The sequence below is a fragment of the Camellia sinensis genome, chromosome 3 (genome assembly GCF_055761805.1).
Source record: "Camellia sinensis isolate YWXY chromosome 3, ASM5576180v1, whole genome shotgun sequence".
Lineage (NCBI taxonomy): Eukaryota > Viridiplantae > Streptophyta > Magnoliopsida > Ericales > Theaceae > Camellia > Camellia sinensis.
Window position 1 is genome coordinate 87,789,956 of NC_138963.1, and position 72,089 is coordinate 87,862,044.

The 72,089-nt window shown below is 36.2% G+C and overlaps 4 protein-coding genes across 5 annotated transcripts in view; 3 read left to right on the forward strand and 1 right to left on the reverse strand.

Moving 5' to 3' along the window:
- Positions 1-7,316, forward strand: part of LOC114296885 (cyclase-like protein 2) — a 14,090-nt gene extending 6,774 nt beyond the window's left edge. For both annotated transcript variants that reach the window (XM_028241213.2, XM_028241215.2), the window contains exons 5-7: positions 4,158-4,228; positions 5,832-5,967; positions 7,073-7,316. In XM_028241213.2, coding sequence (XP_028097014.2) covers positions 4,158-4,228; positions 5,832-5,957 — 197 coding nt within the window. In that variant the 3' untranslated portion in view covers positions 5,958-5,967; positions 7,073-7,316. The remainder of the gene's footprint in view (positions 1-4,157; positions 4,229-5,831; positions 5,968-7,072) is intronic.
- A 21,810-nt stretch (positions 7,317-29,126) lies between these two features.
- On the forward strand, positions 29,127-30,006 carry LOC114296865 (uncharacterized). The gene is made up of 2 exons (XM_028241197.1): positions 29,127-29,708; positions 29,821-30,006. Exons 1-2 carry the CDS (start codon positions 29,127-29,129, stop codon positions 30,004-30,006), a joined length of 768 nt encoding a protein of 255 aa, XP_028096998.1.
- A 1,656-nt stretch (positions 30,007-31,662) lies between these two features.
- On the forward strand, positions 31,663-49,505 carry LOC114296879 (uncharacterized). Its single transcript, XM_082918214.1, has 9 exons — positions 31,663-31,818; positions 31,975-32,181; positions 32,277-32,312; positions 32,444-32,557; positions 37,911-38,989; positions 40,886-40,953; positions 41,036-41,247; positions 44,480-44,546; positions 48,599-49,505. The coding sequence occupies exons 1-9, from the start codon at positions 31,663-31,665 to the stop codon at positions 49,369-49,371; spliced, it is 2,712 nt and encodes a 903-aa protein (XP_082774340.1). The 3' UTR covers positions 49,372-49,505.
- A 13,904-nt stretch (positions 49,506-63,409) lies between these two features.
- Positions 63,410-67,469, reverse strand: LOC114296859 (uncharacterized). Its single transcript, XM_028241191.2, has 7 exons — positions 67,223-67,469; positions 67,019-67,123; positions 66,795-66,921; positions 66,620-66,691; positions 64,671-64,716; positions 64,249-64,546; positions 63,410-63,815 (listed from the first exon to the last, which is right to left on the reverse strand). Exons 1-7 carry the CDS (start codon positions 67,266-67,268, stop codon positions 63,778-63,780), a joined length of 732 nt encoding a protein of 243 aa, XP_028096992.2. The 5' UTR covers positions 67,269-67,469; the 3' UTR covers positions 63,410-63,777.
- Between the last annotated feature and the right edge of the window lie 4,620 nt (positions 67,470-72,089).

Genomic DNA, 72,089 nt, shown 5'->3' on the forward strand with positions numbered 1-72,089 from the left:
CTGTCATTTGGAAATAACCACATAGCCCCCTTGTGCTTTGTGGACTGAAGTGCCTAGTTAGACCCCGTTAACGATTTAATGAAAAAGACTAAAATATGCCTATATATAAGTAACCTAAGTGTGTGAACCACAAATATTTTCGTCATTTGTTTGGGAGGCAAAATGCGTTTTAACCCCTTATGTGATTTACCTCATTGAAATTTGAAAATGAGTATAACCCCCCCTCATGTTTGAAACATGTTTAAGACTTACTTTTAAGTTATACGGATTGTTTAATGGCGCACTTTAGTTCACAAATCACAAGGGTGTTATGTGGTTATTTCCAAATGAGAGGGGTAATCTGCATATGGGCAAAACACACAAGTGGGTAAAGTGAAATTTGCCCTAAAAATGTTTATATTTCTTTAGTGCCTGAGATGCAGTGCTCTACTCTAAATGTAGACTCTAGCAGTCTAGTGTCTTGAAAAATATATGCTTTGTTAGATATTGCCCTTTATTTTGGCATTCGACAGATAGAAGCGAGTATGACAAGTCCTAATTGTGGATTGATTCATAGGTTGAACATGTGTCATATTGGTGGAAAACCATAACAAGAGAAGTTTGAGAAATTACAATCTAAAGGCCATTTTTTTGTTACTCATGATCATTGTGTTGTGCTTTTCTCCTTTGCCCAGCACTGCTAATGATTTTCAATTAGTTTAGTGTACTACATTTTTGGTTTATAGATAGATTCTTAGCAGTTGAGTTGCCTGGTAACTTATTGAATGAAATATTTCCAATCCACAAAAATCTAAATTCTTAATTCATTCAGAAATGTAACTCTCATCAATAATATCGTTATAGAATATTATAACATTGAGCCCAACTAGGGCCTGCTTGGACTTTCCTTCAATTTGAATGGGAATTCACAATTAGGGATGTGCGTGGTGTGGTTTAAGGGTAAAAGAGAAACTGTGTGGCGGGTGGCGGATTGACAAATTTGTCATTAGAAACCACCATTTTTCATCAAAAGCCAGCGGATCGGTTGGTAAATAGTGGCGGTTTCGACTTGGCGGTTCGGAAAACTTAATTCGCATTACAAAACTTGAATCAAAGATTAAAAAAACCTAATTTATAAATAGTCAAAATTAAAATAGATGTACATTCATCTAACGTTCAACATTGACAAACTAGGAAACTAAAAATTCAACAATCCTAAGAATTAATTTAAGGTCTCGAAAATCTAGTTGAGCCACTACATGTCCAACAGGGGTGAAATCTCAATGAATGCTACATGAGTGGCAATAATTTTTCTACTTACCAAATTGAGATTCTCTCTATTACATTATCCAATTGTTATGAAAAAACCAAGCTAATGTTATAATGACTTTTACTTAATTTAAAATAATGATAAGTGGAGATTGCACTTAAGAAGATGAAATCAAATAAGGCTTTAGGACCTGATGATATCCCTATTGAAGCATGGAAGTGTTTGGGTAAAAAGGGAGTTGCTTGGTTGACTAGGTTGTTTAGCAAAATTTTGTTGACTAGGAACATGCCAGATGAGTGGAGGAAGAGTATTTTAGTGCCAATCTATAAGAATAAAGGTGATGTCCAGAATTGTAACAACTATAGAGGAATTAAGCTAATGTGTCATATAATGAAAGTGTGGGAGAGGGTGATGGAACGTCGATTGCGAGACATAACAGAGGTGTCAGAGAATCAATTTGGGTTAATGCCTGGTAGGTCAACAATGGAAGCGATCTATCTTTTGAGGAGAGTAATAGAAAAGTATAAAGAAAAGAAAAGAGACATTCATATGGTGTTTATCGACCTTGAGAAAGCATATGACAGAGTGCCCCGAGATATAATATGGTGGGCGTTAAAGAAGAAAGGGGTGACCAAAGGCTACATTGACGTGATTAGGGACATGTATGAAGGGGTGGTGACCACTATTAGATCGCCAGCTGGAGAAACAAATGAATTTTCTATCACTGTAGGGTTACACCAAGGATCTACCTTAAGTCCTTATCTTTTTGCTTTAGTTATGGACGAGTTGACGATAAATATTCAGGATGACGTGCCATGGTGTATGCTTTTTGCAGACGATATTGTGTTAGTGGATGAGACTAGAGAAGGAGTTAACACAAAGTTGGAGATCTGGAGAAAAGCTCTTGAATCTAAAGGATTTCGGATAAGCAGAACTAAAACAGAGTACATGGAGTGTAAATTTAGTAACAGCAACAATGAAAGCAGAGGAGAAGTGAAGATTGAGAACCAAGAACTGTCTAAGAGTGAACATTTTCGTTATTTAGGGTCGATTATCACAACAGCGGGAGAGATTGATGCAGATGTGGCCCATAGGATTAAGGCGGGATGGTGTAAGTGGAGAAGTGCGTCTGGGGTATTGTGCGATAAACGAATACCCACTAAACTAAAAGGTAAGTTTTATAGAACGGCTATTAGACCAGCTATGTTGTATGGGACGGAGTGTTGGGCAACTAAGAAACAACATGTAGATAAGATGAGTGTGGCTGAGATGAGGATGCTAAGGTGGATGTGTGGTAAGACTAGACAGGACAGGATTAGGAATGAGTGTATTCGGGAATGGGTAGGAGTAGCACCGATAGAAGATAAGTTGAGAGAGAATCGTTTGAGATGGTTTGGTCATATTCAACGGAGACCAACAGAGGCAGTAGTGAAGAGATGCGATGCTGTAACGGTAGATGGAAGTGCTAGGGGACGGGGTAGGCCTAGATTAACGTTGACTAGCGTTATAAATAGAGATATGAATCTACTTAATTTGACTAATGAAATGGCTTTTGATAGGGCCGCGTGGAGAAGAAGGATTCATGTAACCGACCCCATTTGATGGGACTTAAGGCTTCGTTTGGTTTGGTTTGGTTTGGTGTATAAGTGCATATGATTATATTAGAACTATCAGCTAATATAAAAATAATAGAAAAAATCTGAATCCTAAAATACCTAATAAATTAGGAAATTTTTAGTAGTTTCCATTGACAAAAATTAAATATTACTGTTGTTTACTCTCCACAACCGAAGAAAAAAAGAGAGTATCCTAAACATTATTTTTTTTTTTCTCTTTAAAATACAAACAACCGGTGTCATTGCACTTCAGGATCAAAAAATAATATTCAAAAAAATAACCATAACTTGGAGAGCAAAAAGAGAGTAAATAAGAGAGCGAAAAGAGCGCAAAGAAAGAGAGCAGACTCAGAGAGAGACAAATCTGGGGATCTTTAACCATTTAGAGAACAAAAAGAGAGTAAATAAGAGAGCAAAAAGAGAGACAGAAAGCACTGAGCAGAGAGAGAGAGAGAGAGAGAGAGAGAGAGAGCAAAGAGAAAGAGAGAGACTATCAAAATGTGAGTGGTGAGCGCGAGCGAAGGTGAGAGGAGGCGACCAGCAGTGACCGGCAAGGCTAGCAATGGCGGCGATGAGCAAGGTGAGGAGGAGTGAGAGAGGAGGCGAAGAATTCTTTAGCAATCTGATGAATGAGATGAGATTTGGGGTGTGAATGAGATTTAATTGAGAATTGATTGATTGTGTGTTGTGTGTGTGTGTGTGTGAGTGAGTGAGTGAGTGTATGTACATTTGGTTTGATAGCTTTAATCCAATAGTTGGATATCAATTTTTTTTTAAGCCAATGGCAGGTTGGGTTGGTTAGAGAGGCGGATTGGCTTTTTGAAAGTGCCAACTGCGCCACCCCGCCACACCAGAACCCCAATCCACCCAACCCACCCTACTAGATCTCCAAAAATGTGCGGTTTGGCACAGTTCGGACTGTTTTGGCAGTATTTTGCATAGCCCTATTCATAATTTACATATCATTTTAATGTTGATGTTCATTACCATTAGAGCCATTTAGAAAAGTTTGGAACTTCACCATATTTCTTTTTACATGGTCATTTAGGTTTCCTTGGAATGAAAAACACTTTGCGAGACGGAATTACACTAAATTTTTTATATCAAGCGAAATTCGAAGGCCTGCTAAATGTCCCTTTGCATTTAAATGAGCCCATTCACTTTCCATGTAGCATGCCAATGTAGAAACTGAATATTGAATGGAGCCATTTGCAAAAAATCACATTCATCTCAGAAAATGATGTTTAAAAACTAACATTCGCAATGACCCATCTGTCTGTTCTTGATTGCAGGAATTGATTACTTATCTGTTGCTGCCTATGATGATCTGATTCCTTCTCATCTTGTTTTTCTAGAAGGCAGGGTAAGATAATATATCTCCAATGTGTTGGAATTTTTGTGTTTCACTTTCAGCAACCCTATTGCTCATCCTGCCTTGAAATATTTCTTCTAGTTGCTTCTGTCAATATTATATCCACTAGGGAGAATTTTACTTTTCCTAAACCTGGCAGTCACCTTCCTTTATAATGAAGTTTATTTCTTGACTTAAATTGTGCAGTCCGGATTTCATCACTTGTAGATTAGAGAAGTTCTAGCAAGATATCTTGTATTGATGATATTTTTGGGCATTATTCTTTGGCTGTGATTTAAGGATAATGGTTGTGTGCTAGTTTCTGATTCAAGTTTAAAAGGGTGTTTCTTACTGACACGAGATCAGTTCATTGGTTTGCTTATGTGATGATTATGTTGGCATTATGAATTGTGAGAGTTGCAATGCTTATTAATTTGTATAAACTGAGTGTAGAATCTTTAGTTGAAGAAAATGGTCCATTTTTCTTCCAGTTACTAGTAGAAAAAAGTGTCTATTCTAGGTTGATGTTTTCTGTCGATAAAATGGCATCACATGGAGATGATTTTATTATCATTATTTGGGTTCTCCTTTCTGTTTTTTGAATTGTTCAGTATCATGAAATGTTCATTGTAAAAATAAAGATTTACAATCGTTTGAATACTTGATCTCCTATAACTAATGTGGCTAGGCATAAACAATTTAGTGTGTTTGTCCTACTTTGTGTTTTCATGTCAAGGGTAGATTTAGAAACTTGTAAAATTAGCAACATTTACAATCTTATTTTAGTGATGGGCCTTAATACTTCTCAACAAAATAATCTGAAATGAATATATGAAAGATTAGGGATTCAAATTTTGGGAAAGAGATCAAGAGACATGGCAAATATTTGGAAATACAATGACTTGGAGAATTAGTGAACCGTAATTTTTTTCCCTAACTCTGTATCCAGCCCACTGATTAATTTGGGTATCATTTTCATCGTCCACTAGCAGGGGATGTGTTTGAACCGTTGTGGAGAGTGATGTGGTTGGTGAGATAGAAAATATCAAATAATTCTTGGGAAGAATCTATGCTATTATGTTTACATTATTTTGTTGCAAGATTTTTTTTGGAGTAAAATCTGATCTTAAATGAATGCAAATTTTATAATTGGGGTCATTCGTGTCAAATGATTGAATGCTTATACAGATGTAGTTGTTATGTATTTTGTTTTGGAATAATTTCACTTTGAATTTTTAAATTATGGGTTTTTTTTTGGTTATTATATTAATAATTTTATATCTATTTAAGTTTTTAATTTCAACCAATATGGGCCAATTCGAGATTCATGTTGTCCAAATCTATAATCCCTAAAAGTCCAACTTGATGTTTTCTGTCTCACATAATAAAATGGCATCACATGGAGATGATTTTATTGTCATTATTTGGGTTCTCCTTTTCTTTTTTTGCTTTTGTTTCTTGTTGGGAGTAGATGATCGAGTGCTGATATATCTTATCAGCTCTACTGTATGATAAGCAATTTTTTGGTTAATGTTGTTTGGATATAAGAAAATTTGTAATTTTCATTTCAATGGAGAAGAGTAGCAACAGTTTTGACACATTTCAAATGCTTTAGGAAATCATTCTGGTGGAAGGCCTGAAACTCGAAGATATTCAACTAGGAATATATAATGTCCATTGCTTACCTCTAAGGTTGCTTGGTGCTGAGGGCTCGCCTATCAGATGCATCCTTATCAAATGACATCGTCCTTGTAAGTGTTTATATTTTTTAAGCCATTGTGATGCTTGAAGTTCTTAATTATTTGAAATTGTTTAGCATGATGTTTTATATTAATGGTCCGTTTGTTTTGGCATAAAATATTTTTTGAAAACAGTTTTTTTCCTCATTTTCTAGTGGGTAATTGGTACATCAATGAAAAACAAGCTTATTTGGGGTGGAAAATGGGTGGAAAATGTTTTTCACTTTTAGAAGGTGGAAAACATTTTTTGAATTAAAATTTTGTCAATGCTATCACGCTACCACACCGGCACCACCACTTCCCACACCCTGCCACCACATTATCACCACCTCCTCCCCCTACCCCACTACCATGACCATCATCTCCCCCCCCCCCCCCACCACTACCGGCATTGCCACCCACCTCAGCACCACTATCGCCACTGCCGTTGTCTCCACCATCCCAACCTTACCACCACCACCGCCACTACCGCCATCTCTGCAGCTGCCCCCACCACCATACCAACACCACGACTAATACAACTATTAGCACATTAGTTTCAAAGTTACAACCGGATATAGGAAAACATTTTCTACAAAAAATATTTTCAGAAGAAACATTTTACATGATATTTTCCACCAAAACAAATGCAGCCTAAATGCCAAAATCAAACTGCACACCCACATTTATTATGTATTGAATGTTGAACTGGAACTTTGCATTAGAATTATAGTTTAGTGCGTAATAGTTTTGGGGTCCCGTGGCCTCTAATATTTTCATACATAATTGGGCAAATGTAATGAGAGATGAACATAATAAACAAATGACACTTCTCGCCCTCCTCAACTAATGTTGTGTTTGGTTGAGGGATTTGGGAAGGGATTTAGAAAAGGAAAGGAAAAAAAAATATGAAACTATTACCTTTTTCTTTTTTCAAATCTCTTTTTAAATTTCTCAACCAGACACAACATAAGGGAAATGATCTGCATGGTTATTCGCTTCTCTATGGGAGTGTGGAATTTTGGTGCACCATTTGCTTCCATATTTCTGTCATATCTATTGCTTCTATGGTTTTGTGGAGAAATTGTTTCGTTATCACCTTTTTAATGCTCAAAGCATACTCGTGAACTTTCCGCAGGAAACATCAAAAGCTGTGGGAGACGCATTCAGTGGAAGATCGTTGTGCTATATATATAAGTTCTATCCACGGGGGTTTGGTGCATCATGAAATGGTCATTGTAAAAATAAAGATTTTCGTTTGTTTTGAATACTCGACCTCCTATGACTTATGTGGCTAGGTTTAAACGATTTAGTGATTGTTTCTTCTACTTTGTGTTTTTCATGTCGATGGTAGATATAGAGTTTGTTTGGTATCTCTTAAATAGGTGCACTTATTTGGGTTATATCACTTTTATTTTTTTGCACATTTTTTTTTATTATAAAAAGTTATACTTATTTAGATTATTCCAAACAATTCCTTCGAAACTTGTAAAATAAGCAACATTTACTATCTTATTCAAATAAAGGACCTTAATACTTCTCAACAAAATAATCTGAAATGAATATAAGAAAGATTGGGGATTCAAATTTTGGGAAAGAGATCAAGAAGCATGGTAAATATTTGGTAATACAATGACTTGGAGAATAAGTGAAACCAATTTTTTTTTTTTCCATAACTTGGTATTCAGTCCACTAATCAATTTGGGGGATTATTCTCACCGTCCACTAGTTGGGGATATGTTTGAACTGTTGTGGAAAGTGATGCATTGATGATGTGTTGGTGAGAAAGAAAATATCAAATAATTCTTGAAATGAATCTATGATATTATGTGTATAGTATTTTGTAGTGAGAATTCGTTGGAGTAAAATATGATCTTAAATGAATGAAAATTGTATAATTGGGTTCATTTGTGTCAAATGATTGAATGTTTATAAAAATGTAGTAATTATGTATTTATTTTGGGAATAATTTTACTTTTTTTTTTAAAATTATGGACATTTTTTTTAAAAAATTTTGTTCTCATATTATTAATTTTATATCTATTTAAGTTTTTAATTTCAACCCATATTGTCCAATTCGAGATTCAACTAATATGAAATTCGAGACGGTTGCCAAAAACCAATAATTCCTTAAAGTTTAATTTGAAGATCATTTTAAAATTTAAATAAATTAAATCAAACAATAAAATACTCACTTCTTTTTATTTACTAGGGTGGAGAAAAATAGGGTACGTTTGATTTGAGCGTGGGAGATGAGTTTTAGAGATAAAAAGTACGAAAAGTTGTTTGGTTTTGTTTTTTTTAAAAGATGTTTTAAAAAATTATTTTAAGAAAGAGTTTTAGAAAAAGTGATTGATTTGATATGTATGAGAGAGATTTGTTTGGAAAACTTATAAACCAAACAAGTTTTGAGAAATTTTTTTAAGAAAATTTATTTAGTTTGATTACTTTTGAAAACTTATTTGTAAAAAATTTTTTCTAAAAATTTTTGAGAAACACAAATCAAACAAAGCCTAGTGTTTTAGTTGTAGGATAAAAGTTGTGGATAACTATACTTACACAGCAAATAACTTCATTACACCCATTTTCAAAAATTCAAACTTCTTATTACACTTTTCATAATACCAAAAATATCTCCATCCCTACCATTTTAATTTTTCTTTTACCTTCTTTTAACTTTTCAAATCCTAATTCTATATCCAATCCACCACCACCTCAAGCCACCACTGTGATTCAACCCCTCCCAGCATCGCGCAAACTCTCCTCTACGACCCAACCATCGCGCGAACACTCCATTGCAACCCAGCCACCATGCGAACACTCTACCGCAACCCATCCAGAGAGAGAGAGACTAGGGTTTAGATGAGGAGAAGCAGAAGAAGATGTGGTGGTGTATCTAGGTGACACGAGGGTGGAGGAATGGTGAAGGGAATAAGGAGAGAGAGGCTGGGGGTAGCAGCGATGGTCGGGAAATGGAAGAGGAGAGAAGGTGATGGTAGTCAGTGGAGTGGGAAAAGGTTGGCAATGGTGGTGGTTGGTGGTTAGCAATAGCTGACGGTGTTGGCCACGGTATGGAAATGAGAAGGGGGTAAAGAGAAAATTTGATCATGATTTTTAGGGTTTCTGTTCTAAAAGGTTATTTTTTTAAAGGTAAAATTATAAAAAAAAACTAAAAAATAATGAGGGTAATAAGGAAGTTTTATTTCCACACACAATTTTTACTTTGGATACATTTAATGAAAATATTTTTATTATAATTTTAACCTTGAACAAAATTTTCAATATAGACATTATATACACTCTATTTGAAATTCATATTTTCTCAGTACACATCTTTTAAAGAAAAAAAAAAAAAATCTCAATACACATTCATTAGAGAAAAAACACTATCTACTTCTATGTTACCTTAAAAATATTTTTTTTCTCACTCACTCCATTGTCATCTTCCAAAGGTTCTCATCTTTTCAATTCATTATCACCCTACTTTAGTTTACATTGTCACCTTCTAAAGGTGCTCATCTTTTCCAATCCATTATCAAACCCTCTCATTACCTCTGACTGAGTTTTCCACCTTCATCATCTAACAATCATTATTTAGGGGTGTGCTGGGAACAAAATAAAAAGTTGTCTTTTAACTTTTTATCTATTTTGAATCACATCACCTCTCATATTTTTTATTCATAAAAAAACAAAATAAGCTAAAAAAATAAAAAGTCAATTTTTTACTAACTTATCAAAACACCACTTAGTTGTTATGAAGATTTGTATGGCGGAAGTTCCGATTTTGAGAAGGATATTGTTGTTTATGACAAAAATATCAACGAAAATGTGAGTTTAAATATTAAAATTGTCCCTTTTTTTTATAGCATCATTTAGTAAACAAGGTCAAAAATTACTACATTTTTCGGCAACTAAGTTCCGAAGATTATTTTTTTTTGGGCAACCAAGTAAAGAAAATCATTTTTGTTTTTGTTTTTTTTGGCTGTCAAGTTCCGAATAATTTTTCCCCCGATCCCATAGTTCCGAACTCATGTTATAATTTTGATTTTAAATTTCTAAACCCGCATGTTATTATTGTTTTGAGCATTGTCAGCCTGTTTTAATTTTCTTTTCTTTTCTTTTCTATTGTTAGGTTTTCCATTGTTTGAGTCTTATCTATTGAAAATGGTGCAAAACATTTTGCCTTTGAGCTATATTACTCTACTCGCATATATTCTAGGTGATTTTTGCACCACATTCTAGGTGATTTATTTATTGAGTGCAATATCTTGTGAGATTTGAGTCGAAACATCTTTCGGAAAGAAATTCAAGTATCATATCTGGAAAGTAATTTCCCTATAAGAGCTCCAGCAAACCTAGTTTGTTCTTCTCGGCCCAGAGGGAGATGGATCAGTATGGAGGATGGATCCCAGTTCTAAGGCAGAGAAGCAGACAAGGAAGAGAGAAGAATGAAGGATGTGCAAGTGTCTTCACCATCTTTGTGGATAACATACCAATCTCAGTGAACCCGAAGGGACTCCACAATCTATTCACTAAGTTTGGTATGGTGAAGGATGTATTCATTCTGAATAAGCGAAGACGAATCACAAATACATGATTTGGTTTTGTTAGGTTTGATTGCAGAGTGGCGGCAAATGTTGCAGTGCAAAAAGGAAATGGACTCTGGGTGGATGATAAGGCAATAGTGCTAAAGCATGCCGCGTTTGGTAAGGAAATAAAAGGGGAAAAAAGGACTAACAGGGCTAGTGCGTCCTCAGGGAAGAAATCAAAATGGCCAATGAGGGGAAGACATAAGGTGGATCGATGTGTCTACAGATCGCAGGTCATATGCTAAGGCAGTAATAGGCAAAACGTGGGGTGGAAGAGATAACATCACAGTGAAGGCTGATGAAATAGGGAATGGGTGGTTGTATGAAAGTGTAGTGGTGCGCTTGAAGGAGAATTATGCTAACACTAACTTGAAGAAGGAAATTGAAGCAATAGGTGTGAAGGATGTGTTGGTAAGAGAAAGTGGAGGCCGAGATATGGTGTTCACTTTTAAGTCAGTGGAGGAGATGGCACTTAAATTGAAACCCATTAAGGAACTGATCATGGACTGGTGTGAGTTTATTTCTGAAGGGAAATCTAGTATGGTGTTGGAGCAGGAAAGGAATGTTTGGCTAAGTTGCTATGGGATTCCTTTGAATCTGTGGAATAGTATCAATGTAAAGAGGATTGGTGGGTTATGGGGGAAGTTTATATGTTTTGAGGGGGACATGGATCAACCAAGGTCCTTTGTGTGTGCTAAGATAAAGATTTCCACTAATTGATGGAACCAATTAATAAGGTAATTAACTTGGAGTGCAAAGGTATGATACATTCAGTGAGAGTTTGTGAAGAGCAAGTGGTGCTGGCTAAAATGACAAAAATGGTGTGCCAATGCCAGAAGAATCAAGAACTGGAAGAGCTGGGTAGTTCGAATGCTATAGACGAACATGGAATGGAAAAGGGTAATAGTGCAAAGGACAAGGATGGTGACTTGGAGTCTGACTCAAACCATGCTTTGGCATTTGTGATAACCCTGTTTCGTATTATGCTAATTGATCTTAAATATGATTGTGATTATGTGTTTAATATGATCTTGAGTGCCATTTATATGATTATATGTGTTTTTGAATTTCTATCTGTTCACCGTAGGAAAATCTGTTTGATTCTCTGCTTTGGAATTTAAATTGAAAGCTTTATTGGCCACAGAAACCGAAATTGACTACGCTATTATGATTGGCATAATTTTTAGAGCCTATGGTGAAATTTAATTGAAAATTTATTCGGATCAAAATAATTAGATTCAGAACGATTAATTACGCACCATTGATTAGCCTTAATCAAAATTTGATTAGGCCATCCTATATAAGGGCCTATATAGTTTTATATTATGGTTTTGAGCTCATTTTTGCTGAGATTACACTCTAGAGAGAGAGAGAGTGTGCTGGTTAGAGAGAGAGAGGGAGCCCAAGTTAGAGAATTGCTCAAGAAGCTTGAAGATCTTGGAGCTTAACTCAAGGATTAACTAGAATTTGGAAGACTTGAGCTCCTAGGTGAGTAAATGAGCATAAGTTCATTAGTTTGAGTTTGTAATTTTGTGAATTCAAGTTATAAGGTAATCAATAACAAGAATTGAGTTGAATTTGGTGAATCATAAGCATGCATGTAAGAGATAGCCATGAATTTGCATATTTGAGCATGAAATACATAATCTATGTTCTGTTTTGACTAAAGTTCATGCTTTTGATCATTTTTGATATCATCAAAGTTAAGGATGGAAATTATATTTCACATGCAAGCACAATTCATGAATGTATAAGCTTTAGTTGCATGAAATTGAAGTGTCGGAGATGGATTTGATATGAATCATGTATGCATGTAATTGATTCATGGGAATTGAGCTTCATGATGTTGTAAATTTGATATTTTCATCATGTTAGAGCGTGTACAAGTGAGTTATGAACCATATTATGCAAGTTACACTAATTTTAACACAAGTTTGAGCTTCAAGAACAATTTTGGGAATTTCAGAATTTGGCGTGTTCGCTCGAGCGGGGGGGAATGTCCGCTCGAGCCTGAAATATTAGTTTCCAGAACTTTTGTAGACATTAATGTCCGCTCGAGCCGGAAGATTCACGCTCGAGCGTCAAGCCATGTAGTTTGACATTCAGCTCGAGCGTCCGAAGTCACGCTCGAGCGTAATAATGAGATAACTAGCACTTTTGCAGACCAAAAGGGTCTGCTCGAGCGGGGAAACCTACGCTCGAGCGGGAATCCCTGTTTCAGAAATTTTGAAAAGATGTTTTGTGTTTCATTTTCCGTTCTCTTTCATTTCTAAGCACTCTTAGGCATGCATTGGGCTTTGTATATGACCTAAATGGATAAGAAAGAAGCCTATGAGAAATAATAAGTTAAGAATGGATTGAATAACTTATGACCCATTGTGTTATGAATTATGTAGAGTCGAGTGCAAGGCCGAATCAAGCACCAGATCACTGTGAGTAATATCTTAGTAAAGATATTTTTGTATACGCATTACTTCCTAAATGTTGCCAAAGTGGTAATTTCTAAATTTGTGAATTGTACTATGAATGAGTATTTTATCCGTTCGTACCTGTAAAATGAATGTTGTGAAAATGGAAAATGGGCCTAAGGCCGTTCAGTATAATTGACAAAGATGTAGATTGGGCCAAAGGCCGTTTTGCATAATTGATAAATGGACCAAAGGTCGTTTTGAGAGTGAATACGGATGCGACCGTGATTAAAGGCGCATCACTATGAATATGAGAATGTTGGACCTGAGGTCATTTTGTAATATGATAAGGAGGGCCGATGGTCCTTGGCACATGGATCCATTAGGCCTAAATTTTAAAGTTGGTCTATGAATGAGTATTGGACCCGAGGTCATTTTGTACAGATGGACCCAAGGTCGTTTTGTACAGGTGGACCCAAGGTCGTTTTGAGTGCAATGGACTTGAGGTTGTTTCGTACTTAGATATGACATGGACCTGAGGTCGTTTTGTACATGGATATGATATGTTGGACCCAAGGTCGTTCCATACGTTACTGTCTATGCATTTGATACAAGTGGAACTAGTAGTTCAAATGTTTAAATTATACGTATGACTTAATCATGAACGAATCTCATTCATTAACCTCTTTACTCTGGTATTATTCACTGGGTATCAGCTCACTCTGTATTTATATGTACGTAGGTGAGCAGCAGGATGTCCAACCCTAGTCCCAGCGAGCATTGAGAAACCAAGTTTTGTGAGGTCATCTAAGGTCGCCTCATGTAGAGGCTTTGCTTTTGTTTTATTACTCTTGGAGTCTTTTTGTGGTCAGGTAGTACAACCTTGACCGACCATGTATAGAATCTGAATTTTTGTTAACGCAGGCTGAATAATCTTGGATGTATGTATGACATACTTTTTGTGAATATGCTTATGGTGTGAGTTATTATGAGTATATAAGAATGTTGGTTAAGCCATGTAAGCACAGCTCTATGAACAATTCATAAGTTTGCTTCCGTTTTGGCCCCTTAACTCTGATAAAATATGTTTTACTTAGTTTGAGGCCGCAGGTAATCCCTTGATTACTGGCCGGTTATGACCCTAATCCATAGGGGCAGGTTGTGGTCATGACAGCATTGTTGGATGATGTGGCTATAGACATGAAGGCACTTGGAGGAACAAAGAGTGATGAGGTGGAGCAAGAAGTGTGTTACAAAAGTGACACTGTAGTTGCAGAGTCTAGAAGTGGAGCGGAGATGGTAGTAGGTATGGGGAATCACAATATAGGGCTATCAGCTGGTGTAGAGGCTTGCAGGCTCATGATGGGAATGGAAAAACACAATGTAGGGTCTGCGGTAGGTAATAGGAAAAGTCAGAGTATGGATGCTCATGTATCTACAGCAGGCTATATTAGAAGTTTAGGGGAGGCTAGTCCATCTAGACCTGGAATTGATATCGAAGTGGTGCTGGGCCATAACCAAGGGCCTAGTCAAGGAGTTGGGCTACAACATGCCCAACAGTCACTACAACAAATATTACTTTTTATAGCATGCAATGAATGCTATCTTAAGTAAACAATAACATTTGTTGGCATGCTATGTTAGCCCATGTTATTAAAAGTCTTATCACTTTTTATAGCATTTATAGAATGCTATGGATGAATGCTATCAAAAAAAAAATATTATTACATTCCTAAAATGCTATAAAATTGTTGAATATTCATTCAAAAATATAACCATTACAGTTTGTTCATGCTATAAAATATCTTCTATAACAATTTGACGAATTTACCTATGAACGTTATAATATGGTATATACACATTTTATAGCATTTTTTTGTATGCTATAAATACCTTTTCCATGGTAGGTTTTTTTATAACTAATGTTGCTTCAGATTCCAAATAAAAATAAAACATTTTATTTCATTTAACTCAATATTGAAAACCAAAAATTGCAAATATAATTAATATTTTCATTCATTACAAAAAGAATCATATCATCGTAGTGAAAAACAATTCATTAGTACAACCTTCATTAAAGAAAGAAAGTAATTACATTGTCTTAATACAATACCAAAAGATAATCTCCATATCAAAAAAAGATAGCTCAAATTCCAAACGTGATAATGTACATTTCAAAATAAAATTCATTCAAATACTACACTTCTTCAACTAGAGACTTCTCATCCTTCAAGCTTGCTTCTTATAGTTTGGTACCATTTTTTTTTTTTGAAGACACCAACTGCAAAATAATAATCAACGAAAGTATTTAGTAAATAAGTATGGATAATTAAAGAAAGTATGAATAATTAAATAATTTAAAAACTCAAGTGATTCAACCTTGCCTTAATAACCATGGATTGCTATAGCACATCATGAAGACGTGCCATTATAAAATCTGATTTCTAATTTAAATTTAATGTAAATGGCAAGAGTCAAAAAGTCCACCTAAAATAGTATTTGGTTCACTAGATGGAGTGGAATGGTATGATCATTTCATCAAAAATGTTTATTCTTATATTTGATTGACTAACAAAAATAATAAAAAATACATTGTAAATAGAACATCATACACCAATGTAATGGAAAGATCATTTTGTAAGGGAGCCAAAGGAATGGTCATTCCATTTTATTTCATTCCAATGAATTAAATGGATTATAAATAGAATGCACATTCAAATGGTAGCTTAAGGTGCTTGCAAGTAAGCAAAAAAATAAAATAAAAAATTGAGTAAGTAATACGAGTTTACTTGGGAGTATCACCAATTTATTAAAGCATGATCACGACCAAGATACTGGCTTAGTCCTTGCCCCACCTTTGAATCACTTTTTCAAAAACAAAACAGAGAGTCAGACACACAAAAAACCCAATTCTCGGCCATGAATAGTCAAGGATGTTTTGTAGTTAAGCATATTATCAAACATGTAATGAACAATCTACATCCAATAAAAAAGTAAAATAGAAATCAAAATTTAGGATCTTTTGTTTTTGTTTTTGTTTTTTTTTTTTAAAAAAAAGATAATAGTAAGCAACAATTTTACTAGAACCAAAAAAAAAAAAAACTATAGACATAACCCAATTATCCGCCAAAGGGTTTTAACAATTTAATTGAAAATCTATCAAGCCTTGAAAAAATTGGTACAGGTGAAACACTATTGAAGAAACAAGTTAAAAGAAAAATGAAAAATCTGAATCAAGGGGGCCCACAAACATCTAATTGTTCCCCAAAGCAAACGCATCCAGCAAAATCACCTAAGAAAAACAAAGAGAAAAACCATATGGAGTACTCACAATATAAATTCCAAGCTTTTGTTCTATTTATTCAAGGCTTCATATGAAACCAAGTAAAACTAATTAATTAATTATTTTTTTACGGAAATAAAACTTTGCTCATCGTAATTTATTAAACATTTAGATTTCAACAATTTTGATTTTTTTAACCAGTCGTAATCTTCAAAACACACACACACACACACACACACACACACACACACATATATATATATATATATATTGTGGGGGTGAAAATCTGACCACACTGCCCGTTTAGTGATCTGCTGGAGAGCACAGGTAGAATAGATGGCTTTAGCAACCTGTAACAGAAAGGAAAAGCTCCGGCGGTGGTTCTTCCACCCGGGAGCACTCCGACGATCAAGTCAGTATATCTCTCAAAGATAATCAAGTATTAAACTGAATACTCAAAATATAAATTGCATACCTTAGACCCACGGGGGTGCCTCTCTTTTATAATATACTTAATCCAAGTCCCACTAGAAGTATGACTTCTATGAACTCTAATTTACTGTTTAATCTGGACTCTTTAAGAGATAAAGATAAACTCCCTAAGAGCTTTTATCCTTATCTTGGTTAAGTCCCCTCTTTGCCTTAGGATTCTTGCCCCTTATCTCGGATTCCGATATCTTCGGAGATGACCTCGGCTTTCTCCGAGATTACCTCGGCTTAACTACCAGGGCACGTGGCACCTCGGCTGACACGTCGGTGTCACCATGCCACGTGTTGGTATTCAGAAAATATATCCCCACAACTGCCCCCTAGGTTCTATTACCTCGGCATTTTGAGGTGATGGAACCTATTCCGATATTTTGTCACCTCTTTTCTGAGTAATGGTTCGAAAACTGATTAGCCAAGATTATCTACTTTCAGCCGACGTGTTCTCTTCGGAGAACAAGGCTTTGGTCGTACTCTCCCACGCGCATGAGCTGTCATGCATATCTAACCGTTCCTTTTCACGTGTTTTGTTCTCATTGGAGCGTGTCTGTGACGCGCCTGGAAGCTGTCTGTTCGTTCGTCTGCGCCGTCTGACGCGTGCGTTGCTCTAGGCGCAATAATTGCCCTATTTTTGCCGCCGTTTCAAATTTTTTGACAAAACTCTTTTTTGCCTCTTCTTTTCCTTCACTTTTTCATTCTGTCTTCTTGTTCTTTCTCTCTCTGAAAGCTCTTTCTTCTCCGAATTTACCATCGCTTTAATCTCTCTTCTGGAACTGCTCTTAATCCCTCATTCTTGCGAAGCCTTCTCTGCTATTGCAACCAATTTCCGAGCTCGGCGAATATTGCCCCGGCTTCACTTGTTCCGGTAAGATTCATTCCCGTCAGTGTCAATTTCTCTTTCTGTGCTTTTGTCTGTCTGTTGCCATTACTGATTTTGTTCGAAGCCTTGGATTTATTTGTATCTTGAATTTGTGGTTATACCTTGAACTTCCATACTTTTTCACCATTCTCTTTGCCACTGTTCTTGATTCTCTCTTTTTTTTTTTTTTTTTTTCTTTTCTGCCCCAGATCTGTGCCTTTAATCTTGATCTTTATAGTTCTTAGGTTTGGGATTTGTGCGTAGAACCTTCAAATTTAGGGAAAACTGAAATAAGCCTTATCAGCCGTTTCTTAGATCTTTACCGAGGTTTTTGTAACCCTTCCTAAAAACGCCCATCTTCTGAAACATATTTTAATTTGACATAATGGGTATGTGGAGGCACAGGGTAAATACCCTAACAAAACTTGAATACTTTAGGCAGGAATTCTCCATCCCAGCCGATGTTCATCTTAAACTGGCTGGGGACAGTGATACCATCATGCCCACAGACCATACGATGCCCTTCCCTATAGTAGCTTTCACCGAATGTGGACTTCGACTCCCACTTCATCCCCTTTTCCGTCATGTTCTTTATTTCTATAAGCTGAACCCCATGCAACTTACTATTAACTCCTATAGGGTGATCAATGGTATTATAGCCTTAGCTAGGCAAGAGAACCTTAAAATTACCCTGGCCGACCTTCAATACTGCTATACCATGTGCCCTCTTGACCTGAAGGATAGGGGTTTCGTTTATTACCTTAAACCGAGATCCACTCAGTACAAAATCGTAGCCGACCTCCCAGACTCCAACAAGGGGGCTGGAGATGATTTTCTCATTGCTTCTGGAAATTGGGAATTTGGCCCAGATGAAGATGTCCACCTCTACCCTCTTCCTCGAACAATTACAGAGGGCAAGAGTAAGAGCCCTGAGTCAACACTTAGTTGTTTTTATTTAAGTCCTTAATACTTTTTTGTTTCTGACGTCTGTTTCTTTGTCCTGCAGATCTTCATCAGCCACCGAAAAATTTTCGTCAATCCTTCTTCCCAGGAACAGATCTAAAAACACTCCTCAACCTCCCAATCCACAAACGAAAGGCCCCACTGTTACTAAACTTCATCCCTACATACAAATCCACTTTACCCGACGTCCCAAGAAAAAGAAAGAAGAGTCTTTCTCCACCCACAGCCACGACCCTAACTGCTTCCACATCCTGAACAGATCAAGAGTCCACATCTGACCCAGCCGATCTTCCATCAACCTCGGCCCCCTACTTAATACCAATTCCTGAGCGTAAACGTCGACGAAGGCTTGTAAAGACTGCCGAGATGGTTCGTCCAAGGCCTGTCGTTCAAGACCTTCTCACCGATCTTCCAACTGACGCCGAAGCCGTACCAACGCAATCAATGCTCCCACCCAAACCAAAGAGAGCTAAAAAGGCTCAACCTAAGGCCAGGGCTACAAATGCCGAGGCTGAGGATGCTCTGCCGATTTCTAAACTAGCAGAAAGCAAAAAATCAGCCTCTACTTCAACTAAGAGGTCTGCTGAGGGCCAACCCTCAGGGTCTACACAATCGAAGAAGGCGAGGTCATCGTCCGCGACGACCTCGGCTTCAAAGAAGCCCGATGTCCCCTGGGCCCCTGATCTATCCCTGGAGGATAGGCCCATTATGGCTAGTGAAAGTGCTGACGACATTAACGTTGGTGTCGCCCTCAGCACTGCTCTTCTCCTTCCGAACGACTTGGAGCGAAATGCTAAGCTTAGTGAGTATGAGAATTACGCTCTCATGCTCCAAAACTCCGTCCAAGTGAGTATTTCTATTTGTACTTGTGATTTTTTCTTCCGCTCTTTACTGAGAGTACTGTCTCACATTTCTGTTTTTCTGCAGGCCATTCAGCATGCCCACTCATTTTCCATTTAATCCTTCGAAAATCGTCAAAGGTTGGTTGATATGAAAAGGGAAGCATTTTCTATGAAGAGAGAGATCAAGTCTCTTGAAGCAAAAATGAAAAAACTGGAGGATCAAGCCGAGGCTGCAACTAAAGTTCAAACTTTAGCTCTTGAGAAGGCCGAAGCTGCTGAGGCCGTTAGAAAAGTTGCTGAGGCTGAGAAAAGAGAGGCCGAGGTTCAGAAGGCCCAAGCGGAGAAAGAACTTCAGCAAGCTCTGGCCACCAAAGAGGCCGAAATCAAAGAGGCCGATGAAAAGGCCTATGCCCAAGGTATGGCCGATGTCGCAGAAGATTATAAGCTTCAAGTCAGGCAGGCATGCAACAGGGGATTTTCCCTAGGTTGGATGTCCCTGATAAAGAAGCTTGATCTCCTTGTTGACTCGCCCCTTCGGAATGCTGATGCCATCCTTTTGCCATTTCCTCCTCCTCCACCTGAAGATGGATCAGAATCTGATGCTGATGCTGAGGATGAAGATGAAGAAGCCTTGGTGAGAAAACCCAAGGATGCCGTCGTAGCCAAGTCCCCTCCTCCTGCTGAGCAGGTTATGGACTTAACCTTGGATGAGGAGGGTGATGAGGCCAAGGAGGCAACTAGGGAAACTGCTACTGGGGAGCTATCGTCCAATCTTCTCCTGATAGAAAGAAGTGTTGAAGAATCATTAGCAGAGATTGATGCCGAGATACAAGCGGAAAAAGTGGCCGACGAGATTCCTCCAGAATCGTCCGAGGTCCCAGTCCCTGCAGTGGCTAACATTGAAGAAGCTTGACCAAATTGCTTTTTGTATTTTTTCCTTCTTTTTCTGTACTTTGCACTTTGTACTTTTTTACTTTCTGGGTAATGCAAAACTCTTTCTTTTGGCCGACGTGGTTTCTTTAATATGTAACTGCAACAGTTCTTCCTCTGGATGTTTTGATCTTGTGATATTCTGTTGACTGCTTCTGCATAGTCTTGTACTTAGAAAAAATCTTTTGTATGTTGCTTCCTTTGAGCAATCTTCTCGGGGTTACATACCTCGGGTATAACCATAAAACTTTTACTTCGGCAAGGTACTGTCCTGCAATCTTTTCATAAATTTCAACAAGTATAGAACATATATTTCGGAATGTAAACTTTTGCAAGCTTCTTCTTAAGTTTCAACAAGTATTAAATGGTAATCTTAGTCTTACCTACTTGTAAATTGCTACAAATTTCAACAAGTAATGAACAATATACTTAGCCTTTATTTTAACCTGTAACTTTCTGTATACCTCAGCGGGTGATCATATGTCGGCTTAACATAAACTTGTAAATTGCTACAAATTTCAACAAGTGTTAAGCATCTTCCCTAGGGTTTAAACAACCCACATATTGCTATGAGAACTTAAGCAATAACCTCGGCCTATCTTCGACTTGTAAATTGCTACAAATTTCAACAAGTGAAGATAAGGAATCAGCTTAATTCCAACTTGTAAATTGCTACAAATTTCAACAAGTGAATTAAGGAATAACATCGGCTTAACTTCAACTTGTAAATTGCTACAAATTTCAACAAGTGAAGATAAGGAATCAGCTTAATTCCAACTTGTAAATTGCTACAAATTTCAACAAGTGAATTAAGGAATAACATCGGCTTAACTTCAACTTGTAAATTGCTACAAATTTCAACAAGTGAAGATAAGGAATCAGCTTAATTCCAACTTGTAAATTGCTACAAATTTCAACAAGTGAATTAAGGAATAACATCGGCTTAACTTTGCCTGAGTTTGATATGTCTTCAATAAACATCCATGCATAACTTTATCAATCATATATGTCGAAAGATTCTGAAAAGACTTTATTGATGAAATCGGCCAAACAATGATGTTTATCTAATGATAGAAAAATTTCAAATTACAAGTATTCCAAGGTCTGGGTAATGCTTTGCCCTCATTGTCCTCAAGCCGATATGCTCCATTGCCTAGTACTGAAGTAATTCTGTAGGGTCCTTCCCAGTTTGGGCCAAGCTTGCCCTCCCTGGGATCCTTCTTGTTCCCGACGACTTTTCTTAGGACTAGGTCGCCAACTTGAAAATCTCTTGGATTAACTTTCTTGTTGTAAGCTCTGGCAAGCTGTTGCTGGTATACTGCGAGCTGAATTGCAGCTTTCTCTCTTCGTTCTTCCAATAAATCCAGGTCTCGGGCTAGGAGTATGTCATTGGTGCCATTCTCTACTCCCTGGGTTCTGATCCCTGGGATGCCAATCTCTAATGGGATGACTGCTTCTGTGCCATAGGCCATGGCAAAGGGGGATTCTCCTGTTGATCTTCTTGGCGTAGTCCGATATGCCCAAAGTACGTTGGGCAACTCGTCCACCCACTTTCCTTTTGCTGCCTGGAGCCTCTTCTTTATTCCATCCAGGATTACTTTGTTGGATGCCTCTGCTTGCCCATTGCTTTGAGGAAAACTTGGTGTTGAGAAATAATTCTTGATCTTGAATTTTGCACAAAAGTTTTTGATGAGTTTGCTGTCGAACTGTGTTCCGTTGTCGGCAACTATTGCTCTTGGAATCCCAAATCTTGTGATAATGTTTTTCCATATAAAATTCTTAACGTCCACATCTCGGATTTTGGCAAGAGGTTCTGCCTCTATCCATTTTGTAAAGTAGTCTGTTGCTACCAGCAAGTATTTTCTCTGCCCAGTTGCCTGGGGAAGTTGTCCGACCAGATCCATGCCCCATTGGGCAAACGGCCAAGGGCTGGATACTGGGTTTAGGTCGGCAGCTGGCTGATGTATCAAAGGTGCAAACTTTTGACATTGTTCACACTTCTTTACATAAGCTTCGGCATCCTTTTGCATGTAGGGCCACCAATACCCCTGGGTAATGGCCCTGTGGGCTAACGATCTGCCCCCAGCATGGCTTCCACAGATTCCTTCATGAATCTCGTAAAGAAAATCTTCAACCTGCAAAGGGTGTACGCACCTTAAAAGTGGTCCAGTGAACGACCTCCTGTAGAGATGACCTTCCGCTGTTAGACTGAATCTGGCTGATTTCAGCCTTATTTTATGTGCTTCTTTATGGTCTTCTGGCAGCTTCCCCTCTTTTAGGAATGCAATGATTGCATCCATCCAGCTTGGTCCAAAGCCCACGCACATTGCTTCTTGTTCGGTGCTCTGTTTATCTATGCTCGGGGCCGACATGTAGTCGATCATAATTGTCCTTGTTTTTCCAGTTTGAATTGAGCTGGCCAGGTTGGCTAACGCGTCGGCGTGGGTATTGTCATCTCGGCTAACTTGGAGTAATCTGCAGTTTTGGAATAGGGCTGCCAGTCGGATGACTTCCTTTGCATATGCCGACATTCTTTCGTCTCTGGCTGCAAATTCTCCTGTTGACTGGTTAACAATCAGTTGCGAATCACAAAAAACAATTACCTCGTCTGCCTCTGCTGCTGCTGCTAGCTTTAGCCCTGCAATTAATGCTTCATATTCTGCTTCATTATTGGAGGCTTTGAACCCCAGACGGATGGATTGTTCTACAATTTCTCCATTTGGAGATATCAGCAGTACTCCTGCTCCTGCTCCCTGGCGGTTTGAACTTCCATCGACGAATAGTCTGAATGAATCGCCGATGTAGATGCTGCATGGTCTGAGCTTTTCTTTCTCTTGCTTTTTTGTCTTTGACTGGGATTCTTTTTGCTTGTCGGGGCGATGCTCATCTTGGCTCGACGGAGCCCGAGGTGTGATGGCTTCAGGTGTGAGTTCTGCGACGAAGTCGGCCAAAACTTGGCCCTTTATTGCTGTTCTTGGCCTAAATTCTAGGTCAAACTGGCCCAGTGTTACTGCCCATTTTGCTATCCTTCCTGTTAAGTCTCCTTGATGTAATAAGGACTTCAGCGGGTGCTCTGTTAGGACCACAATTTTGTGTGCCTGAAAGTAATGGCTCAATTTCTTTGAAGCCATTACCAAGGCTAGCATTAATTTTTCCAGTGGTAGGTATCTTGTTTCTGCGTCAGCCAAAGTCTTACTTACATAATAGACAGCCTTCTGCTCCCCTTTTTCCTCATGGATTAGCACTGCACTGACTGCGTGCTCAGAGACTGCTAAGTACAAAAACAATTCCTCCCCTGGAATTGGGTTAGAAAGGACCGGGGTTGTGGTCAAGTATTTTTTTAGGTCGGCTAAGGCAGCTTCACATTCTTCTGTCCATAGGAAGTCCGTGGCTTTTTTCACCAGGTTAAAGAAGGGTCTGCACTTGTCCGAGCTTCTGCTGATGAATCGGTTTAGGGCTGCGGCCCTTCCAGTGAGCACTTGAACTTGTTTTGCCGATGTCAGACTCTGTAGTTCCAGGATGGCCTTGATTTGGTCTGGGCTGGCCTCAATGCCTTTTCTTGTTACCAGATATCCTAGAAATTTACCTGATCCAACTCCGAAGGCACACTTCGAGGCGTTGAGTCGGAGCCGATATCTTTTGAGTATGTCAAAGACCTCTTTTAGGTCGGCAAGATGACCTTCTGATTTCTTGGTCTTTACGACCATGTCATCGATGTAAACTTTTACCGTTTGCCAATTAGATGTTTAAACATCTTTGTCACTAACCTCTGATAGGTTGCTCCTGCGTTTTTCAGCCCAAAAGGCATTACCTTGTAACAGTACAGGCCTTTCGGGGTGATGAACGCGGTCTTCTCCTCATCTGGTGGGTACATAGCAATCTGGTGGTACCCTCTATATGCATCTAAAAAACTCATCCTTTCATGTCCCGAAGTGGCGTCTACCAGTTGGTCGATTTTGGGCAGGGGAAAGCTGTCTTTGGGGCAAGCTTTGTTGAGGCTGGTAAAGTCTACACAAACCCTCCACTTGCCATTCTTCTTTTTTACTACTACTGTGTTGGACAGCCATGTTGGGTACTGAACTTCTCGGATGGCCCTGGCTTCAAGGAGTCTGTCTACCTCTTCCTCTACTGCTTCGACGTGCATTAATGTCAGCCTTCTGGCTCATTGAATCACTGGCTTTGCCGATCTGTCGACATTCAGACTGTGGCAAGTGACCTCGGGGTCAATGCCAGGCATTTCATAGGGCAGGCGAACGCCTCTATGTTTGCCCTTAAAAAATCTTCTAGTTCTTTTTCTTCTTCTCTAGCTAAGCCTGAGCCGAGAAGAAAAAATCGTTCTTCGTCGCTCTCCTGGACGAGGATTTTCTTTAGCGCCTCTTCGCTCTTCTCGGCTGGTTCTTTCCCGACGTCTTCTAGGACTTCCATGTTTTCATCTTCAACTTCTGCTTTCTTTGGCTCCCGTATACTACAGGTGGACTTTATTGCTGCCATGGAGCAATTTTTGGCTTGTAGTTGATCCCCTCTGACTTCTTCAATCCCATGCTCTGTTGGGAACCGGAGTAGTTGATGCAACGTCGAGGGAACTGCCCCCATTGCATGCAACCACAGCCTTCCCAAGATGATGTTGTATGGTGAGGGTGTATCAATTACCAGGAATTCCGTCCTGATCTTCTTAGTGCCGGCTTGTACTTCTAAGCTTGTTGCACCCAATGGCCATGTCGGTGTTCCATTAAAGCCGACCATCGGGCCGCTTGATTGTTCTAGGTCATCGGGGTGAAGGCCTAGCTCTTTGTAACATCTGACATACATGATGTCACAGGAGCTGCCTTGATCTATTAGGATGCGTTTTACTTGGCACTCCCCAACCTGGAGGGATACTACCAAGGCATCATTATGCGGATGTTGGACCAGTTCTAGGTCGGCTTCAGTAAAGGCTATCATTGGCCCTTGGCATTCTTCTGGCCGATGTCTCTTTTCCCCGACTTGGTAGATATGCTGCAAATGTCTTACCCTCTGGGTTTCTCCTCTGACTTCGTTTTCGTTGACCCTTGAGTGGATCACATTAACCACCCTCGGTTCTCCTGCTTGTGGTAGCTGTGCTGGGGGAGGGGGTGCTGCTGGTGCTTGAGGCAACCTTGCCTGCTCTTCCCTTGTTCTGGCCTCATCGACCAGGTCTCTCAGAAGGCCTTGTCTTACCAGGTCCTCCAAGTGTGCTTTTAAGGCTCTGCAACCTTGAGTTGGATGCCCTTCTTCATTGTGGTAGGCACAACGTCTACCAACGTTCCTTCCCATGAATTCCCCCGGTGCTCTTGCCGGAGCCCTGAAATAAGGTTGATTTCGAATCCGATCTAAGATTTTATGGATTGGGATCCGGAATACCGTGGTTACCGCCTGTTTATTTCTTAATTCTATTTCTTGTTTGGTCGGCCCATTGTTGACTCGGCCTCGCTTTGGCGAGCCGTTTCCCTTTTCTTGTTTCACTTCTTTGTTTCCCGATGTATCTTCTTCGGCCCTGGCGTATTTCTCAATTCTTGCCATGAGTTCTTCCATGCTTTTTGGCAATGTTTTTGCCAAAGACTTCCGTAGAGGGCAGTCATCTTTTAGGCCGTTCTTAAAGGACACGACTGCTACTTCCTGGTTGCATTCGGGTATTCGGTTGAACACCTCGTAGTACCTCTTCGCATAGGCCCTGAGGCCTTCTTCCTTGGTGATTCGTAGAGCCATCAAAGCATCAACCCTCAGGGGTTGCAGCTTGTTGGTCACGAATCTGGCCACAAACATCTCGGCCAAGCCTTCCCATGTCTTTATGCTTCCTTTTGGCAACTTATGGAACCAATCAGATGCAATTTCCCCAAAGGATGAGGGGAATACTTTACAGAGCAACGGCTCGTTTCCGCTATATAATGCCATTGAATTCAGGTATAGTCCAACATGAAAGTTTGGATCTGATTTACCATCATAGATTTGAAACCTCGGCATACTGAATCTTTTGGGCGGTTCGAATTTGTCCAGTTCCACCGAGAAGGCTGTCTTCGGTTTTACTGGGGAGTTTACCTCGGCTTCTGCATTCTGCTGCCTCCTCTTGAGGTAGTCCCTTAAGTCTTCTTTGCTCCTCCCTGGAGCTCGGCTGTCTTTGGATTTTAGTCTTTTCGGTACACTGCTTTCGGCCTCGTGGTGGGTCCGTTTGGATCTTTCTTCATGGGTTGTGTCAAAATGGAGTACTTGCCCCTGAACATGTCGATGTTCTTTGGGGTCTGGATTCTTCATGTGGTGTGTCCTTCGGGACTCTTCTTGCCTCGGCTTTTCCCGTCCGACTTCCCTGGAAGGCCGGTGAGAATGCCTTCCGCTCCTGGTATGCTGAGGGACCTCGGGGATTGTTTTTCTTCCACCCTTCTGAGTGTTGTTCGCCGGCATCGGCGTATCTTGCAGCGGGTATGGTGGCTGCATAACATTATTCTGCATCATGAAGTTGACGACTGACTGAAGGTCCGCCAACTTGTTTGCTAGTTCTTTCACTTCCTCATCCCTCCGTAAGCACCTGTCCCTCCATACCTGGAGGTTGTTTTCATTGTAGTACTTTCCTTGGTTTGTTCTTTTTGACGTGTCACGTTCTAGGATGACGTCGTTCTCTCTGTGACCCTGGTCACGGGCTTCTGCACTGTGGTTGTCTCCTTCTATGTCAAGGTCAATTGGTCTGCCACTCCCAGTGGGGGCGTCATCCCCAATATTTTCCTGCTGTCCGTTACTGGCCATCTATTCTTCCTTCGTTCCCACAGACGACGCCAAATTGTGGGGGTGAAAATCTGACCACACTGCCCGTTTAGTGATCTGCTGGAGAGCACAGGTAGAATAGATGGCTTTAGCAACCTGTAACAGAAAGGAAAAGCTCCGGCGGTGGTTCTTCCACCCGGGGGCACTCCGACGATCAAGTCAGTATATCTCTCAAAGATAATCAAGTATTAAACTGAATACTCAAAATATAAATTGCATACCTTAGACCCACGGGGGTGCCTCTCTTTTATAATATACTCAATCCAAGTCCCACTAGAAGTATGACTTCTATGAACTCTAATTTACTGTTTAATCTGGACTCTTTAAGAGATAAAGATAAACTCCCTAAGAGCTTTTATCCTTATCTTGGTTAAGTCCCCTCTTTGCCTTAGGATTCTTGCCCCTTATCTCGGATTCTGATATCTTCGGAGATGACCTCGGCTTTCTCCGAGATTACCTCGGCTTAACTACCAGGGCATGTGGCACCTCGGCTGACACGTCGGCGTCACCATGCCACGTGTTGGTATTCAGAAAATATATCCCCACATATATGTATATATATTGTAGATACAATAATTCAAAGAAAAAGACAATGAACTATGTAGAGAGAGATAATTACCTTTGCGATTGACTCCAGAATACTCTAGTAGATGTAGAACAAAAGAGGAATTTGAGGAGGGCTTCTTGTAGGATTGGAAACTGCTTCAGAGAGTGGGTGCCGATAAGGTAAGAAAGATCCTTTCATTTGAATTAAAAAAAAAGATAAGGTAAGAAAGAGACCAATGAAAATATTAAGGGATTTTCTTTTAATGTTTTTCATAGCACTCACAAATTGTCATTAAAGTTTTAAATTTACATAATTTTACATAGCTTTTGTAAAAAGCTATTATGATTAAAGCAAATGTTATTAAAAATAGTAATGTCACCGCATATTACTTTTTACAACATTTTACTACAAAATGCTGTTAACTCATAATATTTTATGACATTTTGAAAAGAATGCTATAATTAAATGTTATAAAAAGTAATATTTGTTGTAGTGAGTGCAAAAATGGGCTAAAGAGGCAGGCAAGTAGTATTAAGGAGGGGATTGGTGAAGCTGGGCTGGCTGTGCAAAGTTCAAGTGTTTTTGAAGATAAGGAGGTGGAGCCCAACAGTAGACCTGTAAATTCCAAAAAGGGAAAGAAGAAGGTTAGCTATAAAAAACAAAATGGGAATCAACTATTTAAGAAGGGTTCACTTAGTCTACTGAGAACATATGGTCAGATAGGGGCCTCAACAAGCAGATCAGTCCCAAAGGATGCAATTTGGAGAGCAGCAGTAGCAACAATATCATTGTCAACCTCGGTAGAGAATGGACTAGATAAAGGGAGGTGTGTACTTAATAAAACTCAAGCAACATTGAAAATGGGAGAGGTTCTGGGAGTGCAGTTTAATGGAAAAGAGGATGAAGTGTTAAAGAAAATTGTGGGTCTTGAGCTAAATGATCAAGGAAGAATTAGAAGGGGGGATAGTGGCGGAGCTTAAGTAGAGTACCAGCCAGGGTGAAGCTAAGGAGTTTTCTTTGTTTTGTAATGATAATACTTACATGGAACATAAGAGGATTAGGTAAGAAGGTAAAGCAAGGAAAGATTAGGAAGTTATGGAAGGAAATGAAGGTGGAAATGGTAATGTTCCAAGAAACTAAAAATCTGCCATATCTGAGGATGAAGTTAGATTACTATGTGCTAGAGAAAATATGGAATTTATGGCTGTAGATTTCGAAGGAGTAGCTGGAGGGCTACTGTGTGTTTGGGATCCAAATGCTTTCCAGATTTCAGAGTGCTGCAGCAATAGGAGGTTCATAATACTATCAGGTACCTTCTTTAACTCTTTTGAGTGCACTGTTGTAAACATCTATGCACCTAATGAAATGGGTCTAAGAGGGAAACTCTAGGACAGTAGTAAAGTTAAGGGAGGATTTCCCTAAGCCTTGGTGTCTAGGTGGGGATTTTAATGAAATAAGAAACATTGGTGAAAGGAAAGGATGCTCATGGAGAGATCAGGGAATGAGGGAGTCTAATGAGTTTATACTTGCCATTGCTTGGAAGAAAGTTTACCTGGTGTAACTCAAGTGATGGTGAAAAGTGGAGTAAAATTGATAGAGTGCTAGTTGATCCTAAGTGGTTGGAGGTGTTCCAGCTGAAGCTGTGGGGCTTGCCTAGACTGCTATCTGATCATAGCTCTCTAATACTGATGGAGGATGAGAGGGACTGGGGTCCAAAACCCTTTAGGTTTCAAAATACATGGCTTCTTCACAAAAACTTCCACTCTTTTTTGGAAAAAACCTGGAAAGAGTTTGCTGTAGTGGGGTGGGCTGGGTATATTCTGCTGGAAAAATTAAAAAACTTGAAGGTTGGTCTAAAGAAATGGAATGTGGAGGTGTTTGGGAACATTACTAATAAGTTAAAAGCAACAGAGGTTGAGTTACATAGGTTAGAGCTTGTTGCTGATGCTAGAGATCTTGATGACACAGAAAGAAGGAGAAGGAGAGAGGTTAGAGGTGAGGTGTGGAGATTGAGCAAGATGGTGGAGAGATTGTGGTCCCAAAAGTCAAGGATGAATTGGGCATTGATGGGTGATAGGAACACAAGATTCTTCCATGTCATGACAAAATGTAGACAATCCAGGAATAAAATAAATTCAATCTTAGAGAGGGGGGGTGATATATGAGGATCCTTGTCTTGTGAAAAACAAAGTGTTTCAACATTTTCAGAGCCATTTTTTGGAAGAGTGGAATGGGAGACCTGGACTAGGAGGGTCATTCAACTCAGTGCAAGGAAGTGGAGATTTTAATAGGTTGGAAGCAAAGTTCTCAGAAGTTGAGATTAAAGCTGCACTGATGGATTGTGATGGGAATAAAGCACCAGGGCCAGATGGTTTTAATATGGGATGCTTTTAGAAATTTTGGAAAGTGATGAGGACTAAAGTGGTCAAGTTTGTGAATGAATTTCATAAGAATGGCAAGCTGGTAAAAGGAATTAACAGTTCCTTCATTACCCTTGTACCTAAAAAGGAGAATCCTGTAGGGTTAAATGACTATAGACCTATAAGCTTGGTGGGATCAATATATAAGATTATAGCTAAGTTATTGTCTCATAGGCTGAAAGTAGTGATGCCTCATATAATTAGTGAAACATAGACAACGTTTCTAAGTGGAAGGAACATCCTAGATGGGGTATTACTTGCTAATGAAGTGGTTGATGGGTGGAAGAAGGAAAAGAGAAAGGGTCTTGTTATCAAGTTGGATTTTGAGAAGGCATATGATTCCATTAATTGAGGGTTCTTACTCTCTTTGATTTCTAAGTTTGGTTTTGGGGATAAATGGATCAGATGGATCAAAGAATGTGTAACATCTGCGAGAATATCAGTGCTTGTTAATGGGTCTCCAACAGAAGAATTTAGTCCACAAAGGGGTTTACGGCAAGGGGACCCTTTGTCTCTTTTTCTGTTTAACTTGGTTGCTAAAGGATTACACATATTGTTGTCCAGAGCCCAGGAGTTAGGTCTGATTCAAGGGGTCAAGGTTGGATAAAATGGTGTTATACTTTCCCATCTTCAGTTCGCAGATGATTCCCTATTATTCTGTGTAGCAGAGGTTGAAGAGGTAAGGCATCTGAAAAAGGTGCTAAGATGCTTTGAGTTAATGTCTGGATTGGGAATTAACTATCATAAAAGTGTAGTGTGTGAGGTGGGGGTCTCAGATGATACCATGGACTGTTTTGCATCAGTTTTGAATTACAATGTAAAGTCCTTACCCCTTAGATATCTTGGGCTACCTTTAGGAGCCAATCTAAGGAGGAAAGCTACTCGGAAGCCTGTCCTAGATAAAGTCAGATGTAGGTTGGCTAGTTGGAAGAGGAAGCTACTGTCATTTCCTGGGAGACTAACTCTTGTGAAAGCTGTGTTATCTGCACTACCAGTGTATTATCTGTCCCTCTTTAGGATGCCTGAAGGAGTTGCCAAAGAAATCGAGAGGTTGCAAGCTGCCTTTTTGTGGGGTGGGTCAAAACAAAGGAGGAAAATCCATATGGTCAGATGGGGGGATGTGTGTAAAAGTATGGATCAAGGAAGTTTGGGCATAAGGCGGGTGAGAGTGGTAAATATTTGCTTACTTATAAATTGGTGGTGGAGGTTTAGTTGTGAGAATGAAGCTCTATGGAAGAAGGTTATATGCAGCAGATATAAGTTAAAGGTGGACAGCTGGTTGCCATCTGCTACATCTAGCAATAACTCTTCAGTGATATGGAAAAGTATCACTGTTCTTGCTGAGTAGAGCAACAATCTGCTAAAAGTTTTCCTGAACAACTTCCAATTAAAGGTTAGGGATGGTAGAAGAATAAGCTTTTGGAATGATAAGTGGTGTCAGCAACTGTGTTTGAAAGTGGTGTTCCAAGGCCTTTATAGACTGTCTCTAGAGAAAAATGACACATTGAGAGATATCTTTGATAGGAAAGATGCAGTGGGGGTGTGGAATCTATCATTTAGAAGAGTATTATATGTGTGAGAAGAGGTAGAGCTGCAGAATCTGTTAAATCTGCTGGCAGCAGGTCCTGCAATGTGCCTAGACCAGGTGGATAGACCTGTTTGGTTAGCATCTAAGTCAGGTCAGTTCTCTGTGGCTGCAATGTACAATATAGCTGTGCATAATTTAGGCCCAACACTTAGAATTTGTAAATTGGTGTGGTTGAGATTTATCCCTCCTAAGGTCCAGGTGTTTGGGTGGTTGTCTTGGAAAAAGAGAATCAAGACAGTTGAATTCTTACAAAGAATTGGTGTGCTTCAGGGGTCTGAATCAAACCCGTGTGTGTTCTAGAAGGCTACCACTGAATTTGTGAATCATGTCTTAATTTGCTGTCCTTTTGTGTAGAGAGTTTGGACTGATTTGCTGAATTGGTGGGGGACTCAAGGGGCATTTCCTGAATCTGTGGATCAGCTGCTGTTGTGGTGGGCAGGTGGGAGAATGAAGAGGTTGGAAAGAAAGATCTGGAGTGCTATTCCGTTGGCTGTGCTGTGGTCAATTTGGAAACTTAGAAATGAGTGTGTTTTTATGGCTGTTAACCCAAACTGGTATGAGGTGTGTGAACTGATTAAGACTAGGATTGTTATGTGGTTGCATCCACATTTGAAGGATTTTTCCTTCACAATTTATGATTTCATCTATAATATTAGGCAGGTCAGATTGTGCCTTGGAGGAGCAGTGATGCTGTAAGTTTGAATTGAGCCCAGATAAACCTGCATTGATTGATGATTTGAATGTTTGCTGTATTTTAATGGACATCATAGCAACATTTGTAATAGTTTTCTATGGGGTGTTTTTGGTGAACTGTAACTGAAAGGTGCTTTTTTGGCGGATTGCATCTGATATGGTGAAGACTGCAACTGGTTTTTTGGTGGTCTGCTGTGAGGTAGCTATTTGTTGGTTTGCATCTGTTATAGCTGCAGCTATGCTGGTATGGCTAGTATGTTTGTTATGTTCTAGTTGCTGCTCTGTAGGCTGCTATGTATGTTGCTCTGTATGCTCTGTTATGTTCTTGCTGGCTGAATGGAGTTGCCTCTGCCTCTACCTGTGGCTAGTAGGCTGTTGGAGTAGCCTCAGCCTGTTGTTGTGGCTGTATTTTTTGTGTTTTTTGTTCTTTTTTCTGTTGGTTCCTTACCAACTGGCGCTTGGAGCTTTCTGTTAGCTCCAAACTCCTCTTTATTGATGTATTTTATCATACCTCGTATGTTTATTCATCAATAAAGATTTATTTTGGCCGATCAAAAAAAAAAAAAAAAATCTATTGAAAATGGTGGTTCAACTTTTTTTCAATAGAGGTTTAAGTTTGGATGTGTGTACATCGATTTGAATTTTTATGTTTTTTTTTTTTTTTAAGGTAATGGAGCAATTAAATAAAAAAATTTTAGTAAAAAGTTCTTCACCATCACAGAGTGACCCCCACAACTAGGCAAAGTAAGGTTTCATCCTCATAGCTGATATATTTAGCTACTGTACTTTTTATATTTTTTATTTTTGACGGTAGTACTATTTGTGTACTAGATTGAACTATATTTTTCTTCATTTGAACATAGTGGTTCAACTTTCTTCAAATGGAGGTTTAAGTTTGAGTGTGTTTTGAATAGTATGTGTACACTTCTTAGTTGTTAGGGTATATTTGAAATAGAAGTATGTAAAGTGAGTATATATTACGTAAGAAAAATTATAGTCCTGTGATCTTGTGAATATTGATTTAAGAGTTTCAAATCAACAAAACTCAACAATAAAACAAGAACTAAAAGCAAGAAAACATAACGATTTTACATAGAAAAACCACAGTTAGAATCTATCTTGTGATTAAAAAACCACGGGCCTTTGGTCACAAGAACAATCCACTATGAAGTAGAGTAGTACAAAAGATTTCTTATAACGGCCAATCCAAGTACACATGCTTGCTCGAGAACAATAGGTAATTGAACTCTATCCTTCAATCTGTGGATATCCGCCTTCACAATAGAGATGTCGAATCCACTACTCACTTACTCTGTAAGAACACTCACAAATTATTTGGTGATTTGGTTTAGACTAGATGATTTCATGATAGACAAATGAGAATGAATCATCAAGCAAATATGAGAGAAATATACAATATAATTTCACCACAACACTCTTTCAGAAGACACGTTTAAAATAAAGACACGAGGGGTAAAAATATACAATTGAACGAGCATTCTATTTATAGACATAACACATTCGCGGGTGCGAGCCTCTTGATTGCAGGTGCGAGACTCTCTTCGTGGGATGCAGAGAAAAGTACTGGGAACATGTTTTCCTTGTGGCCTGTTTGCGGCTTGGTCGCGACCGCTATACTTCTTAATCGCGGGCTCGAGGTACTGGGTCGCAGGCGCGATGAAGCATGGCAGTCAAGCTGTTATTTCAGACTTTTGCAAGCTTCTTTTCTCCACGTGCTAAGACCATCTCCAACGGTGAACCAAATTCAGTATCAAATTTGAATTTGATGAAAAAAGTCACTTTTTTTTTGCTCCAATGGTTTCACCAAACCGATATCAAACTGAGAACGGAGCAAATTTTTCATCAAATTGAGAATCTGCGTGAGCCTTCACCAATTCACTATGCTGTATCGTTGCAAGTGGGGCCACGGTCAACTTGCTGGACGTCCGGCCGGTCGACCAAGTTCAAATATTCAGGTTCAAACAAGTAAAAAAAAATAAAAATATTTACCTTACCGATCGACCCCTGCCTTTGATAACAACCATTAGAAGAGCCTATATAAAATAGAGAAAGTGATCTTTTTTTTACCTAACTATTAGAGATACTCTAAGGCATGATTTTCTTCGTTCTTTTTACCAAACAAACAGCAGTCTTTGCCCATGCTCGCAATCACATGCTTGTGCATGTGTGTGTCCAACCAATAACTCACTTTTTCAACAAAGACAAACTCTGATTAATCCAAGATAGAAAATCAATCACATCATTTAAGAATCTATGAGCATGACTTTATCAAATGTTTCAAGACGGTTAGAACAAAATCAATAACCACGAAGAGAAAAAGAAAATATGTTTTGCGAGGAATTTTGTCAAAAACAACCAAGTCATAGGATAAGAATCCTAATTAGGTGTGTGAAATTGAGAGGAATGTACACAAAGTGTTAATGGTGTGTGAAAATAGAAGCTAAAATGATGGTGTCAGTAGATTTTATTTTTTATTTTTGGGTAAGCTGTGTAAGTAGAATTGCCTAAAAGTTGTCTATGATTATTTAAATTGTAAAATTACTTTTTTGTCCATTAGATTAGGTTTTCGTCGTTACTGATTTAAAAGGTCTGTATCCAATTAGATCACATGAACTAAAATAATAAATTTTACAAACTAAATAGATGAAATTGATAGTTAAAAAACAAAGTCTAAATCAGTAACTATTAAAGGTTAATTTGATGGACAAAAAGGTGTAAAAAAAGTTAAAATGGTAAAAAATTATTTAAAAAGTTAAAAAGTTATCACTATTCACCAAAAGTCAAAAATTACGACTGCACAACTCCTAATCCTAATTTTTCTCTATATGCTAATTTATACAATTTTTTAATACATATTTTTTCATAAAAATTCAAAAAGTTAACCTAAACATCCATATTTTTTTCCTCAACTTTTTAGTCTAAAAAGACAAAAAGTATACTTATTTAGGACACCCCAAACAACCCCTTATTATTACTTTTTTTAGGGCAATCGTTAGAATCTACACTAACGTAATCTAAGGAAAAATGGGAAGGGGACCACACCTATTACCCCACTTGAGGCTTGAATACGCAACCTCACAAGATCATGAGTTAAACATCTCATTACATAAGAACCGAAATCATACATTTTTAGGATTAAAAAGATGAAATTAACAGTTAGGGATGAAATATAATAAATAATAATAATTTTTACTTTTACAATTTCACACTTTTGATAAATATTGCTATGGAATTTCACTTTCCGCGCGCGCGCACACATATATATATATATTAGTGCTAATTTTCTAATATGGAATTAATTATATCTATTTATGCAATTTGTGGCAATAGAGCCATTTTATATCACATAGGACTTGATAAGTTATAGAACATAAGTTGTCCAAATAGGATTTTCTAAAAATACCCAATTATAATTTAGAAGATAAAAGTCTTTGTTTTGGGTAAATTACATTGACTGTCCTTGAAGTTTAGAGAAAATATAGTAAACTCTACAAATTTAACATAATTACACTGGACTCCCTTAAAATTTTAATTCATATAACACTTGGCTTGACTTTTATAAAAAATTCATTATTCATATATGAATGAAAAAATGATTTGTCATATCTTTTATATTGAAGTGTACATTTTATACTTGTATTGTTGTATCTTCATATCATTTGCATTAACTTTGGTCTTTTTAACCTTACTAGAAGGAAGGTTTTTGTAATTATGTTAAAATTGTAAAACTTGTTGTATTTTCTTTAAATCTCAAGGGAGGTCAGTGTAATTTACCCTCATTTTTTTCTGTCAAATGTTTTCAGATTAGAAAAAAGATTGGGAGCTCTAAATTAAGAGTTCTAATAGTTCTAATAAGTGTGTGGGCCTCATATGATGTGATGTTTTGGCCTTGGCTTTTTTTTTTCCTTCTTTTTTTTTTTTGTTTTTTGAATTTTCCACATCATTAGTGCTCTTTAGAATTTTCAAATTAGAGGGAAGTATCGTTTCTTTTTCAGATTATTGCCTTTGCTTTCTAGGTATCTCTTTACTAAATTAGTGATATACCATGTCTGGTCAACGGCAATATATCTTAGACTTAGGGTTTTATGGGTTGCTGTGGTTTGATGCTCAAGTGAAACCTGATGTTGAAAAATATAATGCAGTAAGTTTTCTATTTGTTAATTTGTTATTGTTATTATTTGAATAGAAAAATAAAAATGCATAGTTGTAAAGGTAGATGTGTAGGTGAAGATATACTTATAAAACCAGATTAGCCAATGTGAGAAGAAAAGGGCACCGAGAGTCTTTCTCACAAAGTTATCCATAATGCTGTATTGTATCCATCAAGTCAAAGTCAATTCTTTTGCTATCTCTTAACGTTCCCATATGATAGGGTCTCTTTCATATGTAGAAGCAGCTTCAGACTTGGCATCGTGTCCTCTTATGGAATATTGTTATTATTATTATTTTTTGTATATTGTATTTGAATTATAGATTTGAAAAGGTAAGACAAAATGTGAATGAAATGTAATTATATTTTATTTACTTTTTTTTTCTTTTCCTTTTAAAATTTATATTCAAATTTATGATCTAAAAAACACAGCCTAAATGATTGGTATGAAGGAAAAGGGAGAAGGGCAATAACACTTGAATCTGTATGTCAAGTAAGGTTGTAAAAAAACAAAACTATTTGAACTTGGCTCATTAAAACTTTTTCAATGTCAACTCATTATGTAAAAATATTAAACCTCAACACATTTTGAAACTTGTTAATTTTTTAAATTTGGTTTGAATTTGACTCAAACTCGACTTGATAAACTTCTATATGTACTATAAAGAAAAACCAAGCTATTCAAATTAAAAGCTTAAGTTATTTGAGTTTGACTCAGACCCTATTTGATAGAGCTTATTTCCAGCTTATTTCAGTTTTTAGCTTAATTTAAGCTATTTTGATGTGTTTGGTTCAGCTTAATAATACAGCTTATAGCTTTTTGTAAGTCAAAAATCAACTTATTCGTTGAGTGGGGGAGGAGAAGCTTAATTTATAAGTAAAAAATCAGCTTATATTCACAGTTACAAATAAGGTATAAGCTGTTAAGTTATAAATTATAATCACTTTTCCACAGTTCTACTAAACGGGGCCTCAATTAAAGTAAATTTGTGATCGACTTAAAAGATAAATAACTTAAACCTACTTTAAAATTTGTTAAGTTTCTAATTAAATTGAATACGAAATTATTAGTTGTATTTCTTCCGAGAATTTGGTTTTCAATGTCAGATTTTGTTCAACTTGGTTTGTTTACAGTCTGTTCATTGTTCAACTTGAGTTGTCTATAACTCATTCATGCCGACCCTTAATATAAAATAAAAACATATCAATTGAACACCTGTAGAGTAGAGAGTGTTTTACCCCTTCTTTCTTTATGGTCAAGTGATGGCATGCTCATGTCAAATTAAAGCAACATAACAAAGAAAAGAAGTCACAACAATTATATACACAGGACTCGGGGATGACTTCAAATTGATAAAGTGCTATGTGAAGGATGACTTATCAAGAAATGCATAGTTTGATCCAATAATAATAATAATAATAATAGGCTTCTTCATCTATCTTCTTCTTAAAACTCTTATATATAGAAGGCTCTATTGGTGGTGACAATATCCTCAGTCTTCGTGCATTCAACTACAAACACATTGCAAATTCAAGCTTTGCTCATTACTTGGCTTCAATGGCTCAATCCATGAAGCACTCTGTTGTTTGGGTTATGATCTTGTTATTAATGCTAATTGCAATGGACAATGTTTCTTGCAGATCTTTGCAAGGTACTAATTCTCCATCCTCTGATAATCACCAGTCTAGTTCTAACTCTAAATCCCCATCCTCTGATGGTCATAAATCGGGTTCTGATTCTAATAATCAGAATGAAAATAATCAAGGCGGAAATAATCAGGATTCTGGTTCTGGTTCTAAATCTCCACCGTCTAATGGTGAAGGATCTGATTCTGGTTCTAAATCCCCACCTTCTGGTGATCATGGATCTGACAATGGTTCCAAATCACCTCCACCTGATAATCATGGATCCGATTCTGGTTCTAAATCCCCACCTGAGTCTCCTCCTACTACAACTCCACCACCATCAACTACAACTCCACCTCCATCTTCTCCATCACCACTAAATTCTCCACCTCCTACTTCAACTCCTCCACCACCATCTCATTCAACTTCCCCTCCATTACCACCATCTTCACCTTCACCACCACCTCCTACTACTCCATCACCTTCACCTCCAACACCTAACCCATCACCTAATCCTTCAACCTCTCCAACCCCTACGCCGCCTTCATCTACTCCTTCAACTCCACCTCCTACTTCAACTTCTCCTCCACCACCACCATCTTCACTTTTATCACCACCCTCAACTCCTACCTCACCTTCACCACCAATTAAATCTCCTACCCCTCCACAATCTCCAACTCCATCTTCACCTACTCCAAGCACCCCACCTCCATCAACTTCAACTCCTCCTTCTCCTTTACCACCATCATCACCTTCTCCATCGCCTCCTACAACTACTCCATCCTCACCACCTTCTCCCCCATTGCCACCTTCTACCTCACCAAAGAAAGCCAAGTGCAAGAACAAAAACTACCCCCACTGTTATGACATGGAGTTTGTGTTAGGATCAAACACACACCCAGAAAATATCACACACACACAGAGAACACAATATTTACGTGGTTCGGCCCAATGCCTACATCCACGGACAGAAATGAGAATTTTCACTAAAATGGAGCAAAATACAAAATACAGAGGAGGAGATGAAACTCACTCAACTCACAGCTCTTTACTCTCTAATTTCTGATATCTCTCATCCTCTCCCTCCCATCTCTATTTATACACAAAAGGAGTAGGTGGGAGAGCCTTCATTCTTGACTTGGGTAGCCTCCATTCTTGACCCTTGCTAAGGTTGGTGGCTGCCAAGCTTGACTTGGTTGGTTCCCATGTTTTTCATGCATGTGGGTTGGAACAACAATTCTCCCCCTCCATACCCATATGCATGACTGACTTCTCACTTGAAGTCCATCCCGGCAATGTCTCTGCAAATTTCGAGTTTGTCTCTCGAGACCACCTTTGTAAGCATGTCAGCTGGATTCTTATCTGTGTGGATCTTGGTCAGTTCCAATAACTGCTTGTCCATCACTTCGCGTATCCAATGATACCGAACATCAATGTGCTTTGTGCGAGAATGGTACATTGAATTCTTGCTCAGGTCTATGGCACTCTGACTATCACAATGTACCGTGAACTTTTCTTGCTTTAATCCCAATTCTTGGAGAAACCGTTTCAACCACAACATTTCTTTCCCGGCTTCCGCTGCGGCAATATATTCTGCCTCGGTTGTGGATAAAGCAACACACTTCTGCAGCTTGGACTGCCAAGACACAGCTCCCCCTGCGAAAGTGAACAGCAATCCTGATGTAGATTTCCTACCATCAAGATCGCCTGCCATATCTGAATCAGTATAGCCTTCCAAGACTGGTTTAGCATCTCTAAAGCACAAACACATTTTTGCTGTACCCTTGAGGTACCTCAGAATCCACTTGACTGCTTCCCAATGCTCTTTTCCTGGATTGGAAAGGAATCTGCTTACAACTCCAACCGCATGAGCAATATCTGGTCGAGTGGACACCATTGCATACATCAAACTCCCTACAGCGGATGAGTAGGGAATCGCCTCCATCTCTTGTCTTTCCTTCGTAGATGAGGGACAAGAATTCTTGCTCAGCTTGAAATGATTAGCCAGTGGAGTACTGACTGGCTTGGCATCTTTCATGTTGAACTTCTCAATTACTCGTTCAATGTACTTCTCCTGTGACAGCCACAACTTCTTGGCTTTCCTGTCACGCACAATATTCATGCCCAAAATTTGCTGTGCAGGGCCTAGGTCCTTCATGTCAAAGGACTGTAATAACTCCTTCTTCAGTGATCTGATTGTTGTGGCATCTTGTCCAACGATCAACATGTCATCAACATAGAGTAGAAGTATGATAAAGTTTCCACCGGGAAATGTCCTGACATAAACACACTGGTCTGCAACAGTTCTCTTGTACTCATGACCTACCATGAATGAGTCAAACTTCTTGTACCACTGTCTCGGCGCTTGTTTGAGGCCGTAGAGACTCTTCTTCAATCTGCAGACTAAGTTTTCTTTCCCTTTGACTTCAAAACCTTCTGGTTGCTCCATGTAAATTTCTTCCTTCAGATCACCATGGAGAAATGCTGTCTTCACATCCATTTGTTCAAGTTCCAAATTCAAACTAGCTGCTAGTCCCAAAACTACTCGAATGGATGTCATTTTCACAACTGGCGAGAAGATTTCATCAAAATCAATACCTTTCTTCTGCCCAAAACCTTTGACAACCAATCGAGCCTTATACTTGACTAGCTTTCCGTTGCCATCTTTCTTCAACTTGAACACCCATTTGTTCTGCAATGCTTTTCGACCCTGTGGAAGTTTCACCAAATCATAAGTCTGATTCTTCTGCAAGGATTGCATCTCTTCTTGCATAGATTGCTGCCAGCTACTCTTCTCCTTATGATTTTGAGCTTCTTGAAAACTTTCTGGCTCCCCCTCATCGGTAAGCAAAATATACTCAGAAGCAGGGTATTTGGTTGACGGCTTAAATTCTCTTGTTGATCTTCGTAACTGTGGACCAACAGTCTCTGGTAGAGGGGGTTGTGGCTCCCCCTGCTCAACACCCTCTGCTTCTGGATCTTCTTCTTCTAGAAATCCATCCTGCAACTCTACATTATTGACTGCATGCTGCGGTAACTCTTCTTCATCAGTGGCATGCTGTGATGGTGCAGGGTTTGGAATAATTTCTGAAACATCATCAACTTTGGGTTTGGCTGGTTGCCCAAAGTCTTCAAAGGTCTGGCCTTCTTGAAACACCACATCTCGGCTTCGAATGACCTTTTTGTGTTTCGGATCCCACAATCTGTATCCAAATTCTTCATCTCCATAGCCAATAAAGATGCATGGAGTGGCTTTGTCATCCAGCTTCTGTCTGTGCTCTTTGGATACATGTGCAAATGCTTTGCACCCAAACACTCTCAAGTGAGAGTAAGAAATCTCCCTTCCAGACCATACTTCTTCTGGAATCTGAAAATTCAGTGGAACTGATGGCGATCTGTTGATCAAATAGCAAGCAACACGAACAGCTTCTCCCCAAAATGGCTTTGGTAGCTTTGCCATTTTGAGCATACATCTGACCTTCTCCACAATGGTTCGGTTCATTCTCTCGGCTATACCATTGTGTTGTGGGGTTCCAGGAACAGTCTTCTCATGCCGGATGCCGTGAGTAGCACAGTAGGCTTTAAATTCCTTTGATGTGTACTCGCCTCCATTGTCTGTTCGGAGACATTTCAGCTTCTTTTCAGTCTCCCTTTCCACCATAGCATGGAATGACTGAAAATGCTGGAACACCTCAGCTTTGGTCTTTAAGACATAAACCCATACCTTCCGTGATGCATCATCAATGAACGTCAGAAAGTATTTTCTACCACCCAACGATTCCACTTCAATGGGACCGCAAACATCAGAGTATACTCTGCTCAACAACTCTGATTGTCTTCTGGATGATGAATGGAAAGCTACTCTATGATGCTTTCCAAACAAGCAGTTGTCACAAGGATTTAATTTTGCATCTTTGGCAAAGGGAATAAGTGACTTCTTTGCCAAAATCTGTAACCCTTTCTCACTCATGTGACCCAGCCTTTTGTGCCACAAATTTGGTGACGTCTCATCTTCTGCTGCGTTGAGACTATTTGAATTCACCTCCACATGAGTCTTGTATAGTGTGCCAATTGCCTGTCCTTTGGCTACCACGAGAGATCCCTTTTTCAACTTCCATATGCCTTTGCCAAAGTAGTTCTCATAGCCTTGTCGATCTAAGGCTATCCCTGAAATAAGATTCAGGCGTAAATCGGGAACATGCCTGACATCTTTCAACACCATCGTGCACCCAACTTTGGTTTGGATATGAACATCACCAATTCCCACAATTTTTGAAAAACTGGAGTTACCCATTTTCACTGTACCAAAATCTCCAGCTTGGTACGTACTGAAGAACTCCTTCTGGGATGTAGCGTGGTAGGAAGCTGCTGTATCTACCACCCATTCGGTGTCGTTGTCTGACATATGGAGGCATTCTTCTTCTTCAACAGAAAATAATGCAATATCCTCTGAGACAGAAACTGCAGTGGTCCCATCTTCGGTCTTTGGCTGTCTATTGCCTTGTTGTTGTTGTTCTCCCTTCAAGGCATAGCAATACTTCTTTATGTGACCCTCCTGGCCACAATGGTAACATTTGAACCTTGGCCGGCTCGTTCCTTCTTTGAATTTCCCTCTGTCTTGAGATCTTCCTCTGCTGCGTCCTCTACTTTTGCTTCTTCCCCTGCCCCTGCCTCTGCTTTTAGTTTCTGTGACGAGGGCATGGGATTGATCTCCACCCATTTCTTTCTTTCTTGCCTCTTCACTAAATAAGGCATCTGTAACCATGCTCATGGTCAGTTTCCCTTCTGGGGCAGAGTTGCTGAGAGACACCACCAATGTCTCCCAACTGTCTGGCAAAGAACTGAGCAGCAATAGGGCCTGCATCTCATCATCTAACTCCATTTTGACAGTTGTTAGTTGGTTCACCAAATTTTGAAACTCACTGGTATGTTCAGCAACAGAGATACCGCCTTTCAACTTCAAATTCACAAGTCTCCTCATCAGGAGGGCTTTGTTCCGAGCAGTCTTCGACTGGTACATGCCTTCTAACTTTATCCAGAGAGCATAGGCATCAGTTTCCTGGGCGACATGGTGGAAGACACTGTGATCAATCCATTGTCTGATCTGGCCAATGGTCTTTCGGTTCTTCCGCTTCCAGTCTTCGTCTTTTTCCGTTGGTGGTTTAACTCCATTAAGCTCAATGGGGTCAAACAAATCTCGGCAATACAAGACATCTTCCATTCTAGGCTTCCAAATGGCATAATTGGAAGCATTTAACTTTATCATAGAACCTGAAGTCGACGTTGATTCCTCCATCATACAATAATGATCGTTGGCTGAAAAACAAGTTTTGCTGTGGAGTCCGGACTGGTCAAATTAGCCGAAAAAGCACTTCGGATTGCCAAAATAAAAACTTCAAATTTTTCAAAACTTATTTGCAAAATCGGACCGTACGGATGTGTCCGGAATACTCCAAATAGTCGGAAACCACTATTGGATCACCCAAATCGGATCTCAAATGGCTTAGATCAAGCCAAAACAGATTGAATGGTTCAGATGGGCAGAATCTGGTGCGCCTGCGAAGCACCAGATTATTCCTCCGGTTCTGCTGACGTCAGCGGCTCAGTCAGCGGCTTGGTCAGCGGCTTGGTCAGCGGCTTGGTCAACTCGGCTTCGGCTCGGCTTGGGGCGCGCGTGCTGATGGCGCGTGTAAGACACGCGCTGGTCCTCAGTCGTCTTCCTCCTTGAACCGCGCGTGGAGCGCGTGTCTGAGAGTGGGATCACGCGCCGGGTGCCTGAACGGCGCGTGTGGGCGCGTGTCTGAGAGTGGGATCACTCGCCAACTTCCAGGGGCGCGTGGAAGCGCGTGCAGCCTCCGTTTGGTGTCTGTTTTATATTTCTGGACTCCTCTCGTCGAGTCCTTGCTCCTGGTATGCTCAAAATCGGATTTCGAGCAATACGATTTCTGGGCAGTTTCGAAACAATACTCTGTTTTTCCGAAAAACGTATAATTCGGCTCTGATACCACTTTGTTAGGATCAAACACACACCCAGAAAATATCACACACACACAGAGAACACAATATTTACGTGGTTCGGCCCAATGCCTACATCCACGGACAGAAATGAGAATTTTCACTAAAATGGAGCAAAATACAAAATACAGAGGAGGAGATGAAACTCACTCAACTCACAGCTCTTTACTCTCTAATTTCTGATATCTCTCATCCTCTCCCTCCCATCTCTATTTATACACAAAAGGAGTAGGTGGGAGAGCCTTCATTCTTGACTTGGGTAGCCTCCATTCTTGACCCTTGCTAAGGTTGGTGGCTGCCAAGCTTGACTTGGTTGGTTCCCATGTTTTTCATGCATGTGGGTTGGAACAACAGTTTGTGTGCCCTAGCACTTGTCCTGGTGGATGTGAAGTAGATTGCGTCTCTTGTAGGCCTGTCTGCAGTAAGTCTTTCTCCATAATACTAAATTTTAATTGTTATTACATCGTGACATTGTTAAAAAGGTTCACCATTTAATTTTGGGGCTCATTACACTTTTATAGTCCCTCAATTATGCCATTGGGGTTTTGGTTATCAATATTTTAGCAATAAAGTTAAGAATAATAATGAATATACCAACTAGATACATTATTAGATGGGCTCGTTGCTAACTTTGTTTGTTTGTTTGTTTGTTTGTTTTTTTTTTTTTTGGACGCTAAGTGATAGACCAAACACTGTTAGGGGCGGAATTGTTAAGGGGCTGGTGGTGGCGCGCCCCCCCCCCCCCAAAAAAAAAATATAAAAAATGTTACTTATATCCCTTGCATAATCTCAAGTGTTTATAATATAATTAATATATTATTCTTAAATTTTAAGTAAATTTGATTTGATCCCTTCAAATCTAAATAAAATTTTTTTTTGTTGTTGTTATTCCTTGAAATCTCCTCTAGATTTTGTACTTATCCCAATATTTTTTTTAATTGCTCTTTATAATTGAATATTACCAAAAGAGTAATGTTAAAAGTCAAGAATTCAGACACAAAAAGAAAAAATAATATGTAATCTAGATTTAATTCTTGTATGGTGAGAATTCACACATTTATTTTTCTTAATATTTTTCTTTATAATAAACATTCATTTTACATTATTGTAATCATATATTTCATCAATATCAGTTATAATTTATATATATATATATATATTAAAATCAATAAAATTATGGTATTTCTTAAGAACATGTACCATAATTTAACACCATTATATAATTAAAATCATGATATTATAAGAAGTTTTAAATTCAAGAAAAAAGAATCAAAACAAAAGTATTAAATAATTATACGCAACACTGTTGTAAAAAAATATATATCAAAAGATAATTTGGCTTCCCTCAATTAAAAATTCTGATTCCATTTCTGAACATAGTATTCGTACCTGAACGTAGTATCTTGGTTGGTACGTGAGTTATTCTTAACATTATTGTTTGGTTTTAATTTTTTGAATTCAGTTTTTTGAAATTGAATTTTTTATTTTTAGTGAATATTTTTAAAATTTTTAGCTATTTTTTTTTTTTTACTTTTTAGATGCACTTTACTTAAATATATCTAAATAGTAAAATATCTATGAAAAAATTAATAAATACACAAAAATAAGAAAAATATATGAAATTTCTGTATTTTTTTTTGTATTTTTAATATTTAGCGAATTTTTTTAAAGATTTTTTTTCACAAATATTATACTTTTTAAGTATATTTATGTTAGGTGTGTGTCTAAATGTTTTTTTTTTTTGAAAATTGCTTAAAATATTAAAAAAATTCATTGAAAATAAAAAATATGAAAAATTGCTTAAATTTTCTAAAAAGTGATTTCTGAAAACTAAAACCAAATAAACTATAATATTTTAGTTGCGTTAATTTTGATCTCAAAATATTAAATGTACGTTAAAGTGGGGGTTCCTATTGACAATGCCACCAGTATTCATAATTAGTTTAAGAGATATCTTCCGAACAAAAAATTATACCTCAATAAATAAAAGTAAAATAAAAATCAACCCTTTACAAATTGACACAGTTGACATGTTGGAACCAAAATTATACAAAATCCATATTTTATGGACCAAAACTATATTATTTTTTTGCTAACGTATAATTTTTGTTCAAAAAATATGAACAGTGATGGCGTACATTTCAAGCTTGTGAATAATTTTAACACACATCTAATCATTTACCCAGCTGAAATATTGAGTACTAAGGGCATGTTTGATTGGAGGGATTAAAGCATGGGATTGAGATTATTAATCCGTGGACCCAATTATCCTATGTTTGTTTTGACACTTTGGTTTAGGATTATTAATCCAATGGATAATTAATCCAACAAATTTGTAGGATTATTAGTAATGGGGTAGGGGTGGGATAATTAACACCACACTAATTTGATAGGATTATTAATACTTCACTAATAGTGAAGTGAATCAAACATGACCTAAAATGATACAAAATATATAGGTATGAAATCAGGGTTTTATTATTGGAGAGACTGAAAAAAAAAAAATACTATATATACAAATACACACACATATATATACATAGAAAAAAAAATTAAATAGCATAGAAACAATCTCTAATAGGATGGAGACGTTGTTTGATACAAAATAGAAAAAGAAAACAAAATGATAGAATAATAAGTTATATATATATATATATATATTTTATACTGGAAAGTCATTTTATGTATAAAACGATATATATTTTTTTAAAGTGCTTTGACAAATAGTATTTTTCATAGAAACAAGGGGGGCCATAGCCTCCTATAATCTTCTCCTAATTCCATCCCTAGTCGTTGGGCAAAACTTTTTTAATTGACTTTTTAGAGTTGAAACTTTTTTAGTTTGGAACTAAAAAGTTTGTTTGGATTAACTTTTCTAACTTTTGTGAAAAAGAATATAAAATTATAATGATTTAGATGCGATATTTTATTTTATTAACTTTTTAATTTATTTTAACTTTTAGTAACCATGATTACCAGACGAAGTCATAATTTATTGACCAAAAGTAAAATTAATTTTTGAATTTATAAAAAAAATTACAATTGGCATGACTATCGACACAAATTAAAGCACTGCAAGATTGGGATTTGTTTTAAAGATGATCTGCATATGGATATGTGTCACACATTTCACTTTTTTATTATTTTTTTTATTTTGCCTTCGTTTGGGAAATAGATTGGTTTTTTAATTTTTTTTGACTATTTTAACTTGGAGCTAAAAAGTCTCATTTGAAAATGATTTTTTGACTTTTTAAAATTTTTGTAAAAGAAAAAATGTAATAATTATGAGTTGAATGTGATGTTTTATTTTATTAAATTAAAAAATCTATTTTTTTTTTATACCTAAAATAGCCCCAAACCCAACTTAACCCATCTTTTCAAACAAAGGCTTTTTATTTTTTTTTACATATTTTGTGTTTCAATTTTTTTATGCACCTTATAATACATTTTTTGGGTATATGTTTCGCAATTCTGTGGCAAATGTTACAAATAAATTTATGCATTTTTGTGATTAAAAAATGTTTCAATTAATATATATATATATATATAAAATATTGTCACAAAATTATATAATAATTATTATTTTTGTTTGGTAGCATCACCTCACCCTATATAGGTCCTGTTTGGTGGTATTTTTTTAAATTAAAAGTTAATAATCAGAATGTAGAAATTGAAAATACTCATTTCTTAGCTTTCAAATAATTAATTTATTTAAGTTATTTTAACTTAATAAATTATAAGCATAATCTACACTAAATAGTTTAATACAGAATCACAAATTAAAATAAGTTATAATCCTTTCTTAAAAGATGTAACAAATAACCCTGGGAAATTCTATTTTGTACATTCCACCATTTTACTATTTAATTATGACTAATTTTTTTTAATTATAACTCTTAAATTTTTTAATAATTTTTAGTTATAACTTTTTATTTTTATTTTTAATTATGATTCAAAAAATTGTAGAATTATATCATTTTATTATTAGTGAGACCATCTCTAATCCTGAATCAAATTTGGCATCAAATTTAAAATTTGGTGAAAAAAATATTTTTTCATGCTCGGTTTCACCAAATTGATATCAAATCGAGATTTCACCAAACGTTTCACCAAAATGAGGACAGGCTCCGCATTTCATCAAAACATTGTGCATGATCGTTGGAGGAGACCAACCGGTCGACCATCAAAAGGTTCAAACAGTTTCAAAAAAAAGGTCAAACAGTTGAAAAAAAAAATATATATTTTTGTCTTACCGGTCAACCATTAAAAGGTTAAAAAAGTTCAAAAAAAAAAATTTTTTTTTAGCTTAACCGGTCGACCGGCCGATCGACCAATCGGTTATCCTAGCACAAATTTGATAAAAATCAATTGTTAAAGCGGTATCAAATTGAGAAAAAAATCATTTTTTTACCCAGATTTAATGAAAACTTTAGTTCAGATTGGAGATGGTCTAATATTTTGGTGAAATTGCAGAGTGTGACATGCCGGGAGCAGTATGCCAAGACCCCCGTTTCATCGGCGGCGATGGAATCACATTCTACTTCCACGGCAAGAAGGACCGAGACTTCTGCCTGGTCTCCGACTCCAACCTCCACATCAACGCCCACTTCATCGGCAAACGAAGCCTCAACATGACTCGAGACTTCACTTGGGTCCAATCCATCGCCATCCTATTCGACACCCACAAACTCTTCCTCGGCGCCCTCAAAACCTCTTCATGGGACGACTCCGTCGACCGCCTCTCCCTCTCATTCGACGGCCAACCCATCTTCCTCCCTCTCAACGGCGGCGCACGGTGGCGCTCAGCAGCCTCGCCGGCCGTTTCCATCAGTAGAATCGGCGACACAAACAGCGTGAGCGTTGAAGTGGAAGGGAATTTGAAAATCACAGCGAAGGTGGTGGCGATCACAGAAGAGGATTCGAGAATTCACAAGTATGGGGTGACGAGAGATGATTGTTTTGCTCATTTGGATCTGGGGTTTAAGTTCTTGGATCTGAGTGATGGTGTGAGTGGGGTGTTGGGACAGACTTATGGGAGAGATTATGTGAGTAAAGTGAAGATGGGTGTGTTGATGCCTGTGATGGGAGGAGAGAGAGAGTTTGCGACTTCGAGCTTGTTTGCTGTGGATTGCTCTGTTGCGCGATTCAGAGGTCAGAGAGAGGCTGATTCTCTCATGGGTTTGGAAGCGGCGGGGTTGAGGTGTGGGAGTGGTATGGGTGGCCAAGGAGTTGTCTGCAAGAGATAGATAGACATGATTCTCTCTCTCTCTCTCTCCATATACATATATATATATATACATATTTGGTTTATGTAATTTTATGAAATGTGAGTAATAAAGGTGTGGAAGCCATTCGAGATGGTCTCCTCTGATTGATTGAATAAGGGGACTTCGATGTTAATTGGACTCTGGAATATGATTATATTGTTTTATGTTATATCAAGAAAATCTTGCACCTCCTGAAGGGGAAAAAAAAAATTTATGTTGGCACATGGGATGGAAGTGAAACTTGTACCAATAATTATATTTACATACTTGTATTTAGAGATGTGAGTACTTTGAGAGGAAAATTATAAATTAAATGCTAGATTAGTAGATTGGCAAATTATGATTTGAGCGATTTTTGACAGATTAGATGATTGAAAAATATTTTAAATAATTATTATACATTTGCATAGTCGGCTTTTTAGCTTTTTTAACTTGGGCTAAAAAATTTGGTTTAGAAAGGGCATTTTGATTTTTTGGCTTTTTTGACTTTTTTTGTGAGAGAAGAGTGTAATGGTTATGAGTTGGATGTGATGTTTTGTTTGTTGTGGCTAAAATAGCTACAAAAGCCCTTGCCAAATGGAACATTATGGTAATTTGTATAATTTTTTTCGATATATAACACAAAGTAATTTTACATAATATGTTTCATATATATAACTACTAATTTGTAATAAATTTCATATTTTAAATCTCTCTCACACTCATTTTTACATTGATATTTCATTAGAGCTTAAAAAATATATATGTATTAACTATAGCGGAACGGAATGGTTTAGTTGATTGATTATAAATTTTAAAGTTTAAACTACAGTTAGCGGTTAGAACAGTGCAAATTCATGCGAATCGGTGCAATTTTAGCAGATCGGATGATATTTTGCATAGCTTTACTTGTATCCTTCATGTGTTGATAATTTTTTTTTTCCCATTCTATCACCAGCACATAATTCCCCCTTGTATTAACCTGAATTTGTTGTTTAATTCATTTCTTCTTATTGATTGGGAGTTGGATTGGCAACATGTTATTTTAGTTTATTTTTTAATTTTTTACAAAAGACATAAAAAAAAAAAAATAGAGCAAGCGATGCAATGATTTGATTTGATTTTTTTGATTATTTTAGCCAACAAACCACTCTCCAAACAATATTTGAATGTTGTTATTTAGGCTCCGTTTGGGAAGAAAAAAGCCAGGCTTTTTTGGCTAAAATAGTCACAAAAAATAAAATAGGCTATTTTAGACACAAAAACACAAAATATCAAATCCAACCCATAATCATTACAATCCTCTCTCACAAAAAAAGTTAAAAAAGCCAAAAAGCCAAAAAGCCCTTCCCAAACCAGGCTAAAATAGCCAAAAAGCCAAAAAGTCAAAAAGCCAACCCACTTCCCAAACGGAGGCTTATGTTTATTATTAATACAATAATATATCGTATAATATAATAAATAAAACCCTCCCTCTCTGAGCCTTCAGCTGGGTGTGTCGCTTGGGAAGGGGGGGTGTTCCGATTGCTGGTCTACTCTCTCATCCTTCCATTCCATTTTTCTCATTTTCTTTGTCTTTTTACTTAATAATATTGGAAGCTTGTTCTTCCAATTATTTTTGGCGCTGCCACCACTATATTGTCGCCAGTTCTGTCATGTTCTAGCCTCCATGGATCCACCCTCACTAGATCTGCCTCGTCTCTTTTAGATTTGGCTTTGAACACTAGTGTTGGCTTCGCCTCTCCCTCTTTTTGATCTTCTAGATCTGATATTTGGTTTGTGCCCAAAATTTTATTCCTGCGCCCAAAACTTTAAGATATGATTTCAGATTTTCTCACAATTTAAAGACCAACGTTGTTTAACACTTTTGTTTCACGATAACCTTAATGTTCCATATTACCCAACGGGAATGGAGTTTTTAGATTTCAAATTGAAGGTTGCAGTGTAATAAAGTTTTGGATGTGTTTGGTGACTTGAATCTGATTATTTTTAGTTTGATTTTTTATTTTTTTATTATTTATTGTAATAATCCTCGTGTGGAGATTGTGTCTCTCTTTTGTGAGAGTTTTTCTCGTCCTCTATGGATGTTTGGATTCTTCTTCCTATGAAAATTTGTTATCTCTTTATGAGATCTTTTATTACTGTTGTATGAGATTGATTCGATTTTTTATTATTTTGCAATAAAGATTTTCTTTCCGATCTAAATATATATATATATATATATATATATAAAATATAAATATGATCATTATAACATACTTCAATAAAAAAAAGAAAAATGAGAGGATCTCCTTCAATCCAGAGTTTAGACTAGAGGGCACTGTTCGGGCTCGTGGGGCTCATCCTGAGCCCCATTTTGATGATCCAAGTTGTTTATTTTGTCGGACACGTCGTGTATTTTATCCACACAAAAAATTAAGTTGATCCAATAACCGTAACTTACTCAATTTATTGCGTTTTTAACGAAAAAAATATGTATTTTTAAAAATAAACCATACATTTTTTTGATTAAAAATGCGATATATTGAGTAAGTTACAATTATCGAATCGACTTAATTTTTTTGTGTGAATGAAAGGTACAAAGTGGCTTTCAAAATGAACAATTTAAATTATCGAAATGAGACTCGTAATAACCCTCGCAACCCAAACAACGCTCCCCAATATAAAATCTGGACTCCATAAAAGAAACAATGGCAAAACTATACAAATTGTAGAGAAATGAGCTCGAGCTCACAAACGTGGAGGCTGTAAAATTTATAAATATGAAAATAATTTAATTCTATAATTATAGAAACTCAATGACTAATTTAACAAAGAGGTCTATTAAAGTTAATTACACAGCAAAATTCAAAAATTAACCCAACAAAAAGGATTGATGCTAAGCCTTCTTGGTACAAGTATATAAGAGTGATCAACTCAGATTGACCCCAAAGCCTTCTGGATAAGAGCATATAAAGAGTGATAAATTGAATTAAAATAAAAATTAAACTGTTTATTTTAAAAAATAAAATTTTAATTTATTTTTTGAAAACAAAGGGAATAAATTAAATAGATTATTTTTGGATAAATTACAGATACATCTTCTCAGATTTTCTTAATATACAAATTATCTCATGTGGTTTGAAAAATTACAAATATCTCATTATCAGAATGTTTTTATTTAATAAAAATCAGGATCCTGTCCTTCATCTCTCTCCTTAACTCCTTACTTGTTGGGCCGAACCGTTCACATTTTAAGATTTGTTTTATATTATACTTGTAAAAAATCAAGTTGATCGGATATCAGAGACTACGTGTCTAACTAATATCTTATATAACAATAAAATTAACTAAATTGTTAAATGAAATATATTTCTGACATTATTAAAAATTGTTAATTGACTTTATGATTTCTTAATAAAATATGTCATTGATTATGCAATTATAAATTTGAAGGGACAACATTTACCTTGTTTGGTTTTTGGTTTTCAAAAATATTTTTTTGAGTATTCAATTCTTATTTTTATATTTTAAATATTATAATCAATAATTTTTAATTTTTAAATTCAGTTAATCTTAATATACTTTAAAAGTAAAAAATTTGTACAAAAATCTTTAAAAAAATTTATTGAATACAACAAAATATGAAAATGTATTGAATTTTTGTATATGGTGAATTGTTTTTTTGTATTTTTTTTCATAAATATTATACTTTTTATGTATTTAGATTAGGTGCATTTTAAAACAAAAAATTTATGTAAAATATTAAAAAAAAATCACTAAAAACAAAAAAACACATAGTGGTTCGTATTTTAAAAATGTAGGATATATTTGTAATTGGTAAATGCTAATAAGTGCTCCTATGCATATTTTAATATTAGAAAGTGTGTATAAAGAATCATGAAAATATGTAAAACTATTGAAAATTGTATTGATTTTAGTAAATATGTATTGAATTTAGTGAAATTTGTCTTGTGGTTTTTAAATTGTTTGTCTTTTACTTATACCCTAGGAATACTTGTTAGCAAGATCCTTTATAAGTTGGGTTAGGTTTCTCTTATGTTGTGATCTTAACATGACAGAACTTAAGAGGCTTGTAGAGTTTAACACAGGTCTTCTTTTAATGATTCAAACCGTTCATTTTGTAAGTCTCGTAATGTATATTATCAATGAAAAAATTTAGAACAATCCGATAATCGTAACATTTTTATTTTATTGCATTTGTCTCAAAAAAATAGATTGTCAATTTCTAATACATATTTGTCGTCATTTTTGCAGAGACAAATGCAATAAAATGAAAAAGTTATGATTGTTAGATCGAACTATAATTTTTTTTCATAGATAATATACATTGTAAACTTTACAAAATGAACGGTTTGAATTATTGAAATGAGACCCGTGTTGGGTCCTATAAACCCCTTAAATTTTGTCATGTTGAGATCCTAACATGAAGCCTATCCTTGTAGTTAACATATTATTTTTTTAGGATAAATTACACTTACCTTCCCTGAGATTTCTGACAATTACAAGAACCTTCCTTGTTTCAATAATTACACTAAGCTCCCTTACTTTTGAAACTATTGTCAAGTTTTCCCTATTATTAGGCTATTTAACAGAAATTGTTGATGTTATGATAATGTCATACCAAAAATGAAGAAATTACACATTAATTACTTTATCTATTCAAATAAGAAATTTCACTCACCTCCCTTCAAGTTTTGCATATATACTATCAAAAATTCATATACATATATTATGATTATTTAATAAAATTCTTAAATTTCATGCAATATTATATAAAATCTTTAAATTGTTAAGACTTTATTAAATCATTTAATGCAAAAAAAAAAAAAACTTAATTTTTATTGATGAAATACTTAAAACTAAATAATCTCTCTAAAATTAATGTTAGATAACAGCTTAATAATTTAATGTAAGTTTTATTTCACACCACATAAATAAACTAAAAAACTACCTTTTTTGTCAGCTAAGAAGAGCCAAAATCATCCATGCTCATATAGAGAAAATGGAAAATGAAAAATGAAAAAGGGAGACATGGAGAAAATGAAGCTGTGAGCTGAATGCTTTACTGTTCATATTACATTTTTCAAAAACTCTAAAAAAAAAAAAAAAAAAAAAAAACTCTACTTAGTCACATGGTTGTATTAGTGTTAATGGAATTTTATTTTTTCAATTAGTGGACAATTAGGATTTAAATTCAACTCATTCCTTTGCAACTTTTTCTTATCAATCAACCAGAGCATAACGGAATTGAATTTTTTTAAATGTTTATTTTTCCATTATGTTGCACTTTTCTTGTGGTTGATCAGTAGATATCAAAATATGAAATTGTTAATTATGTTTGAGAATTCATGCAACGTAAGATCCTTGGAAATTTCCATTCATCGGCTTATAATCTGTGTCTGTTCATGCAACTGAATATAATTGAGATTGTGAAATTTGATAGCATTCATATATCATATGTGTGTATTCAGGGGGAATATAATTGTGAAATTGTGCCGTGGGCAAGAACTGAGGTTGAGAGCCATAGCCAGAAAAGGCATTGGCAAAGACCATGCAAAATGGTCACCTGCAGCAACAGTTACTTTCATGTATGAGCCAGAGATCCATATCAATGAAGAGATGATGGAGACTTTACCACTTGAAGATAAAAGAAATTGGGTTGAAAGTAGTCCCACCAAAGTGTTTGACATTGATCCTAACACTCGGCAGGTTGGTTGAAACATCACACACACGTTTAAAATGTGGGTTTTTGACATTGTCCTGAGAGTAATGTATTATGTGACTTCTATAAGTTGGCTTCTAGAAGCATTGCAATGTTTGCCTTCTTTGTTTGGGTGTCCTTTTGAGTACTAATAACATTTGATGGGGCAATCTGCTTATATGACATGGAAATTGTTTCAAGGGTGAAGTATTAGTGGTGGAAACAAGATGACTACCAGTATATTTGTTGACACATTGGCTATCAAACTTATTTCCATAAGTAATTTTAGGTGGAAGAGAGGACAGCTAGTTTTTTAATTATCTACAAGATGCTTTCTTAATCGTATGTCAAATGAATATCTCAAAACCCGTCAAATACTTTTTGTGTTGCATTTTCCATTTAATATAAATACTTCATTTCATCCAATCCTATGAGATAAAAGGCATAGAGCTGAACATTGCAACAATCTAGTTGTGTCTGCGCTGGTAGGATTTGGAGAGTAAATGAAATTGATGTTCAGACAGAAGACTTCACCTGCCATGGAACAATTCTTGTAACATAAGGTACTACTTATTTCCTTGACATTTTTCTGTGTATGCTACAAGTAACTCTGTGAGGTCCAGATAAGAAGCAGTCGGTAGAAGTTTTGAGGAAGCAATGCTGGCTTCTCATAAAATGTTTCAAATTTGTTGATGATAATCTTACATTTGCGCAAAAAATCTTCTCAAATATACATCCATTTAGTTTGATTTGAGTAGGATTTCAACCTTGCAGAAATTTTATACAAATTCTTCTTAGGTGACAGAAATGTGTTACATAAAATGATTGACAGATATCCTGGAAATTGATGTACTTTTTTTTAGCTTCAAGTGCTCTGACTTGGCAGAAATGGTCAAGAAAAACCATGGCTAGAAGTCATTGAACATTTAAAGAAAGGGGATTTTTAACTCATATGTTCATCATACCAAAAGTTTAGTCGGTTTTAGGTGAGGCTTGACGTTTGCAACCAACAGAGGTCATCCAGCTGATACTAACAAACCCTAGGCTGCACAAGACAGCAAACTTTAGATTTGTCCAAATGGCAGGATGTGGATATGGAGATGGAACATTATTGCTTGAAATGGGTAGGTTAACTAGATATGAATCATATGATTTATCTTATTAATGCTGGGGGTTATTGGGCTAGGTTTGGGCTTGGGCTGTAGGTTCTCCGGGTTTTCAGTTGTGATTTTTTTACTTACCCCCCAAAAAAAAGGTATGTTCTCCTGACTGGCACAATATGCAGATGGAAGTTGGAACTTGAAGTGGAAGACTTGGATGCGGAGAGGATTGCGGCCAATGTGCATAAGAGTGGGAGAATTTAGAATGCAATTTTCATAAATGATTAAATGGCAACCACCAGTTTGTGGCTTCAGTGTCATTCGCGTTTAATGGCTTTACTACATTTCAGTTTATGACCATGAAAATCACGACTTATTAAAATTAAAAAATTGTTGCTAAATTCACTGAGGTCTTCATCCTGCTTTGAACTATTAACTGAATTCCAAGAATGAGAGCGCTTTCTGAATTCTACAATGAAATGTCTTTAACCATAGTGAAATATCATGGTTCTTACAAATCAGGATCATCAGCAGAAGGCCTTGGACTGGATGATATTTTGTAGTTCCTCAATATATTTATCAGATCTGTTGTGCTATTTCTTACACATCATGACCATTAGCAAAAGGCCCCTGATAGGGTGATATTTTATAGTTCCTCAATAGGTTTGGCCCAGATCTTCCATTCAATTTGTTGTGTAGTTTTGTTTTTTTTTTTTTTGGGATTTTGTTCCTTGGCTTTTTAAATGTTACATAAGATCCATTTATGTAATCCATCCTTCAAATAAATCTACTGGTGCAGTCAAGCTTCTCAGTTGTTGCTTAATGCAATAGAAGTTCTTAAGCAAAAGCTGGATGCAGTTCACCTTTCGGAGGATACTGTAGAAGCCAACAAACAGTATGGCAAGTTGGGTGCACATATGCGAGGAGGTTGATCTCTTTGTTAGACCAGGTTCCTCGGTTGATTTCCTTGGATTTTAAGGAAGTCAAATTGCTTCTGTTTGCCTTCTGAGAGACATGTTTTGTCTAGGTATCGTCTTGCAAATTCTTGATCACTTAGATTATGGATAATAATCTTATCATCAGTATGTATGCTTTGAAACTTTTGGGAAATAGTTAACTTGTGTTTTCCTTGTTGAACATGTGATGATGCTTTTAATTAAACCTGCAAGAAGTCCATTAAAATGTAGGATAGATTGCCTCCATATTGATTCCTTGTTTAAACCATGTTGTGCTGGCTTTGTTGTTATATCACTTTCGGGGTCACTTGATGGATTTCTTGAATGAATGGTTAAGCTTTTGTATTATCAGGTTGTATATCCTTCGAGTTTTATAGTATCACGTAACTAGCATTTTATGAATTTGGAACGGTGAAAGGTTAAACACTCACTTCAGATCTTAAATGCTAGATTAGCTTACCCGTATTCCAGTGTTTACATGCACCTCTCTTTATATTCACAGTAGCTATGCGATTTTCACCCCTACTCTCTACAGCTTGACTCACAATGTGACTAATGTCACCCTTTGTTCTTGGAGGGAAGGTACATCAGCCTGCTGTGTGAGCTTCTCTCGGATTTATTTTGATAATTCAAATTATTCATATTGTAAAATTTATTAAGCAAATCATTTATAAAATAAGTTAAATTGATCGGACACTTGTAATCACATGAATAAAAGTTTGAATTGTTTTTAAAAAAAATATATATTAGGGGTTAATTGGTGAAAAATCCATTATGGAGCCAAATGTTATTTAGTTAGTTTACTCTTTTTTAGTGATAAGAACACACATTGAAAAGTCGTCGAAAAAGTCAACCAGCACTAGAAAAGTCATCGAAAAATTGGTTGGACGGCAGTTGGTGGCAATGAGATGGACAAATAGGTGACGTGTATAAATAGTGTGCATTTGAACAAATAATTGTATAGATAGGTGACACATATATAGATAATGAGATATTTGAACAGACAGTTGCAAGATAGATGGCACAGATATTTGGATAGATAGATAAGCTCTGAACAAGTGTTATTTTAGACAAATAAATGTCATTTTGGGCCAAATAGATTTAAGTTTACTATCAAAATAAATGGTTGTTGTTTCTTCTTCCTTTTTATTTTTTTTTATTATATATATATATATATATAAATGTAATCTTGTTATGCAGCTACAAAGCTCTTATTAACTTATTTTTTTTTCATAAATAATAGTAAATGATATGTTTGACAAGTTTTACAATATGAATAATTCAGATCATTAAAATAGATTCGGGACAAGGCGAATCGAGTAGCACAACAGCAGTCCCTCTTCATGTTTTTCTGCTTGATGGATAGATGGATGGTTGAAAAACAAACATGGGGAAGAGTGGTTGAAAGTTCTACCGATTGAAAAACTCATGAGTCTAATTATCCAAATTTTTTTTTTTATTTTTGATCGATTCCAATTACCCACTTTGATAACATATATTTCTCATTCATGCTGTTCAAGTTTAGGACTTGTTTGTAAAGTGTTAAATTAGTATACTTCTTAACTTTTTATGAAAAAGTGTGAAATAGTGATGTTGTAGAGAGGTGGACCTAAATAAGAGATAATGTGACTCAAATAAAATAATTGTGATCTAAATAAGATAATGTGTTAAAATAACATGCACTATTTTAGCACATGTCAAACAAACTCCTAGTTTGATTCTCATTCATGTCGACTAAGAGTGATAAACGAGCTACAGTTAACTGTTCAAGTTTAGTTTGATAGCTTTAACGAATTTTAAAATTTGTTTATGTTGGTTGTTAAATTTTCGAACTAATCTCAAATAAGTTTTTATCAAGTTGAGCTTAATTAGTTTGGTAATTTTATATAGTTTTTACTTATCGTGCCGAACTGAATGAGTAATTGACTATTCAAATTTGATTTGAAACTTTAACGAGTTTCAAAATGCGTTTAAATTTAGCTTGTTTACTTAACAAATTGAACTCAAACGAGTTTTTAATGAGTCTAACATGAATTGAGTTTGAATTGTTTGATTCGTTTATCACATTTCATGTACACTAGTCTGTGTGTGTGTGTGTTTTTTTTTTTAAAAAAAATTAAAAAGCACTTATCATTTTTATTTTTGAATGATATAATTTTTTTTTAAAAAAAAGGGAAATTACAAATACACCATTTGTGGTTTACTTAAAATATGAATTGTCCATTGTGATTTGGAAAATAATAAATATCTTCTTGTAATTTTTTTTATTTAACAAAATTAATTAAAAAAAATTATTCACTATTTACCTATATAATAATAAAATTATATAAATTATTAATTGAAATATATTTCTAACATTATTAAAAACTGTCAATTTACTTGATGATTTATTGATAAAAGGATTATTTGTTACGAAATTAGAAACTTCAAAAAATAAGATGTAATTTCTAGAATCACAGGAAACAATTCATATTTTAAGCAAAATTTGAGGAGGTGCATTTATAATTTATCCTAAATAGTTCAAGAATAACTGTGTTGTCTCCTAAAAACTAAATTATTTAAAAATAAATAACATTCCAAATGAAATTTATAAAAATAAAAAATAAAAAAACAATTTGCAAAAGAATCACCTTGTTTGGTTTAATTATTGAAAATTGTTATTGTTCTTTTTTAGTGAACTTCTTCATATTTAAGTCTTAAAAAAAAAAAACACACACACACACACATATACACACACACACACAGTCCTAACTGCACATAATCTAGATGAACTTTAAAGAGTACAAGTTTTCAAGATAAATTGCAAATTAACGGTAAAACTTACCGACTTTAATAATTATAATGATAAACTTTTCCATAGTTTTGCAATTTATTTCTGGTCTTGCGCTTTTCCCAACTTTAAAAGTAAATTATTTGTGAATAAATCCAAAAAAGGCTCCCTATAAAATTGAAAATATGGTTTTTACTATTTGTTTTTAGTCAAATTTTTTACTATTTAAGTGCATTTAAAAAAAAAAAAAAAAAAACCACAAAACACAATATGAAAAAAAAAATATACTCAAAACAAATTTTGGATTTAAAAGTTAAAGTATTTTCTGAGTTTTTCAGAAATGAAAACAAAAATATAATCAGACAAGCCCATATTTGTTGAACTACCAAGTAAAAATAAGCTGTGAGTAGGAATGGCAATGGGGGGCAATGGGGTGGATATTAATTCCCCATCCCCATTCCCCTATAATAAATTTTCCCCATTCCCCATTCCCCATTCCCCATGGGTACCACCCTCCCCATTTTTTAATGGGTATGGATTTTCTCCAACCCACTTTAATCCCCATTTTTATTTTTTATATTTAATGTTAACAACCACTTTTTTTTTTTTTTTTTTTTAAAGGTTCACAACAAAAATTAAATATACCTTCAATCTTTTTTCTTTCTTTTTAAATATATTTAATGTTAACAATTTTTTTTTTATTTTTTTTTATTTTTTTTTAAGGTTCACAACAAAAGTTAAATATACCTTCAATCTTTTTTCTTTCTTTTTTAATATATTTAATGTTAACAATTTTTATTTATTTATTTATTTATTTTTTATTTATTTATTTATTTTTTTAAGGTTCACAACAAAAGTTAAATATACCTTCAATCTTTTTTCTTTCTTTTTTAATATATTTAATGTTAACAATTTTTATTTATTTATTTATTTATTTTTTATTTATTTATTTATTTTTTTAAGGTTCACAACAAAAGTTAAATATACCTTCAATCTTTTTTCTTTCTTTTTTAATATATTTAATGTTAACAATTTTTTTTTTATTTTTTATTTTTTATTTAAGGTTCACAACAAAAGTTAAATATACCTTCAATCTTTTTTCTTTCTTTTTTAATATATTTAATGTTAACAACCTTCTTGTTTTTCTTTTGTCTTTTTTTTTTATAAAGGTTTTAGCTAAATATACCTTCAATCTTTTTTCTTTCTTTTTTAATATATTTAATGTTAACAACTTATTTTTTTATTTTATTTTTTATTTTTTTAAGGTTCACAACAAAAGCTAAATATACATTCAATCTTATTTTATTTTATTTGGTTCAACAACAAAATCAAATACACATTAATTAATTAATTAAAAAGTTTGTTTTATAATAATCAAATATATAATTTTGAGAAAATCAAAAAGTTTGTTTGAAGAAAGTGTTATAAGACTCATATTAAATTGCATCAGGGCATAAACAAGGAATTGTTAGCCACAGACAATTTAGACATTAAACCATCTTTCTCTTAGCAAATTTGAACAATTCATTTTAATTTATCCAAAATCTAATTATACCTTAACAAATCTGAACCACTCATTTTAAGATATCTATACATTACCACACCCAATCCATCCTCCATCTTCTTCCTTTAGTCCTCTACGAATTTTGTTGTTTGTTACTTTTAAAAAACAAAAAATGTTTTTTCAATTAAATTTTTACTAATTTCACAACACCATCACCACTATTCTCACTTTCACTGTCACACTACCATCACCATAGCCACTACCATCATCACTGCCGCCATCACCCCACCACTATGTAACAATTTCTACTTTCACCTTCGTTCCATCACCACCACCACCAAATATAAAAAAATATATTTTGAATTTTTTTTATAAAAAATATTTTTCATTAAAAAATATTTTCTATCTAAATAAATGAAGCATAACATTGGGAAACAAGCTGATTTCAGTTAAATTGTTCATAACTAAGAAAAATTCTTTTAATTTAAAAAAAATTATTTAGTATGACTTTGTATCCCCTTTCTGTTTTTCTAGCAAATAAATCATGTACCCATCATTTCTAACCAATCACAACTCATGCTTGTTTTGATTCTCTACAATTTTCTTATTTTCAAATACATTCATATATATATATGTTGTATAAATTGTGTGATAACATAAAACAAATAGATTCATACTCGTTAATTGAAATTTCAGAACAAGCAAACCATTCTGAAAATTACAATACACAACAAAATAAAATAACATAGAAAAGCAAACCGAAACCTACACTAGACAATGTCCTTCATTTTTTTTAAATAAATTTAAAAAATTCTAGATATGCATAAAATTTGACAAGAATAATGTGACAATGTTAATTAATGTGTGTTTGATTTTATTGTTGAGCCAAATAAAATAAAATAAGATTGAATGTATAGCTTTGGTTGTGAATCTTAAAAAAAAAAAAAAATGGTTGTGAACCTTAAAAAAAAAAATTTAAAAAAAGAAAAAAAAAATTAAATATATATTTAGCTTTGGTTGTGAATCTTAAAAAAAAAAAATGGTTGTGAACCTTAAAAAAAATTAAAAAAAGGAAAAAAATTAAATGTATATTTAGGTTTTGTTGTGAATCTTAAAAATTAAAAAAAAAGATGGTTGTGAACCTTAAAAATAAAATAAAAAAAGATTGGAGGTATATTTAGCTTTGGTTGTGGATCTTAAAAAAAAAAAAAATGGTTGTGAACCTGAAAAAATAAATAAATAAAAAAAAGAAAAAAGATTAAATGTATATTTAGTTTTAGTTGTGAATCTTAAAAAAAAAAAAAAAAAAAAAAAAAAAAAAAAAAAATATGGGGAAATTAGTGGGTACCCATCCCCAACCCATCCCCTGTGGATATTTAAAGAATATCACCTACCCTACCCAATGGATAAGAAAAAGAGGGGAAAACCCATGTATTTGGGTTGGGTCTCCATGAATACCCATAGGGTAGGTTATCCATTGCCATCCCTAGCTGTGAGGCAAATCTGAATGAAAAGAAGCAGAATTTTATACCAATAGTGTGTATTTAAAAAACTTACAAATACTGTGAACCAAATTTACACTTAGGCCAAGTTTGGCATCTACTAAATAATACAAAAAGTCAAAAAGTCACTATCCTATTTAAGTCACATCACCTTATTTAAATCACATCACCTCTCTATTACATCACATCAAACCCAACCCAAACCCAACCCATATAAGCCAATAAGTCAAAAAGTGCACTTTTTTAGAACATTCCAAACCAACCCTTAATAATTGATATATATATATATATATATAAATTTATTTGAAGAATATGAATTTCACATGAAAGGGGTGTGCAAATGAGATTCCCATTACATGTGCCAATCTCATTCCACTTGGGACATAACACAATTACATTAGGTGTTATGGACGCACTCAAACAACGGAATTAAGGAGGCCTAAATGAGATTACGAGGAACAACCGTCTATATTGGGCCGTCTCATACTGGGGAGATCTATCATTTGCCCTTAAATCCTTAAATTTAAAAATTTTGAAATTTTGCAATCCCAACAGTTTTTTGAAATAACCAAGAACAAATGATTTAAACACAACTCCTCAAATCTAATGAACTGTGTGTCCACCATTTAACAACAACACACCTTACAGACAACCCAACAACAACAACAAAAAAGGGCCTAGCTAAAAGGGCAAATAAAATAAATGTTATGAAAACATACTGAAAACACAACATATCAACAATTTTCACTAACAAGCACCAGAAAAATTTGTCATCAGAAGCATTGAAACCTGGATGATGAAGAAGAGCATAGACCTACACAGTGTATCGCTAAACTGCAGACCTTGTTTCTTCACTCCAGATGCTTTGGCTCAGTATGGTGGTGGAGGATAGATTCCTGGGTACGCACCTAATTGCAAAGCAAAATAAATAAACATTCAGCAAATTATGACATGGTGGATGGCAAAAGTAGAGTTTTTGACCAAAACCCATGCCCTTTTAAAATAAATTTCCCAAACCTAAGTAATTTTGAACTAATTTCCCAAATCTGTTTCATGTTATCATGAAATAACGTGTTATCAAAATAAAATCTCAAACTTTATGAGGTCGTGTTTTGCCTGAAGTCTGAAATTGTGTTTCAGATTTGACTTTGTGATTTGAAAAAACGACTTTATTAATATCATGTTTTCAAAATACTTCAATTACAGTAAACACTACTTCCCGAAACAAAATGAGTTTAAGAAATAAGTTCAAAACTGCACAAATTTGGGAAATTAGTTTTAAAATGGCAATGGTTTGGCAAACAAAACTCCTCAAGAGTACAGACCAGAAAGAAGAGTTACCTGGAGGATAATAGGGCGAGGCCTGTGGGGGTGGTGGATATGATGGTGGGGGATATGCTGAAGGTGGCGGGTATGGTGAAGGATAAGCAACTGGCTGAGGTGGAGGATATGAAGATTGTGGATACGCAGCTGAATTGGGTGGGTATGAAGTGTATGGCGATGGTGCCGGGTATGTAGCAGCTGGTGGTGTATAATAAGGGGCTACAGATGCTTGCGGTGGTGTAGAATACATGGGAACTTGGTGGGCACCCTGTGCTACATATGGTGGAGCTGATGGAGCATAGCTTGCTGCTGGCTTCTGCAATAAAATTTAAAGAATCATCATGTTAAAATTCAATGCCATAGCACTCACAAATTCACAATTGGGTAATGGTAAATTTACATAATTTACTAAGCAATATAGTACAGAACACAGAGCTTACTTTGGCATTTGGATAATGCAGTACGAGTCTTACTTCTCCTGCATGCCTGTAAGGAGGATAAGAAGTAGAAATATTGAAAAATGTGATTGTCCATTTATAGACCATTTGTCAAAATCTGCATGAAATAGCTAAATTGTACATGAACAAACAACATGCTACATTACACAAGACCAACAAAAAATAAAAAAGTAATTTGGTTTGATTAATAACTTGACCAGACTGTCTTGACATATTTTTTAGGAAGTTGAAACATTTTCAGATTCTAATCCACCTAATCTTAAATCAGAGAAGGATATTTTAAGATCTTTCTGGAAGAAATGAAGCCTACCAGTTGTCTTGTTCCCTTTAAGCCCAAATGACATGCTCCTCCCCTCTTTCAAAGGATCAAACAAAGAGACAACAAAAGGTTGAAAAGTAAAATTAGGGAAATGGATCACAAAATTTCCAAACCCAGCTTCCAACCCACAACTCCCTCCAAAGACAGATGCCTTTAATAGCTACGACGGGAAGCCCATTTTTTTCTTCTTTTACTCACAATCTCTTCACATTTTCTAATATTTGAATTTGCAATATTATTTAAAAGAAATTTAACATTTATATCTGGCGCTCATCACATATGCAGTGTTAAGTTTTTCAGAATTAATATTGGCTTCGCTTCCCAGTTTATGCTTACCACCTCCAACTTGAAATTCTCACCAAAATTCTATCAATTCCCTTCTATGCAAAACTAGAACTGTTAATTTAAAATCTCCCCCGAACTGGATGAGAATTCTTTGATATGCCTAGATGCACTGCCATAGTTGATATGAAATACGCTCAATCTTGCATGTAATACCTCGGTGCTAAGATGTATTATGTTTTTGCAGAATTTTCCACGACTTCTACAAACTTTTAAAGTGAATTGGTACCAGACAGATTTTTTGCAAAAACTCTCCAAGCTATTCCCGGTCATTACAACAGTAAAACTAACAAGGACAGCCAAGCACAATGGGCCCTTCCTCATAAAAATTCACCTCTTTAGGCACACAACTCACTTCAATCAAGAACTTGACATAGTAGATGGCTGAAGTGAAGAGAAAGAAGCTTGCTTCAACTATAATGTATGTTTAACTCCTAAATGTAAATCTGCAGCAAACTATTTTTCATTTATTTGCAATTAGGAGCAAATCTAATGAACCCATAGGATTCAACTAATCTGAAGGACAGTAAAAATATAGAAGGCAATTTCTAATTCACATTTTAACCACAATGACAAAGTTGAAAGATGGGGATAGTGAGTTTCTTCATTATTTTAGATAGTAAAAGCTGAAATATGGGTAAAGTATCTTATATATTATGCAAAGACATTGTTCATTACTAACCCCAAGTTAAGTGGGTTCATGTAACATCAAAAGAATTATATCAATATATTATCAGAAGATCAATTTCTAGGAACCAGCTCCTCTTTTACTCTCTTTCATAGTTTTAATTCCGCTAACCTTATAGTACCAGCTCACCCTGCATAGTTGATATTAAACTTGAGCAATGTTCAGTTAGTGAAGGTGGTGGATTAATACATGAACCAAACGACCTAGAATTTCTTTAGCAACACGATTAGAGCATTTCAGAGTGTATCGATGGTTTTGTTATTTCATTTATTTTCTCCTAGAAGCAAACCATAATTCTAAATTTAATCGAGAGATCACATTGGTTTTCAAATCATTCTTTCTTGGTATGGTCACCAAAATTCCTCCTTTTTCATGCTGTTCAGACAGGTCATTAAAAACAAAAAACCATCCCATACCGACATTTCCCAAGGAAATCCAATTCTATAATTTACACCGTTAGACAACCTCATAATAACCCAATTTATACAGGCGATGACATTGTATTACAATAATAATAATAAGCCAAAAATCTTTGAAAGCCATCAACATTGATAGTATGAAGTATTAGAAGAGAGGATTTACCGGCCAGTTTTAGTCTGTAGCGGCCAACCGCTATCATCGTAACCCTCAGAAAGAACCTTTTGCAATTGAACCCTACACACACCCACCCAAAAGAAAGTCAGACAAATCGAGACACAAACTCTAGCAGAAAGCTCAACAAAATAATAAAAAAAAAAAAAAGAGAGAAAAAACTTACTTTCCGCTGCCAATGAAATCGTCGTAAGTTAGGGTATTGCTGTTCCAAACCACAAGATTGAGTTCTCGAAGCCCTTCAATCAGCGTGAAGGTGAATTTCTCTTGAAACGTAGGGTTTTTGCCACCATCTATGTTCCAAATAACAATTGAAATCAAACGCAAATTTCTCAAAAAATTCATTTAAAAAAAAAAACAAAAACAAAAGCAAAACAGACAGATCTGAACCTGTGCAGGTGCGGGTACGGAACTTGTTGCTAGCGTATTCGAGGCAAACGTAGGGATCTTGCCTGGAAATCCATTCGGTGTCCTTCAATTTGTTGCAACCCACGACTGTATCAAATATTAGTAACCGGTTACAAATTCATAATCAACACAAACAAGAAGAAGAAGAAGAAGAAGAAGAAGAAGATGATGATGATGATGATGTACCTGTGACTTCAAGGAGGTGGCCCTGAATACCAGTGATCATCGACATTATTGAAGGAGCAAGAGCAGCAGCAGGGGATGACGATGCGAATGGAGTTGACTTGAGAATTGGTACATTTATTTGAATATTCTTCCCCAAAAGTCACCTTTATAACATGTTCGCTTGTAATTTTTGCAAGGGTGGATAATTGCACGGATTTGACTATTCTCTTTCTGATTGGTTATTTATTTATTTATTTATAAATTACTCCAATAAAGAAAATCAAAAATATTTGGGACCTATAATAGAGGACTTCACGACCTTCACTCATGTATTAATCATTAATGTGCTTGAATTTTTTTTAAGAGTTATGTCTGACAATGGCCCTGTTTAGTAGAACTTATTTTCAACTTATTTCAGCTTTTAGCTTAATTTAAACTATTTTGATGTGTTTGGTTCAGCTTAACAATACAGCTTATAATTTTTTGTAAGTCAAAAATCAACTTATTCTTTAAGTGGGGAGGAGAAGCTTAATTTATAAGTCAAAAATCAACTTATGTTCACAGTTATAAGCTATAAGTTGTTAGGCTATAAGTTATAATTACTTTCCCACAGCTCTACCAAACGGGGCCAATGACATAAATAATTCAGGTTATTTTAGAAGTTACGGAGTTGAATTTTGTGAGTATCTCTATAAAGAAATTAGAAGACACGATAAAAGGTGTTCTACGAATTAGAGTTAGAAATTGAGAATCGTCGTTGATTTCTCTCTCGTCAATTGGGAATTTTAAAAGTTATGGAGTTGTATTTTGCGAGTATCTCTATAAAGAAATTATAAAACACTGTAAAAGGTGTTCTACGAATTAGAGTTAGAAATTGATAATCGTTGTCCATCTCTCTCTCTCTCGTTAATTGGGAACCCAGTTCCGATTCGTAGCTCGAATTCGGAAGCTCGAATTTGGCTCGACACCAAAACGACGTGTCTTTTTTTTTTCTTTTTTCCTGCGTTTTTGTTGCAAAAGGAAGAAGAAAAAGAATGGAGAAGAAGAAGAAGGGTGGGTCTGAAATCAAACCCAAACCCCCCCACACACAGAGCAACAAAATCACCCACTCACACACACACACACACACACACACACACACAGAGCAGCAAACTAGCACGAGCCTCGTCGGCGTTCTTCGTCCGCCGTCGTCCTCCGTCGTCGGCAAAACTAGCACGATCGCATTGTCGGCAGCACGATCCCGTCATCGGCAGAACCAGCACGATCGTCCGCCGTCGTCCTCCGTCGTCGGCAGAACCAGCACGAGCCTTCTCTTCCTCTTCTCTCTTCACTCTTCTTTTTTTCTCCTCTCTCTCTCTGTATTCGAATGAAAAAGGAAAAAAAAATCGAATTCAAGCCAAAATCGGGCCACTAATTTCGAGCTATAGGATTGATTAGTGATGTGGGTTAATTTTTTAATTTTTTGATTATTTTAATTTGAAATTAAAAATTTTTAACTTTTTTTAAAAAATAATAAATAAAATAATTATAATTTAGATATAATATTTTATTTTATTAATTTTATAATTTATTTTAACCTAAACTATTTATGCCAAACGACGGTATAAGAGAATGAAAAGAGGAGATGGAGCGTATGGGCAGGTATATGCGTGGTTGCAAAAGTCGTCCGCGTAAATACGAACAGGGTGGAGTTTTCTTAGAATATACCTCGGCCTGCACTGGAATGGAAGTTGCTTCGAACTATATATTTTGTTTAGTTGGGCTGGGTAAACATGTAGTTGGTTCCCCCAATCTGCCTAGATTAATTTTTTTTTTTTTTTTGATCCGTAGAAAATCCATTAAAGAAAGCCAAACGGCACTTACAAGAGTCCATCTAACCCAAAACTTACACCATATAAAGGGAGAAATACAACCAGAAGCACAAAGGAAGGAGACTAAAAAAATATTCATATGCACATTTCGTGCTCGTGCTCGTACTGCGAAGCACAGCCGATCATAAGAGTTCGACAATAGAGAATGTTTGGAATAATTTATAGCCAAAAAATGTAGCTTTTTTACCCAAAACAATCCAACTTTTTGTCAAAAAAGCCACAAAAAAGTCAAAAAACCAAAAAGTCAGCTTTTTACCAACTTCTCAAAACACCACTAAGTTGAACTTCACCACTGATGGACTCTCCAACAAACAAAACAACAAAACCCACGATACAAGACAACTAGAAAATAGAAAAGCAAACCTACCAACAAAACATAAAAAAAGTAACAAAACAGCCAGCCAAATCTATGTTGGAACAATCTTCTGTGAAAAATAAATAAATTAAAACAAATAAAATAAATTACATACCAAATTTATTTTTACCGAACCGAATGAATATTTAAAGACCAAGTCGAGTGTGTGACACTCTATCCTTAAGACAGATTCGCCCCGCTACGGTACTTACGGTTAAGTGGTGTCTATCTCCCAAGATACAATGATTTTCACAAATTTGTAGAAACACTCCAAACAAATTTGTTCGGCGAACTAGAACCTTGTGTTCTATACTCTCTTTAATTTTTCTTAAAAACTAATATGAAGAGAAATTATGCAAAAGAGCAAACAAGGACAGCAAAATGTAATTTCCAGATTGTTTTTGAATGCTTGAACACTGCTGGAAATGTTGGTATTTATAGGCAAAATTAACAGACCCAAACAGGTGCTATTTTGAATGAACAGGTGCAAAATCGAATTGAACAGATACAGGTTTAAACTAAACAGATCTGTTAGCAGTTTTGGATCTGTAACTGCTGGGCAGTTTTTCACACTATTAAAACAGTTTGAAATTGTTAAGAATATTTTGGATTGAAGGAAGTAAAAATGGATAGAAAACTAATTCAATTTTTGGCACAAAATTTGAATTTAATTTCATTAAAAAATTCAAATAAATTTTGTTCAAAAAATTAATATAAGAATCGACCCGACCCACAACCCACACCTGCGCCCACCACGGCCAGACGGATGGTCGCCGCCGCGCGTACGTGCGTGTGGTGGTTTTAGCCAAGATTCTATTTGTCCATAACTCATATCTTCTACAAACTTGGGGTGCCCCTTGGGGCCCAACCTAAGTGTTGTAATCTAGAGCTTATATACATAAACAAGCTCTTTTAGAGTTTCAATGTGGGACAACTCATATTTATTTCTTTAATTGTCCATTCCACGAACTCGAAAACGACGTCAATTTCCCATTCACTCATAAATGGTTTTGACGAACTGTCTTCACCGTGTGACTTGCAATGCGACAAGGAATACGTCACCTCTTCGGAGCCACCCCAAAAAACGTTTAGGGCCCACTCAAAATTGGGTTTAAAGATGGCCCAAAATAAGCCTATATAAAACCATTTTTCCAACAATCCCCCCACATGAATGGAATTTGACGGAGAGAAAATGCAACGACATGATCTAATTACAGAGAGTACAAAAATTGGAAATATTCTGCAAAGGATAGGTAGCTTTTAACTTTGAACCTTCCCTTGTAAGGCACTATCGGATTTACTAGCTAACTAGTAAACATTATGTTTTGAACTATTCAGCCGTTTGTGTACACTAAGACAATAGAACTCACACAATATATTACCAGATACAGTTTAGTTCTCACTATTGTGTTCATTTTGGCCCTGAACAACCTAGTCTTTCAAAAGTGCTCTCATAGAACCGGCCTAGTTCACACTCACGTAGGTGATTCTTATGAAGAGTATCCTGTCATACTCCACTAGGTTTACCTAGACATAAGAATCATTAAAATTTTACTTAACCTAAAACGCTGCAGACATCACTATTTCATCCTAGAAATGGGTAGGAGTTGGACTCCCCTGTGATCCTTCTAAGTCATTCACAACTCGGTTGTCCCTTTAAACCTAGATTTTGGGATCTCCAGTCAACTAAGATGGGTTGCCGTTGTGGTAACTCTTATTTAATAGGCTTTAGTCTCCTTCCCCTCGATGAATTCTCAGCTAGCTCTCTTGCTAACCCTTTGGTTAGTGGATCCGCTATATTGTCTTTAGACTTCACATATTCAATGGAAATAATTCCATTAGAGAGTAGTTGTCTCACGGTGTTATGTCGACGACGAATGTGACGTGACTTACCGTTATACATATGACTTTGTGCTCTACCAATTGCTAATTGACTAACCCAATGTATGCATATAGTAGCCACCGGTTTTGGCCACATTGGAATATCTTCAAGGAAGTGGCGAAGCCATTCTGCCTCTTCCCCTGCTTTGTCTAAAGCTATGAATTCTGATTCCATAGTAGACCTAGCAATGCAAGTCTGTTTCGAAGATTTCCAAGATACAGCCGCCCTACCAAGAGTAAAGACATACCCACTGGTGGACTTTGAGTCTCTAGTATCCGATATTCAGTTTGCATCACAGTAACCTTCAAGTACTACTAGATATCTAGTATAATTTAGCCCAATGTTACTGTAGACACCCCATTTTTGACCGTCCTCAAGACTTGGACGTCACCGTTTGAACACTCGGTGATCATCCATGCTTGTGTTTGTTTTGAGTTTCCGGAGGTCTCGGTTACGCGCCTTGCTTCAGGATCTCTCAACTTGACTGTTCTGTGGTTGGTTTTGCATCAAACACTTGTGTTTTTGTTTCTGGGACAGGGAGTGGCTTGTTAGCCCCCCTTGAGACCCACCGGCCGTGTCTTCTTGATACCGGCCATTGGTGAAATAGTCCATTGGCCGGTCGGCACTATGAGTGGTCGACCGACACTTTATTTGGCCGGTGGCCTCATTTTCTGGCCGGTATCGCTTTTTCTCCTTTTTCAGGCATAACACATGCCAGCTGTGCCAGCTGGAGTGCACAAACCTGGCCGTCCATGCGCGAGTGTGGCTGTTTTGCCCCTT

Excerpts from the sequence above, each read along its gene's own strand:
- LOC114296865 (XM_028241197.1), top strand. The coding sequence starts at position 29,127 with ATGAGTTTATACTTGCCATTGCTTGGAAGAAAGTTTACCTGGTGTAAC. Across the intron at positions 29,709-29,820 it reads GGAACACAAGATTCTTCCAT|AGCCATTTTTTGGAAGAGTG; the intron begins GTCATGACAAAA and ends CAACATTTTCAG.
- LOC114296859 (XM_028241191.2), bottom strand. The coding sequence starts at position 67,268 with ATGTCGATGATCACTGGTATTCAGGGCCACCTCCTTGAAGTCACAG. Across the intron at positions 67,124-67,222 it reads CCACCTCCTTGAAGTCACAG|TCGTGGGTTGCAACAAATTG; the intron begins GTACATCATCAT and ends TATTTGATACAG. Across the intron at positions 66,692-66,794 it reads GATTTCATTGGCAGCGGAAA|GGTTCAATTGCAAAAGGTTC; the intron begins GTAAGTTTTTTC and ends GGGTGTGTGTAG.
- LOC114296879 (XM_082918214.1), top strand. The coding sequence starts at position 31,663 with ATGTGCCTAGACCAGGTGGATAGACCTGTTTGGTTAGCATCTAAGTCA. Across the intron at positions 41,248-44,479 it reads GTTGCCCAAAGTCTTCAAAG|TTTGTGTGCCCTAGCACTTG; the intron begins GTCTGGCCTTCT and ends TTGGAACAACAG. Across the intron at positions 44,547-48,598 it reads CTCTTGTAGGCCTGTCTGCA|AGTGTGACATGCCGGGAGCA; the intron begins GTAAGTCTTTCT and ends GTGAAATTGCAG.